We start from the raw sequence: 72,089 nt of genomic DNA, 5'->3' as shown, positions 1-72,089 counted from the left end.
TCAATTACCGTATATACTCATTCATAAGCCAAATTTTTTTAGTAAAAAAGGGAAGCACCAGAGAAGGGGGTCGGCTTATGAACGGGTATAGAGAGGGAGAGGACCCAGCCCCTCCCCCCACAGAGGGAACAAGGAGAGGCAGCACAGCCAGCAGAGCCAGAAGGGAAGAGGCGGGGCCAGAGTCTCTCTGCTTCTGGCCACACTACTCTCCCCCCAGCCTCCGAAGCAGCTGCAGCTCTGGGGCTGGCAGGCTGCAGCCGTGCCGCTCGGCCCCGCCCCCCACAGCAGGCTGTGGCCGCCTGCCCGGTCTGGCCTGCCGGAGCAGGTTGCAGCCGCGCTGCCGAGTCTGCTGGAGCAGCTCCAACCAGGCCAGAGACATCCTCCCCTGGCCCTCCCCAGATAAGGTGGGAAGGGATGGGATGGGGAGAGTGTGGGGGTCCCGGGCTAGGGGTGGGGTCATGTGGCGGGTAGTCACAGGGGTTACTCCCCTGACCCCCAGTTTCTCCCCCACAAAAAAATTCCCCACCAGTTGCTGTCCTGGCCCGTCAGGGTAAGCAGCTGGCACGCCGGGACACTGTTTACTTAGGTTTATCTCCGTGCCTGCGGACGCTCGAGGTAGACAAACCATCTCGGCCCACCAGCGGCTTATCCTGATGGCCCGGGAGCCAAAGTTTGCTGACCCCTGAATTATAGGGTCAGCTTATGAATGGGTCATAAAAATTTTCCATTTTTACTTATCCATCTTGGGGGGGTCGGCTTATAAACAAACCGGCTTATGATCGAGTATATACGGTATATACTGAAACCCAGCTATTTTGTCTAAGTATAATTGCAGCACAAGGTTAATTTACCTCATATAAAAATGAGTTTATCCATTTCAAACGTGTTATCTTTTAATTTCATCAAAGTGCCTCTTGTCCTTGTGTTATGGACAGGGGTAAATAGGACAAGGCAGTTGTCCTCTCTACCAGTGTTTCTCAACCTTATTGGGTGGGTGAGCCCTTATTTGAAGTCAAAAAATTTCATGATCTCCTTACTTTACTATAACAGTAAGAGTAAAAAAATGTATTAATGCTAAGCCTGTATGATGTGTTTGCGTGTACTTATTGAGAGGTTGACAGAGGCCACCTGACCTTGAAGGGTAAGGGTGTGCAGGCCACGGGGATGGGGAGGGGTCGGATTTTCTTTGCTTTAGACCAGACGTGGGCAAACTATGGGCCACGGGCCACATCCGGCCCGTGGAACCGTTCTGCCCGGCCTTGTCCCCGGCCCCTGAGCTCCCGGCCCCTCCCCCGCTGTCCTCCCTCCCCTGCAGCCACGCTGCCGTGCGGGCCGCGCTCTGGCCCGCCATTCCCGCTGGGCAGTGTGGGGAGCACAGCTGGCTCTGGCCGGGTGTCGTGGCTGCAAGCTCCTGCTGCTGGTAAGGGGGCGGGGAGCGGGGGGGTTGGGTAAGGGAGCGTGGGGTTCTGGGGGGCAGTCAGGGAGGAGGGGGTGGTTGGATGGGGCAGAGGTTCTGGGGGGTGGTCAGGGGATGGGGAACAGGGAGGGTTGAGAGTGGGAGTCCCGGGGGGCCTGTCATTGGGCAGGGATGTGGATAGGGTTCGGGAGGGCAGTCAGGGAACAGGGAGGGTTGAATAAGGGGGTGGGATTCCAGGGGGCAGTTAGGAGTGGGGGGTTCCAGGAGGGGGTGGTCAGGGGACGAGGAGTGGAGGGTGGGTGGATAGGGGGTCGGAGTCCCGGGGGGGCTGTCAGGGTGTGGGGGTGTGGATAGGGGTCAGGGCGGTCAGCGGACAGGGAGCAGGGGGGTTGGATAGGGGGCAGGGGTCCCAGGAGGGGGCAGTCAGGGGACAAGGAACAAGGGGGCATTGGATGGGTCAGGGCAGTCAGCGGACAGGGAGCAGGGGGGTTGGATAGGGGGCAGGGGTCCCAGGAGGGGGCAGTCAGGGGACAAGGAACAAGGGGGCATTGGATGGGTCAGGAGTTCTGAGGGGGGCAGTCAGGGGGCGGGAAGTAGGAGGGGGCAGAGGCCAGGCTGTTTGGGGAGGCACAGCCTTCCCTACCCAGCCCTCCAAACAGTTGCGCAACCCCGATGTGGCCCTCAGGCCAAAAAGTTTGCCCACTCCTGCTTTAGACTGTAATACAATTTTCCACATCTTATGATCCCCCGATAGCCTTTAGTGACCCTCCTGGTTGAGAGAAACACGTCTCTCTATTGGTCTCCTTTCCAAGCTGCTGTAAATAGCCCTTGACTCAAACCTTTCCTCCTATGGAAGAGCTACCCCACTCCTCAATCTCCTAAACACACCTGTTGCCCTTCTCCATTTCTAATGTGTCCTTTTTGCGTGGAGGTGGCCAGAACTGGACACTGAATTCAAGGTGAGGAAGTACCTTGGGCTTGGAATTTCCCAGGCACCTAAAGGAGTTTAGCACCCAACTCCCAATGGATTGCAATGGGACATGGCCACGAAACTCCTCTTGGTTTCTTTGAAAGTCCCAGTCATCATAGAAGTGACATTGTCATAACGATCTCTGTGGCTGTCTTAATGTAGCCAGAGATTCATTCCCTTTTTGCCCCCCTGGGTGTTGAGCAGTGACCCTCACTGCATGGTCAACAAGACCGATTTTTCCCCCTTGAGATTACAGCTGTTGTAGATCAGAGCCCAGCTGTGTATAGCAGATTTCCTCTTTCAATGTACACTCCCTTGCATGTGTCTATATTGGATTCCACCTGCCAGCCTGTTGCCCAGTTACCTAGTTTTGTTAGGCCTTTCAGGGATTATTCATACGCCTTCATGTGCTTGACTAAGTCCATTTAATTTTTTCCAGGCCCAGTCTCTTGCTGCTATTAAACAGTCTGTTTTTTCTCACTCTTTCTGGCTCTAGGTTATAAAGACTATCCCTTCTTTGCACAAAAGCCACATCTCCCACAGCACCAGAGAGCTTAGGTCAGGGAGACCCACCGGCTGCATCTGCAGAAGGCAGCACTTTGCCTCCTGACTTGGGGGCTAACCACATCCCTCTGGGCCTCATACTGTGTTAGCCAGCACAGCAACTTGTCCCCCCTCTGTAGCGCTAAATAGGAACGCTGCCCTGTAGCTGCATGATTGTTTAACCCAGGCCAGGACTTAGCCAAACCTTGTATGGTAAATTGTACAGCGCAGGCTCTCATCCTTCCTCTGTGACCTGGAGAGCCAAGACGCTTGACTGTCCACATGTGAGTTAAGCATCTTTACTACACACAAGTCCTCTCTTTTCTCTGATGTGAAGAACATCACCAGTTTGGGGTGGAGTTTCTCCCTGCTCTTTTCCTCCATCACTAGTGCACCCAGGCACATTCCTTTCCTTGCAATTCAGTGCCACTGTACTGAAGCCACCCTCAAAGGTGAAAGGTAGTGGAGGCAGCCAGGAGCCCCGGGGCTCTGGCAGTGATTTAAAGAGCCCGGGGCTCAGCTGCAGTAGCGGTGGCTGGGAGCCCTAGGCCCTTTAAATCACCACCAGAGCCCCTGGCTGCCGCCACTACCCCAGGGACTCTGGCAGCGGGGCTCGGGCGCCGATTTAAAGGCCCCAGGGCTCCGGCACAGTCCCAGATGTTGTAGGAGCAGCCCTGATCTGTATGCTATGTATAACCTGTATGTTCAAAAGGTCAGTTACACCTCCCCCCCTCTTTTGTCTCTTCTCTCTCTTTGAATACCTGTGAAGTGGCTCTCCCCCTCCCCCTTCCTCCAGGAATGCTTGTGGGATGAATGGGCTGCTTGAACAGCTGGACGATCAGAAGAGCTCCCAGGCAGACAAGGTGTCTGGGACTCTAATTAGGCAGCGCTCACACACCCAATGCATGGACACTGCATGGACACTGTCCGAGGTGGAGTGTGACCAACCAGACGCGGCCAAGTCATCTCTAGTCACAGGCCATGAGGAGCAGGTCCTTAAAAGGGGAAGGGGCCATGTGCTCAGCAGTGCACTCACAATCTCGTACCTCCCGTAAAGGAACTTTGCCTGGACCTCCTGGCCAGTGGTTCACCGCGTTGCATTTCATTGTGCCTCGGGAAGACTTACCTTCATTGCACCGTCCATCGCTGCACTGTGGGACACTTACCTTGAAGGATCCTGATATCTCCAATGCTGTGCCTGTCCTGGGAGCGTGAGTATGCGAGTGTGACCCCCCGCCCCCTGCTTCTTTTGAGCTTAGCTATCAGTATAATAAATGTGCTGCTTCCTGCCAAACTCTGGTGGGTCATTAGTCCTCCCTAAGCTTACTAGCTGGCCCAATTTCTGGTAACATTACTGGTGGAGAATGCAGGCAGCTTAGTGGGAGATTTGCCCCAAGAGTAGGGGTTCCCCTGGTGCTCCCCAGTAGGCTCTTGAGTGGGTCCGGCTCTAGTCTGGATGAAAAGGTGGTAGGCTAGCAACCCACTGCAGGGAGAAAAGGACGCCGCTGCTAAGTATGCCACTGTGGGGCAAGGGGAAGAAAAAGGCAAAGCAGCCCAAGCAAGAATATACCCCCCCTTGGGGAGCGGAGCCACTGCCCAGGGTGTTGTTAGAATGGCTCCAAAAGAAAGGGGCAGACCCCTGGATGCCAGGGGTGGTACCACCTGGGAGTACAATTCCTGAACTAGAGCTCATGTTGGATAAATATGTACTTATATACAGTCCCAATAAGGCGGGACTGGATCGTGCAGCTGCCTGGCTGCTGTGGCAAGCAGGCTGGCAATGGCAGATGGCAAAGAGTCAGCTCACCACTGAAATAGATTCACTCAAGGACTGATGTAATGAGTTGGAGAAGGAACGGGATATGTGGAAGGCACAGGCTCTGACTGCTAGCGCCCAGGCGTCTTCTCTCTCTGTAGCTGCAGTACAGGTGGTGGCAGCAAAGGAGGAGCGGGAGTGGGTGGAAGTAGAGAATGCTGCTCTGAGCCAGGCAGTTACCTGCCTGAAGGATCTGGTCCTGGAGGGGTCTGCCTGGGAGAACAGGGTCCGGGGGGCTTATTCAGCCCGGGTCACTGCCATTGGGGTGAAAGCCCAGGGGTGTGTGGGACCATATGATGATTGGGACGGGGATATCTGGTGTGATCCGGATCCCCTGGATCCGGACCCCAGATGGCCGGACCCCAGACACCGTGTTGCGGTGGTCTGGAGGGTGGTCCGTAACTTTGGGCCTGCGCTCGCAGGGGGCGGGGTAGCCCCAAGTACTGGGCATACTGTGGCAGAGACCGAGTTGACTCCTGCGCAAGCAATAAAGTTAGCAAAAACCCTGGGTGGCCCCTCGCGCTCCAGGTTCAGTGGATGGGCCCGGGACATGGTGACCCTGTGTTTGGATCAGGGACTGAAACTAGCTGAGACCCGACGGGTGTTAAAAGCCGCGTCCGGGTTGGGAGGCGATTTAGCAGGGGCAGCTCAGCAGCAAGCCGGTCATGCCGCACACAATAGTATCTTTGATATGTTGGCGGGGATGGCACCTGCCGTGGGGCCGCGCGCGTTGTTGGCGGAGTTTGTTGGCAGCTGCTGTGCCTGGGGAAGACCCCATCTGGTTCGTAGAGAGAATGGTTCTCCTGGCATGTTTGTGTGGCTGGGGTGTGGCTGCCACAGTGGGAGGACAGGTACCCCGACCATACCTCAAATAGCCCTGCCTCTGGAGGAATTGAGGCTAATCACCCAGGGTCTCCCAGTCCACGTACAGCAGGCGATCAGGAATTGGAGACCCGGGGAACCTGCGGATGTGGAAGCCCTGCTGGACGCAATCCAGCAGGCTGCTTTCATTGCCCCACCTGTGCCACAACCACCAGTGGGCAAGACTTCTAAGGTGGTGGCCGTAGAAACCAGACCCTCGGTCTGGAAACCGCAGAGGGAAGTCCTGCCTGCGGAATAACCTCTGGCGGGTTTTGCTGGAACAGGGGGAGGATATGGACAATTGGCATGGGAAACCCACTGGGGAGCTGATGCTCCAGTGCATGCAGTTGGGGATACCCCTTCCTGCAGGGGAGCAGAGGGGCGTCCCGGCCCCGGCAGGAGCAGTGCCAGCCAGCTTGGATTGGCCAGTACAAGTCCCCTAGGGGAGCCTGCAGGAGGACGGATGTCTGGAGGACAGGTGGCAATGGGTAGCCACCCTGTCCCCCAATCAGGGGGGGCGTCTAGTAGTCCAAATGAGAGTAGGGATGATACGTACCCCCTGCGTGGCACTGGTGGATACTGGTGCAGAAGTTTCACTTTTACCCTTTTCCCCCCCTGAATGTGTGCAAGTTCGGTCAGTTGTGCTGGCTGCTTATGGGGGCCAGGAGGAGAGAGTGTTATACCAATAGAATAAAAACCAGCAGGATCTTATTAAGAGGGATAAGGCAAAGATGTCACATTTATTGTAAATATAATAATAAAGCAAAAGATAAAAGTAAACAACGTTGTTTGACTACTTATTCCTATTACTACTTATTCCTTATACACACACACACACACACACACATATATATAGATAGATAGATAGATAGATAGATTCATTCACACAATCATTCATTCAAGTTTTGTATAGGTGTTATAGTTACCAGCCTAGAAGTTGCTCATGCCAAGTTACTGGCCAGGTAACTTGGTCATGAGGATGGAGCTGAGTCTGTGTCAGATGCACCTGATGCTCCTGGAGGTTGGCAGCAGAACCAGAGACTCAAAGTCATCAGTCTTTAGAGTCCATTCTTATAGGAATTAATTCCTATGTTAGTCTATGGGAACTGTTTCATCCTGCTGTTGCTGACTCAATCAGCAGATGGCACATTCCTGGTGGCTCCACACTGTCCAAAGTTTGTGTTTCTCATCCTTCCAGGTGATGGGGTGGATCCCAGTTTACCCTCAGGGGGTTGTCTGGTGGTCCACTTGACACATTCTTTGGCCAATGGATACTTCCTTTCTAGGCTGGCACCTCCCTAACCATTCATGTACATCAAGCATTTATCAACATACATTCCATAACTTAACCATATTTTAATTTACTGTCTCCACCACTTTCGGGGTGTGTGCTAATTCATTTGAGACTCCCGGCCCTTTAATCACAGAGGGTGGGGGTCTGTTCCTAGGAGCCGTTGCTGTTACAATGAAGTGAAAGTCACTTAACGGCTTAAGGCTCACAGCAGGGGTGGTAACGTAGTGTTCACGTCAAGAACAAAGTCAATGAACTTGTTTGTAAGTTTTACATAGTAATAAAGTATCTTTCACGGGACAGATACAATCAATGGTTTCTACAGACAGTAGCTTACAAGTTTTAACAGAAGACCCAAGAGATTTTTGTACTTGGTAAAACTGTTGGATTTTAAAGTGTGGGGAACAAATTATGGGGGGGGGGGGGCACTGTCACTTGGAGAAATCACTGTTAGTACCTTCTTTAATATCCCTACAAGAGGAACCTTGTTGTCAGCAACTAGGTGGGAATTGGCAGATTTGGTGGCTAACCTCCCCTGGGTTCATTCACGGATGGCAGGTGAAGTTATTCTGGGGATTGATCAGCTCAGGGAGCTCCGTTTGGTGGTAGATTGTGCATGTGGCAGGTCCCCGCAGTGGATTGGGGGGGGGAGATCTACAAGGAGGGGTCTCTGGAGTGCTCACCTGCTCTATGTTGGGGGTGGCAGCTGTGGAGGCTCCAGAGACAGATGAATGGAAAAAGCAGATTCCCGGGGTCTGGGCTATGGATAAATATGATTGTGGTCTCTGGAAGGGGGAGCCCATTGTCATTCAGGGTCCCCCAGTGCCGCCCCAGAAACAATACAAGTATCCTCCTGAGGCAGAGAAAGCTGTGGGTGAGATATTGGATGCTCTGATAGACCAGGGAGTGATTCATTTAACTACCTCTCCTTTCAACTCCCTCATCTGGACAGTCTGCAAGGCAGACGAGAAGACCTGGCGACTAACTATAGATTACTGCCGGATCAATGCTTGCACCCCACAGCGGGTTCCAGTGGTAGCAGACATGACCGCATTGTTGGAAAGATATTCCGCCCAAGGCACAGTGGTTTTCAGTGACTGATTTAGCAAACTGCTTCTTCGCCCTGCCCCTGGCTCCAGAGAGCCAAGTCCGATTTGCCTTTACCTTTCGCAATACCCAGTATACGTTCACCCGGGTTCCCCAGGGATTCCACAGTTCCCCCACGCTAGCCCACCAAGCCATGACTAGTACCCTAGATAGGCTGACCCTCTCTGACTGGCCATGGGAGGGAAAATGGGTACACCGCAGACAACTCAAACGAGCAGGGTCTGCTGCGGTGGGAGCACTGTGCTAATTTGTTTCTAAGCTTCTCTCTTTCAGCCTCTGCACTGGAACCTCAGGAGAGCTGGTACCAGCTGAAGAGTTATACAAATACCCTGGTTATAGTGTCGCGACAAAGTCTGTGTTCAGTGTTCTGTGTTGCATGTTCTGTGTCTGTCTCTGGTTGGTGTCCTGTGCTAGCATTGGGTCCAGAGAGAGAGGGGATACTACACTAAACAGGGCAAATGCCTTTTCCTCTCTCTACTTCCCCCATCTCCAACCAAATTATCAATCACATCCACCTCTGTCCAAAAGACTTTGGTCCCCAATGCATCTGGGTTATTTTTTGTTAGGTTCTCTAATAATCATTTTGTTGTTGAGTTTTGTTATTGATACATTTGTATTGTTAGTTACATTTTCTTGTATCGTTAATTCCACACTTTCCTCTATGCACCCTGGTTCTACTTCCCTAAGCCCTGAAGGGTAGTTCATGAGGCCCCATAACCTGTAACACATATTATCACCCCCTAGTGGGATTTTTAACCTTGTCCCGTGATTGTAGGGCCCTGTCTTTCAGGTCTTGGATTTGTTCCCTCCTCAGAGACCTCTTGAGAACAACTGTTAGTAATAGGGGATTCTGCAACATTTTAGCAACTAGATGTTAGTTTAAGTCAAAATCAGTTTAACCTTGCATGACAACTGAGGTACTCCTACAAATCTTATTTGTTGTGTGTACTTAAGGAGGTCCTGACCTCAGTGACTTTTATGGTTTGATGCCTATTTCAGCATCAGACTTGGGCCTCATTTTGTTTGTCAATGTACCCAACTATTGTAATGGTGATAGTTTTATTGTATTCCCAATTATTATGATTGTGATTGTTTGCATTTGTGTTTATGTTTATGGTGTTTAGTCAATTGTAATGGTTTTAGTTATATTCACCTGGTTATGATTGTTTGGTTAGCTTGCAACAGATCACCTGTGCCCTACAACGACAACAACTACTGTAATGATCATAGATCAAGGGGCGGAGTGTTGTAGGAGCAGCAGTGATCTGTATGCTATGTATAACCTGTATGTTCAAAAGGTCTGTTACACCTTCCCCCCGCCCTTTTGTCTCCTTTCCCTCTTTGAATACCTGTGAAGTGGCTCTCCCCCTCCCCCTCCCTTCTGGAATGCTTGTGGAATGAATGGGCTGCTTGAACAGCTGGAAGATCAGAAGAGCTCCCAGGTAGACAAGGTGTCTGGGACTCTAATTAGGCAGTGCTCACACACCCAATGCATGGACACTGCATAGACACTGTCCGGGGTGGAGTGTGACCAACCAGATGTGGCCAAGTCATCTCTAGTCACAGGCCATGAGGAGCAGATCCTTAAAAGGGGAAGGGGCCATGTGCTCAGCAGTGCACTCACAAGCTCATACTTCCCATAAAGGCCCTTCATCCAGACCTCCTGGCCAGTGGTTCGCGGCGTTGCATTTCATCGTGCCTCTGGAAGACTTACCTTCATTGCACCGTCCATTGCTGCACTGTGGGACACTTACCTTGAAGGATCCTGACATCTCCAGTGCCGATTTAAAGGGCTCCGCTGCAGTAGCGGCAGCTGGAGCCCTGGGCCCTTTAAATCGCCCCCGAGCCCTGGGGCTCCCAGCAGCCTCTGCAAATGGTAGCTCCGGCGGTAATTTAAAGGGCATCCGGTGGAGCGCGGGTCCACTGCTCTATCTCAGCGTTTACCTTTCCACCACGCATCCTTCTCCAGTGGAGAACTGGCAGGATTTGGAGGCCAGGGTGGGTGAGCGGCTGTGGAGATGGATGGGACTGCTCCGGTGTCTCTCCCTGTGAGGGAGGGCGCTGGTTCTGAACCAGCCAGTCCTGTCCATGCTCTGGCACCGGCTCAACACCCTGAGCCCGGCCCTGGGGATCCTGGCCAGGCTCCAGAGGACAGCCCTGGAGTTTTTCTGTCCAGGACTGCACTGGGTCTCTGCAGAGGTTCTGAGTCTTCCCCTGGAGGAGGGAGGACAGGGCCTGGTTTGCCTTCACAGCCAGGTCCATGTCTTCTGCCTCCAGGCCCTGCAGAGGCTCCTTTATGGTGCAGGTAGTCCGGCGTGGAGCACGTTGGCGCACGCCTTCCTACGCCGTCTCCGAGGGCTCCGATACAACCAGCAGCTCTTTTTTCTTCACCCGAGAGGTCTTCCGCGAGACCTCTCAGAGCTGCTGGTCTTCTACCAGGACCTCCTCCAGACCTGGAAGCTCTTTTCAGTGACCAGGTCCGTTGTGGCCACCGAGGGAGTGGACCTCCTCGCGGAGCCCCTGCTACACAACCCCGATCTCTGTGTGCAGGTAGCGGAGTCTCCCTCACTGCTTAGACCTGCTGTGGGACAGTGTTTCTGTGGAGGAGACGGCCCAGTCTGCACTAGCAATGAGGTTCCCCCACTGAGAGCGCAGCTGAAATCACTGAGAACTGGTGGAGCCTCAAGAGACCAACTCACAATAGTGACAGTGGCAGGTGGCAGCAGAAGGTGACTGCGCAGGGCTATTGGCAACAGAGTTGTGGAGTGAACGGTGGCACAACGAACAACAGTGGCCAGAGCAAACAGTGAGCAGCTGGAGGAATGAGTAAGGTGCCTTCTTGCCCCCCACCTGGGAGGTGAACTCATGTGAAAGCAACTCTGAGTCTCCATTGACCAAGGACCACACCGGTGAGTGGGGTGCAGTGGAGGGAAAAGTGAGGGGCACATTAAATAATGTTTGTTGGACTATATTTTAGTGACTTTGCTCCAGAATGCTAGATTTGTGACTGGGAATGGTAACTTATATAAATATGTTCCCTAGTAGGCCAAGATTTTTAAAATGCATTATTTGCCAAGGTTGTTATTTCATATCATTGCTATCTTGAGAGGTCATTATTTTGGGGTGTTTCTGTATTAACCTTTTTTTATTATAATTCATTTTTACATAAGAATGGCCATACTGGGTCAGACCAATGGTCCAACTAGCCCAGTATCCTGTCTTCCGACAGTGGTCAAGGCCAGGTGCTTCAGAGGGAATGAACAGAACAGGGAATCATCAAGTGATCCATCTCCTGTTGCTCATTCCCAGCTTCTGGCATACAGGCTAGGGACACTCAGAGCATGGTGTTGCATCCCTCCCCATCCTGGCTAATAGCCACTGATGGACCTATTCGCCAGGAATTATCTAGTTCTTTTTTTAATCCTGTTATAGTTTTGGTCTTCACAGCATCACCTGGCAAAGAGTTCCACGGGTTGACTTTATGTTGTGTGAAGAAGTACTTCCTTTTGTTTTTGTTTTTTTTAAGCCTGCTGCCTATTAATTTCATTGGGTGACTGCTAGTTCTTGTGTTATGTGAAGGATTAAATAACATTTCCTTATTCACTTTCTTCACACCACTCAAGATTTTATAGACGTCTAACATATCCCCCCTTAGTCATCTCTTTTCTAAGCTGAAAAATCCCAGTCATTTAAATCTCTCCTCCTGTTTCATACCCCTAATCATTTTAGTTGCCCATCTCTGAACCTTTTCCATTTCCAATATAGTTTTTTTGGGATGGGGTGACCAGATCTGCACACAGTATTCAAGGTGTGCGCGTACCATGGATTTACATAGAGGCAATATGATATTTTCTGTCTTATTATCTATCCCTTTCTTAATGATTCCCAACATTCTGTTTGCTTTTTTGACTGCCGCTGCACATTGAGTGGATGTTTTCAGGGAACCATCAATGGCGTGTTAACAGCTAATTTAGACCCCATCATTTTGTATGTATAGTTGGGAGTATGTTTTCCAATGTGCATTACTTTGCATTTATCAGCACTGAATTTCATCTGCCATTTTGTTGCCCAGTCACCCAGTTTTGTGAGATCCCTTTGTAACTCTTCGCAGTCTGCTTTGGACTTAACTGTCTTGAATAGTTTTGTATCATTTGCAGATTTTGCCACCTCACTGTTTACCCATTTTCAAAAATCTGAATCAAATGAGAAGCTTTTATCAGATCTAGACTACTTTTCTGTAAATATGTGGATAAATGGAAAGCCTTCTCTAGCACTTTACTCCAGAATATAAGAAGAACTAAGAATTCGTAAGTATCAAGTGTTGCCAGAATACCCTTTGCCTCAGTGAGCTGTTTAGGAATACAGTTTTTTATCTCACCATCCACAATTCTTTTCAGGGCAATTACTAGTGCTGGTAAATTTTGCAAGACTGCCTCTACTGCTGACTTTCTAGACGCCCATCTGGTATCACAAAGTTTCTTTAGAGTTAATGTGAAAGATTCGATAAGATTGCATTGTTCTTCTATTAGTAGTATTGAAAGATGAGGTAAACTGCCAGAAAAAAAAGTATACAGACTTTCTAGAGTTCCAAAAAACAACCAAGTTTGAATATTGGAGCTTAATGCATCAATCAGAATTAAATTAAAATTATGTGCACAGCAGTGTGTAAAGATTGCATTTGGAGCAATTTCTCGTATCCTAGTTTGGAAACCTGATATTTCACCTGACATAGTGCTTGCTCCATTGTAAGACTGACCGTAACACATAGTTATTGACAGCTCCAAGTTTTTGATTGCTGAAAGAAGAATGTTGAAAAAATCTTCAGCACTTGCTCCAGGTAATTCGCTGAATTGTATAAATCGTTCCACTGCATCACCATTTACTGTTACATATCGTAAGGATAAAGAAAATTGATCAGTTCTGCTGATATCAATAGTAGAGTCAACAATTACGGCCAAGTACTTAGCTACTTTGATTTCAGCTACTATCTTTGATAGAAGCTCGGCTGATAAGGACTGTATCAGATCATTTTGTATGTCTGGACTGAGATATGTTGCATTTCGATCACTCAGTAATAAATGTTGTTCCAGTAATGTATCATTTTTAGCCAACAGCTTAATAAGTTCCAAAAAATTGCCTTCATTTGTACTTGGGGAACCTAAACTTCGATACTCGCGATGACCGCAGAATGCCAATCCCTGAATTCCCAAAAAGAGAACTGCATCTATAATACGTCGTAAAATCATCCTATTTTTTCTATCTCTTTCCTTTCCGCCGTTAGAAGACCAGCCAAGACTGTTCTATTGTTGAACAAATGGAATTTGGTAAAGAAAAGTTCTTTCTCTGCTTTTTTGTGACTTTCACTTTTTTCATGTTTTTTTCAATTTTGTGTGTACCTTTACCAAATTTCTTGCAACCACTTTTTGGATCACTCCAAGCATGCGACCGATTTGCAAAAAGCCAACAAACAAAACAAATCATAGTGTTTGCTCTTGGTGAGTAAACCAGCCAGTGCCGGTCGATTGTACAAACACTTTTCACTTGTTTTTGTTGCACTGAAATGACGTCCAGCTTCATCTTTTGGAAAATTCACAAAATTATCTTTACGTCCTGGCTGACAAGGGTCTAACTCAAGCAGAGCACGTACTAGATCAGGTGTCACAGGTGTGTCACAAAACAAGTGTGGATCTGTTGGGTATTTCCTGTGTGTGTCAACGATAGCACGGAGTCTTACTGTGTCATTCTTGTCCTCTGCATGATAGTCTGCTGAAGTAATCAGGTCTTCTGAGGACTCCACTTCCATTACCTGTGCAGCCGCAGCAGCCCAGATGCTGTAACCAGCTCCTAGGTTAAAGGTAGGTACTAGCAAGTCTTCAGAGGGTTTTACCTCTGGTGAAGCCACAACGGCCGGGGCACTGTCTCCAGCTCCTGAGCTGAAGGTAGGTAGCAAGTCTTCAGAATGTTCCACCTCTGGTGCAAAAGACGTCGTGGGCATGTTGAATGAAAAGTAGGCCTCCAACTTCACATATTTTGACAATTCTTTTACTCTATTTGCATCTTCTTTCATCTTCTTTCTGTCCCACCCGGATAGTTTCTTCTTCTTAGTGCGCTTATCCATCCCTTATCAGAAACAAATAAAATAAATATGAACAATATATGATTGTTTTTAAAATGTGATTTATTTTAAAAACTGTCCACACGGCAGCCAGGTCAATTCCACAGATGTATGAATTTGACGCCCATCAACTTTGGTCAGCAAAGTGTTAAATGATTTGTTGAAAAGGCACCATTTTATTCAAAACTAGAGGAGAAGCGAAAACAATCCACATACTAAGAAGTAAACAAACAGACTGAACTATTTGAAATTATCCAAAGGGTTCCAGCATTTGTTTATACTGTTTACCGTATAATTCCTTTCATGTCACCCATGTCACATTAACAACTACTCCCTTTTCCCCTCCCTCCTTCTTTTGACCCACGTGCTGGTGTTGCTCTGACCAAGGTGACTCAGAAGCAAGGGAGACAAAAGGTAACAAGTGTCACAGGTGCATAGCTACCATACATCATCACGTACATGGGACTGCACTGAAGAGAGCCAGAGGGGTGGTGCCATGCTGTGGGTGGGTGGTAAAACCTTATAGGTCACCTGCTGCCCCCCTCCCGACTATGGTGCATTACAGAAGCTGAATCGGGCTTAGAACAATAAGCAAATGTCCACATAGAGTGTCAGTGAAGGGGGCTGGATGGGGGCAAGACACTGGGGAATAGCCAAGCGCCAGAGCCTTTCACCTCTAGGTCATTGACTAAATCCAGCCCATGTGAGCAGTGACTGACTGCTTGTCTACATGGAGAGCAGCACCCATTTAACCGAAGGTGTGACATGAAAGCAGTGCAGAGCCACGTGTGGACACTTTCATTCCAGTTTAAGGGTGGCTCTCCCCCGCCCCCCAATTTAGCTTGAGTTACCTGGGAACAGTTTTGCTAAACTGCAATGAGCGGCTCTTAAACTGGCCTAAGAGCATCCACCTAGGGATCTGCATCCTTTTAACTAGATGCATTTAGAACTGGAGGGGTGTCTCTGTGCCCTGTAGACAAGACCTGAGCTTTGTTACTTTTGACAACATGCATTGGTGGGTCTCAGTCCAGTCATTGGAAAGTCTCCCATTGTCTCTAATGGGCTTTGCACTGGGCCCGAGTGGACCTAGCGTCTGTAGCGCTGTTCCTGGTGATGGGTAGGCTCCGTATCCCCTAGAGAAATACCCAGATAATCTCTGGAGCTGTACAGTCTGGAGTGATCAGGGTGGAAGTGTTGAACTTAAAGTACTGCACAGGATCTTTTCAATGGGAATAAGGCAAAGCGCCACATTTATTGGTAATACATGTATCAATTAACACTGTATCATATGCATATGATATATATATTACACTCACACTCACACACACACACACACAAGCACACTCCATCTTGTTGTTGTTACCAACTAGTTGCTCCCCTTAATTGCACTGGCCAGGTGAGTTAGATGGGGGAGGGGTGGGGCCGGGCTTCTGCCAATCTGGATTGATACTCCGATGTTGACAAGACGAGACCTGGGGTCCTCTGCAAGACACCTCACATTTATAGCAGCTTCCCTCGTATGCAAATCTGTACCAGATTCAAAATCTGTGTCTGCGTCCATTGGTCTTTAGTGCTGCTTCTCTCTGGTTGTTGTCCCAATGCTGTTCAAAGAGGGTGTTTTCAAAAGAAGGTGCTTGCTTCTAACCTCCGAGGCCGTCAGTATGTCTGCTCTTCTTTAGTGAGCCCACTTGACAGTTTTATTGTCCTTGGGTCTGGCTTCCATCCCCTTGTGACAATGCGGTTCTGGCGGAACCCAACTGAGAGTGCCAACTCAGGACAAATTGCTCAAACAGGGCAGTTACAGCCCAAGGCTGGGGTTTTTTCCACCTCTAAGGCAAACCAAACCAGCCAGACTAAGAGGACTTCGGTCTCACCCCACTGGCTAACCGCAAGTCTCACAAGCAATCTCCTTAGACACTCCAGTTTCCCAGTATTACCACCAGTGCCACTCGTTATGGGGACAAATGGTTATGAAAACCAAGACCCCAGTAAAAGAAAAAGGTTCTCCTGATCCCAAAGGACCAAGCCCCAGACCCAGGTCAATATACAAATCAGATCTTACCCACAAATCACGCTGTTGCCAATCCTTTAGAATCTAAAATCTAAAGGTTTATTCATAAAAGGAAAAAGATAGAGGTGAGAGTTAGAATTGGTTAAATGGAATCAATTACATACAGTAATGGCAAAGTTCTTGGTTCAGGCTTGCAGCAGCGATCGAATAAACTGCAGGTTCAAATCAAGTCTCTGGAATACATCCCCCGCTGGGATGGGTCCTCAGTCCTTTGTTCAAAGCTTCAGCTTGTAGCAAAGTTCCTCCAGAGGTATGAAGCAGGATTGAAGACAAGATGGAGATGAGGCATCAGCCTTTTATAGTCTTTTCCAGGTGTAAGAACACCTCTTTGTTCTTACTGTGGAAAATTACAGCAAAATGGAGTCTGGAGTCACATGGGCAAGTTCCTGCATACTTTGCTGAGTCTCAAGGCATATTTGCCTTCTCTCAATGGGTCCATTGTATAGCTGATGGTCCTTAATGGGCCATCAAGCAGGCTAGGCAGAGCTAACACCAGTTTGTCTGGGATGTCACCCAGCAGCATAGCATAAGTTTGAAATACAGACAGTATAGAGCCAATATTCATAACTTCAACTACAAAACTGACACACACATATAGACAGCATAATCATAACCAGCAAACCATAACCTTGTCTTAGACACCCCATTTGACCCCCTTTATACAAGATTTGGGTGCCACTACAGGACCTTGGTTGCAACAATGATCTATATGGTCCCAGATTATATCAATAACGTCACACCCCTCTCCTACTGTTGCAGCTGTCTGGAGGTGCTGCCTTCCACGCCTTGCTCATTCACACCTCATTCATTCAACAGGGCAATTGATTATGTGTGTGTGGGGGGGAATCTTAGTCTATTCTTAGCAAAGAGACATTTTTCTTCTATCTTATTTTATCCTTAGGGGCTATAACATTATACCAAGGTTCAATGCAAAGTTTCTATATGAGGCTTTGATACAAAGTTTCATGAAAACAGAGGTCACACGTGGGTAGACCCACTACAAGGTTATTTGAAGAGGCACAATGTAAAGTCATATGAAAATTATCAGAGATTTATCTACAGAAGCCTATCATTGGGGAATCATGGGGGGGGGGGGGGGAAAGACTGGCTGGCTGGCCCTGCTGCTCTCCTGTTCTACAGGAACAGAGGTGACTCTAGGTACCAGAGCCATCAATCCATCACTTCTCTCCAGTGCGCCATTCAGTCCAAAAAAAAAAAAAAAAAAAAAAAAAACACTTTAAAAAAACCCTCCCAAGTTCCATTTACTGCAGCAAAATGTCTTCAAAAGATCAGACAAAGGTATTACCAGTGACATGCGCAGAATATCAACTACAAACCCATTCGGGAAGGCAGTGAGCAGTTCCAAGTGGCTGAAGGCTTAGTGCAGAGAGGCAAGAGAGATGCCTGAGAGCTCGGATTAGGTGTCTGGGTTTTATTGCTGGAGCCTACATTGTGCATAAAAGAACCTGTGGCGAGGAGTGCCGGGGAGCACCCACCAACCCAGATATGCAGGGGGACTGCATGATATGTGAGAGGGATTCAGTGGGGACCAGGCCATCTTCTGTGCCGGTGTGGGGGACGAGGCTGATCCTGGATGTATTTTTAGTGAAGGAGGGGGAGGGGAATCAGATTCACTCATCTATGGGTGTAACCATTGGGAAGGCTGTTGGAGTGCGGTGTCCCCTAGCGGCTGGTTCCACTTACTCACAGCCAATGAGATAGTTCCCTTAGCTCAAGGGGGTTGATACTTGTGGGGCTACTACAAGTCCAGGGTACAATCTCTAACCATAACCCTAACCCCTGCCCTGCCCCGACTCTGCCCCCTCCCTGCCCCTATTGTACCCCTCCCCAAATCCCTGCCCTGGCCCCGCCTCTTCCCCAGCGCGCCGCGTTCCCCCTCCTCCCCCCTCCCTCCCAGGCTTGATGCGAATCAGCTGTTTCGTGGCACAAGTTCTGGGAGCCAGGGGGAGAAGCAGAACGCGGCGGAGCACTCAGGGGAGGAGGCGGAGGTGAGCTGGGTGGGGACCGGGGAGCTGGTCTGCTTTTTCCCCATGGGTGCTCCAGCCCCAGAGCACCCAGGGAGTCGGCGCCTAAGGCACCAATTTTGGAGAATGTGCTCAGTGGGGGAGTAGCCACTCCCCTTGTTCCCCCCTAGCTACGCTCCTGGGTAAGCGGGGTGCAGGAGCAGGGGGGAGGGGGACACCCTGACATTAGCCCCCCACTTCCCTCCTCCCCCCATACAGCAAGCAGGAGTCTCTGGGAGCAGCTCCAAGGCAGAGGGCAGGAGCAGCACATGGCAGTGGGGGAGGGACAGCTCAATGCCGGCAATTGCTAGCCTGCTGGACAGCTGCAGCACAGGGAACTTAGGGGAACAGGGAGCTGATAGGAGGAGCTGATAGGGGCACTGCCAGTCCACCCTGATTACAAGCCCCCACCAGCTAGCTCCAATGGGCTGCTCTTCCTGCAAGCAGTGGACAAAGCAGGCTGCTGCCAAGACGTTAGAAGGGAGCATTGCACAACTTTAAACGAGCATGTTCCCTAATTGATCAGCAATGAAACAACGTTAACTGGGACGACTTTAAGTGAAGAGTTACTGTACATGAAAGGCTGCAAAACACCATGCCTCTGGAGTGCATCAACATGCAGAAAGCCTTATAAGCCCACTTTCAAAGCCAATTTTAGAAGTACTTAATGAGGCTGTTAAGAATGCTGGAGACACACAGTTCATGCGAACAAACATGGCTGTGGCATCCTACTTTCTATTTAAGCAAGAGATACCACACACTGCAAACTGGAGGCCAATGTTAACTGCATTGTCACTTGTTCATCCTGAAGTTGAACACTGGTTCTGAATAAGACCAGCAAATGCTCACTATCTTTGGGGATCACTGTAGTCTGGTCTTAAAGCCTGTGAGCCTCCGGGCAGTGGACAGGCCAGGCCTGGTGCGATGGGCAAGCCGAGGGGTGCTCCTTGTGCCGAGGAGCTTCTGAAAAAGCCCAGTCCGCTTTGCCTCCCGCGTCTGGGCTGCAGGAGAGTCACAGGCAGGGCTACAATCCCCCTTTGCCTGGGCTCAGCCCTGCACTGTGGTGCTGGGGTTTCTTTGGGCCCCACAGGGAGACCAGCTCCCTCCACCCCTGCTGCGGGGGGGAGGTTGACATGTGGGGGGGGGCGGAGGGAGGGAGGGAGGGAAGAGGCTCGGGCTGTGTGACCACCTGGGCCTGTCCGCTATGCTACTGTGTCTGATCTCCGACTCTGGTGTCTGCCTCACCCTAGTTTGAAGAGGACACTGAGGAAGCTGGAGGAGGCCCGGAAGGTGGGCAGGGCAAGAGGAAGTTGTTGTTCTCCAAAGAGTGTGAGTCGACATGTGTCTGTCTATGTCTGGGTCAGTAAGGACCCCCACCCTAGTCTCTCTGAGAGCTGAATTTGTAGCATACCAGGGCATACTCCACTCCTCTGGGGATTATAGTCTGTTAAATGAGGATGTCACTGTAAATCAAAATAAGCCAGACAAGGTGACTGTGGGAGTCTTGTTACCAGGGCCGGCTCCAGGGTTTTGGCCACCCCAAGCAGCCAAACAAAAAAAACAAAACAGCCGCAATGGCGATCGCGATCTGCGGCAGCAATTCGGCGGGAGGTCCTTCGCTCCAAGCAGAAGTGAGGGATCCTCCGCCGAATTGCCGCCGAACAGCTGGACGTGCCGCCCCTCTCGGAAGTGGCCGCCCCAAGCACCTGCTTGGTAAGCTGGTGCCTGGAGCCGGCCATGCTTGTTACGTAACTTGTAATACGGCTCAGTGTAACTGTGAAGAAGGCAACTGTACTGCTGCCTAATTAAAGATTCACAATTTAGATTGTGTAGTCCCAGCACCCATAGCATACCACAGGGAATACGATCTCTCAACACGTTCACTTTGGAGACAGGCCCCTAATGTTAAGTCCTGGTGACTGATCTGGGATGCTGAAAATCATCGTCAGCTGAAAAATGAGACCCTTTGAACCTGTTCAGAAAGCAATTTAACTACAAATCACTTTCATCACCATTATAGAAACTGTTCTTGGGACACATAGGAACAGCCACCCTAGATCAGACCCAGGTCCATCTAATCCAGTATCCTGATCCTAGAGTTTGCTATCAAGCATGGTTCCCGTAGTACTACATGTATTTCAAATGGTTGTTGCTAATATGGGTGTCTGTTGACAACACATTGTTATTAGGGATGTAAAAAGTTAACCTGTGAGCATTAGGGATAGCTCAGTGGTTTTAGTGTTGGCCTACTAAACCCAGCATTGTGAGTTCAATCCTGCAGGGGGCCATTTAGGGATCTGGGGTAAAAATCTATCCGGGATGAACATAACATAAGAATGGCCATACTGGGTCAGACCAAAGGTCTATCTAGCCCAGTATCCTTTCTACTGACAGTGGCCGATGCCAGGTGAACCTAACAGGTAATGATCAAGTGATCTCTCTCTTGCCATCCTCTGACAAACAGAGACTAGGGTTACCCATCCTGGCTAATAGCCATTAATGGACTTAATCACCATGAATTTATCCAGTTCTCTTTTAAACGCTGTTATAGTCCTAGGCCTGGTCTACACTACGAGTTTAGGTCGACTTTAGCTGCGTTAAATCGACTTAAGCCTGGACACGTTTACACTACGAAGCCCTTTCTTTCGACTTAAAGGGCCCTTTAAACCGGTTTCTTTACACCACCTCGACGAGGGGATTAGCGATAAAATCGGCCTTAGGGGGGTCGGAATTGGGTTAGTGTGGAAGGAATTCGACATTATTGGCCTCCGGGAGCTATCCCACAGTGCTTCATTGTGACCGCTCTGGACAGCACTCTCATCTCAGATGCACTGGCCAGGTAGACAGGAAAAGCCCCGCGAACGTTTGAATTTCATTTCCTGTTTGCTCAGCGTGGAGAGCACAGGTGACCATGCAGAGCTCATCAGCACAGGTAACCGTGATGGAGTCCCAGTCCCAGTCCCAGGATCGCAAAAGAGCTCCAGCCTGGACCGAACGGGAGGTACGGGATCTGATCGCCATCTGGGGAGATGAAGCAGTGCTGGCCGAACTCCGAAACAGTAAAAGAAATGGCAAAACATTAGAAAAGATCTCCAAGGCCATGAAGGACAGAGGCCATAACAGGGACGCACAGCAGTGCCGCGTGAAAATTAAGGAGCTAAGGCAAGCCTACCACAAAGCCAGAGACGCAAACGGAAGGTCCGGGGCTGAGCCGCAAACATGCCGCTACTACGAGGAGCTGCATGCCATTCTAGGGGGTGCAGCCACCAGTAGCCCAAGCGTGTGCTATCAGTCCCTCGCTGGAAACAGGGAAGCGGGTTCGGCGGACGAGGAAGATGAGGATGGAGAGAACATCATAGATAGCTCACAGCAGCAAGGAAGCAGAGAAACCAGTTTCCCCAACAGCCAGGATATGTTTGTCACCCTGGACCTGGAACCAGTAACCCCCGAACTCACCCAAGACCCTGTGGGCACACAGGGGACCTCTGGTGAGTGTACCTTTGTAAATATTACACATGGTTTAAAAACAAGCGTGTTTAATGATTAATGATTAATTTGCCCTGGCAATCGCGGCCAGTACAGCTACTGGAAAAGTCTGTTAACGTGTATGGGGATGGAGCGGAAATCCTCCAGGGACATCTCCAGAAAGCTCTCCTTCATGTACTCCCAAAGCCTTTGCAAAAGGTTTCTGGGGAGGGCTGCCTTATCCCGTCCGCCATGGTAGGACACTTTACCACGCCAGGCCAGTAGCACGTAGTCTGGAATCATTGCATAACAAAGCATGGCAGCGTATGGTCCCGGTGTTTGATGGCATGCAGACAACATCCATTCCTTATCGCTCTTTGTTATCCTCAGGAGAGTGATATCATTCACGGTCACCTGGTTGAAATGGGGCGATTTTATTAAGGGGACATTCAGAGGTGCCCCTTCCTGCTCTGCTGAACAGAAATATTCCCCGCTGTTAACCACGCGGTGGGGGGGAGGGGTGAAGTGACCATCCCAGAGAATTGGGTGTGTGGGGGAGGGGAGTTAGTTGGGTTTGTGCTGCATGTTAAACCTGAAACCGCAGCCCCTCCTTTTACATTGCAAACCCATTTTAAATGGCCAACCCAACGGGTGCTTGGTATGGTTAATGAGAGCAGTACTGTTTTAAACCATCCCCACTTGTTAACAAGGTTAAAAAAGCCAAAAGACTGTGTCTTACCATGGCTGCCTGCAAGCTGAAATCTGTGGCCTGGCACTGCGTGAGTGATCTCTCACACCAAACCGGCAGGCCCTCAATATAAGAGGAAAAATGCGACCTTGTAACGAAAGCACATATGCTGTGTGATGTGAACAGCAAAATCTAACGTGAAAGAGTGTACCCATTGTTCTCCAAAATGTATCTTTTTTAAACAACTCTCCCGTCTCCTCCACCTGCTGCAAATGTTTCACCTTCACAGAGGCTAGTGAATATTCGAAGAAGGAAGCGAAGGACGCATGACGAAATGTTCACTGAACTACAGACTGCCTCCAACGCTGACAGAGCACAGCAGAATGCGTGGAGGCAGTCAATGACTGATTTTAAAAAAGCCCAATATGAGCGAGAGGAGAGGTGGCGGGCTGAAGAGGAGAAGTCGCGTGCTCAAGAGGAGAAGTTGCGTGCTGAAACGCGGGCTGAAGAGCAGAAGTGGCGTCAACTTGTACTCATAAAGCAAGAGTCGATGCTCCGGCTGCTGGAGCATCAAAGTGATATGCTCCTGCGTATGGTTGAGCTGCAGGAAAGGCAGCAGGAGCAGAGACCGCCGCTACAGCCCCTCTGTCACCAACAGCCCTCCTCCCCAAGTCCCATTGCCTCCTCACCCAGACGCCCAAGAACACGGTGGGGGGGCCTCCGGCCACCCAATCACTCCACCCTAGATGATTTCCACAGCAATAAGTTTTAAAGTTTTAAAGTTTTAAAGTGCAGTGTGTCCTTTTCCTTCCCTCCTCCCCCACCCATCCCGGGCTACCTTTGCAATTATCCCCCTAGTTGTGTGCTGAATTAATAAAGAATGCATGAATGTGAAGTAACAATGACTTTATTGCCTCTGCAAGTGGTGCTTGAAGAGGGGAGGGTAGGGGAGGTTGGGGTGCTTGGTTTACAGGGTAGTAGAGTTAACCGGGTGGGTGGGGGGGCTGCGATTTCATCAAGGAGAAACAAACAGAAGTTTCACACCGTAGCCTGGCCAGTCACAAAACTAGTTTTCAAAGCCTCTCTGATGCTCACCGCGCCCTGCTGTGCTGCTCTAACCGACCTGGTGTCTGGCTGCGCGTAATCAGCGGCCAGGCGATTTGCCTCTACCTCCCAGCCTGCCATAAATGTCTCCCCCTTACTCTCACAGATATTGTGGAGCGCACAGCAAGCAGCAATAACAATGGGGATATTCTTTTCGCTGAGGTCACAGCGAGTCAGTAAGCTGCGCCAGCGCGCTTTTAAACGCCCAAATGCACATTCCACCACCATTCGGCACTTGCTCAGCCTGTAGTTGAACAGGTCCTGACTCCTGTCCAGGCTGCCTGTGTATGGCTTCATGAGCCATGGCATTAAGGGGTAGGCTGGGTCCCCAAGGATCACGATAGGCATTTCAACATCCCCAATGGTTATTTTCTGGTCTGGGAAGAAAGTCCCTTCCTCCAGCTTTCGAAACAGAAGAGAGTGCCTGAAGACGCGAGCATCATGTACCCTTCCCGGCCAGCCCACGTTGATGTCGGTGAAACGTCCCTTGTGATCCACCAGGGCTTGCAGCAGCATTGAAAAGTACCCCTTGCGGTTTATGTACTCGGTGGCTTGGTGCGCCGGTGCCAAGATAGGGATATGGGTTCCGTCTATCGCCCCACCACAGTTTGGGAATCCCATTGCAGCAAAGCCATCCACTATGTCCTGCACGTTTCCCAGAGTCACTACCCTTGATATCACCAGGTCTCTCATTGCCCTGGCAACTTGGATCACAGCAGCCCCCACAGTAGATTTGCCCACTCCAAATTGATTCCCGACTGACCGGTAGCTGTCTGGCGTTGCAAGCTTCCACAGGGCTATAGCCACTCGCTTCTCAACTGTGAGGGCTGCTCTCATCCTGGTATTCTGGCGCTTCAGGGCAGGGGAAAGCAAGTCACAAAGTTCCATGAAAGTGCCCTTACGCATGCGGAAGTTTCGCAGCCACTGGGCATCGTCCCAGACCTGCAACACGATGCGGTCCCACCAGTCGGTGCTTGTTTCCCGGGCCCAGAATCGGCGTTCCATGGCATGAACCTGCCCCAGTAACACCATGATTTCCACATTGCTGGGGCCTGTGCCTTGTGAGAGGTCTAGGTCCATGTCAATTTCCTCATCACTATCGTCGCCGCGCTGCAATCGCCTCCTCCTCGGCTGGTCCCGGTTTTGCTTTGGCATGTCCAGGCTCTGCATATACTCCAGGACAATGCGCGTGGTGTTCATAGTGCTCATAATTGCCGCGGTGATCTGAGCGGGATCCATGATCCCAGTGATAGCTATGGCGTCTGGTCTGAAAAAAGGCGCGAAACTAGTATCTAAAGACCAGGGGAAGAAGGGAGGGAGGGGCGAGTGACGGCATGGCGTACAGGTACAGGGAATTAAAATCAAGAAAGGTGGCTGTGCATCAGGGAGAAATACAAACAACTGTCACACAGAATGCCCCCCCCCCCCGAGATTGAACTCCTAAGCCTGGGTTTAGCGGGCCGTTGATTTGATGGAGGGAGGGGGGAAGGAAATGAATACAGAACAAATCTATTTTTTACATCTTAAGACGACAGTGCAGCATGACTGATAGCCCTCGGCATTTTCTGGGTGCTTGGTAGCAATGTAACCCTACGTGTGCCAGCCACATGTCTGCCAGCACTCAGATCGCCCTCGGCCTTTTCTGGGTGCTTAGCAGACAATACTTGGCAGAAAATAGTATACTACGACTGGTAGCCATCATCGTCCAACGAGGACGGTTAAAGGCAAGGGGTTGCTGCTGTGTAGCAATATATGCTGTACAGTAGCCAGAAGGATCGGTAAAGGCGCTCAGGCTACAATAATCTACGAGCATTTCAGGCAACCTGTAAATTTGTCCGACGAGGACGGTTACCAGTTGTAATAAACCATCTACTGCCAAAAGGCAAGGGGCTGGTGCAATGCAGCCCTACGGCTGCCAGCCCCACAGCTACCAGCATCCCGATCGCCGATGAAGGCTACCACTCATGCTGCACCGTCTACCGCCAAAAGGCAGTAAGCTGCTGGTGCTGTTTAGCAATGCAGTCCCACGTTTGCCGGCACCCGGAAGACATATGGTGACGGTGAGCTGAGCTGAGCGGGCTCCATGCTTGGCGTGGTATGTTGTCTGCACAGGTAACCCAGGTAAAAAGGCGCGAATCTATTGTCTGCCGTTGCTGTGACGGCGGGGGAGGGGCCTGACACAATGTACCCAGAACCCCCCGCGGCACTGCTTTGCGGAATGGGCGCTGGAGACTCCGGGAACTGTGGGATAGGTACCCATAGGTACCCATAGTGCAATGCGCCGGAAGTCGACGCTAGCCTCGGTACTGTGGACGCGGTCCGCCGACTTCATGCACTTAGAGCATTTTATGTGGGGACACACACAATCGGCTGCATAAAACTGGTTTCTATAAAACCGGCTTCTATAAATCCGACCTAATTTTGTAGTGTAGACACAACCTCCTCAGGTAAGGAGTTCCACAAGTTGACTGTGTGCTGCGTGAAGAAGAACTTCCTTTTATTTGTTTTTAACCTGCTGCCTATTAATTTCATTTGGTGACCCCTAGTTCTTGTATTATGGGAATAAGTAAATAACTTTTCCTTATCCACTTTCTCCACATCACTCATGATTTTATATACCTCTATCATATCCCCGCTTAGTCTCCTCTTTTCCAAGCTGAAAAGTCCTAGCCTCTTTAATCTCTCCTCATATGGGACCCTTTCCAAACCCCTAATCATTTTAGTTGCCCTTTTCTGAACCTTTTCTAGTGCCAGTATTGTACTTGGTCCTGCTAGTGAAGGCAGCAGACTGGACTTGCTGACCTTTCAAGATCCCTTCCAGCTCTATGAGATAAGTATATCTCCATATTATTATATTACCTTAACCCAGTGGTTCCCAAACTTTAACAACCTGTGAACCCCTTTCACTAAAATGTCAAGTCTCGCTAACCCCCTCCTAAAAATGAATATTTCCAGGGATTTTCTCCTTTACCTGAGTATAAATTATAAAAGCAGTGATCTTGGAAATATAAAATTTGTTTTTATGACATGCTTATTACACACTATTTATTATTAATTATTATTTATCATGACAGTATTTTTATTACATTATGAAAATGGCAACACTCTTCCAAGATCTCACTTTCATAGCTTGTATCACTTTGAATAAGCTTGTTATAAGACAAGGCTCCTATGTTTCATCAAGGAGTATCAGATGTGACACAACAATGAATATATTTAAGAAGCCAACTCAAAGATTTCCTCCTACACAAGCATTCAGGTCTTGAGCAGTCCAGGCAAACAACGCACATTACAACAAAGCTTGAACTTGTTCTTCATAATAATTTTAAAAACAATACTAGCTGCCTATTTAATTTTAAAAACAGCAAAAAATATCCACCTCCCTTTCCATTTCTTATAAGGAGTCTTGAAGTTTAAATCTCCTCAGTGTGATAGATATGCTTGCTTTGATCTGCTTAGCTCTTGGAAGTCCAGGGGCTCCGGGCTACTGGCCCAGTGCCAGGGTCCCTAGGCACAGCTCTGTCTGCCATTAGGGAATTTTTTCCAGAGAACCCCCTGTAACATTTTGTGAACCCCCAGGGGTTCACGAACCCCAGTTTGGGAACCACTGCCTTAACCATTCACCCTGGCTGCTCATAATATGTATGCACAAGGGGGCCAAATTAAGGTTGCACAGACAACCTTCATTCTGGCATTCCTGTCTCTTCTCCACCTCTGGCTCCTTGATCCAGTCCCATTCTCCTTGCCTACCCTGTCCCACTCTCCACTCTTCAGGCTTCTCATCCCAGTCCCAGTCTCCTTGCTCACCTAGTCCTAGTTTCTCCCTCTGGCAATGGTGCCAATTAGGCAGGGGTGGGGTCTAGGATCTGGCCAGTTCCTGTGTCTGATTTCTAGCATCAGGCACTGGTGCACCTCAGTCCCTCCAATTCTCTGCCTGTGGTTCATAATACTTTAGTCTCCGGTGGGCTGTAATACCTTGGTTTAATTTTGGTTGCTGGGTTTAGTGTGCAGGGGCTGGGTGGTGAGGGTGGCCTGTGACATGCAGGATGTCAGATGAAATGATCTGGTGACCCCTTCTTGCCTTAAATTCTGTGACTCTATGATCTTCATTTTATGCTACTTACTCTCATCTAATACTTCTCTGAGCTCCTAGTCCCTGTGTGGTTCTGTGAACAGATCCTCTCGGCTTCCTGGACCCCCAGTGATTCATAAATAAGTGGCTGGGCTGATCTCATGCTGAGCCTGTGAAACTTGTTCATCTGGAATGATGGGAAAAAATGGAGTTAGAAACCATTGTGATGCCTCATACAACCCTGAAACACCCGGGAAGTAGATAAAAATAACAATTTCAGTTCACTTGTGAATTCCAGCAATTAATAGAGGCTCCAGTTCCTTTCTGTATAAGATAATCAGGACATAGAGTTGGAGCTCATAGTTAGAATTCTCACACAACAGCAGTAAAAGGAGAGGGGTGACGAAGTGGGCATTCACCCACGAAAGCTTATGCTCCAATACATCTGTTAGTCTTAAAGGTGCCACAGGACTCTCTCTTGCTTTTTACAGATCCAGACTAACACAGCTACCCCTCTGATACCTGTCTGGGGAACACGTCTATGGGAAGTTTTGTCCTGCACTCCCAGGGTAGTAGGTCTGTACTGAACCACACACTGGTGGGGGAGGCACTGCGTGTTTCTGTTGCCCTTTCTGCCTTACTTGGCTGTTTTGTTATCAACATTATTCCTTGCTAGCTGCCTGTGTCATTTTTTGCGGAGTTGCTCTACCAATTTAGATGGTCGAACCAAAGCTGAGTCTCCGGCTGCTGCCACCTTGTGAAGGTTCATCCTGGGATCTGACCTTTGCAGCTCAGGGCCCATCTCCTAATACAGATGTACAAATTCTGTGTGTGAAAAGTCTGTTAAAAGCAAGCTCCTAACCACAGACAATTTAAGCTGAAGTTTCATTCAGTGGGGAAGGGCGGGGGAGAGCAGCCGCTTTACTGAGATGGTTTGTCTGTAAAGCGACTTTTTGAGAAGAGAAACTGCAGTTGCTGCTGCTGATGCACACAATGGAGATGGGGATGAAGATTTCGTTACAAAACCACCATCGGTATTTATAGTTTTTCTGGACATTAATTCAGTTGCTCTTTGCAGGGCTTAACTGACAAACATCAAACCATAGTCAAGGGGGACCCTGGGTTCAGAAAAGCAATCCAAAAATAGATGAGATGTTAGAATGTTCTGCTGAACATCATTCTCTTGCCTCAGCAAAATGCAGCTCAGGGTATTTCCAGGATTTTAGCAGCGTCTCATACTAGGCAAGAATTTCAACATAGTCATCCCAGACAGCAGCTGCAAGCAAGGGCTCGTGGGTGGAACAAAGGACTGGGAAGCAAGAATTCCAGCTCTGTCACCAACTCCTTTTGTAGCTTTGGGCCAGTCTCAACCTCTGAGGGCTTGTCTACACTACGCAGCTTTTAGCGACAAGGTTGTGTCAACACAGCCTTGTCACTAAAATTCAGCATGTGTAAACGCTCTTTGCTGGTATTTTGTCGGCACTTTTGCCGACAAAACATGCCTGCCAACCGGGCACGCATGCACCTCCCACAAAGTGACTGAGCCTGCTCCATCCAGGGTGCCGGGCTGAGCAAGACTTTCCCTGCACTTGCTCCTCCAGGCTGCCAGGGCACCAGGCACCAGAACTGAAAGCAGAGAGACTCCGTCTCCTGTGTGTACTTCCAATGCACCCCCTCCGCCCAAACCTGGTAGCACCAGGTAGTGAAGAAGAGAAGGAAGAAACATCTGACTAGAATGCAGGAGACAAGGAATGGGGGGAAGTTGTGCTTAACCTGGGGTCTGAGTTACAGAAGTGCTGAGCACTCACCGCTGCGGCTGAAGCCAATGGGGGCTAAGCTCTGAACATATAAAGTGCTAAATAATGTGAAGGACTCTGAAAAATCAGGCCTCAGGGTCTCAAGTTGGCCACCCAAAATTAGTGGACACTTCTTTTCCTTTATCTCTCCATGCCTCATTTCTAGCCTATAAAATGTGGACAACTTACACCACCTCACCTCACACAGGTGTTGTGAAAATGAATTTATTAGTGGTTGTAAAGCACTAAGATATTACAGTGGGTGCAGCACAGAAAGCCCAGGAGAGAATTCAGTGTATTCAATGCAGGGTTTAGACTGTGAGCAGTAAATAATTTGTGGGAGCACACATTGAATGAGGAGGGTAAAAAAGAATATTGAATAGCTACCCATTTCAGAAGCGCCATTTTTCCTGAGCACTTCTTAAAGCAGGAGTCCTGTGGAAAAAACCAGTATGAGATCATGTCAATAAAGACAGCATCATTTTGCATAGTAGCGTTGCCACATGTCCAGGATTTCCCAGGATTGTCCCTTTTTTGAGGTAGCTGCCCCAGGAAATCTGTAAGGTGGCTCAGTACATGCTGCCAGTGGGCCAGTTTTATCGGTTCAAAAGCATCCTGGATGTCTTGGGATTTTTTGTACCTCAGAGGTGGCAACCCTACTGCATAAACGCAAGGGGGCCGAAGGCAGGTTGCACGGGCAACTGTAAATCTGGCATTTCCTAACTTTTGAGTGCTTGACTTTGCAACCTTAATAAAGTTCTTTTCATGATTTTTTTCAAGGTAATATATTAACAATATTAGGACAATATGACTAAGTAATGAGAAAAGCTTCTTGTAAAAAAATCCTGAGATTGCCCCTAGCTTTCCCCTTCCAAAAAGGAACAGAGATCAATAAGTTTCAAATCTTCCTCCACCATGTGTGCTTTTATCTGTGAGACTGCAGACCTTTGACCACAGGCTCTTATTCTTTGTCACTTGGTGAACCTGTCCACCAGCATATCACAGCATATGTAAGAGCTGGATTTTATAATGTACTATGAGAATTAATGTAGGAGCTGGATTTTATAATGTCCCATAAGAATTAATGTATGATTTGATTTCATCCTGTCAGCCACCCTTTTTGAATAGCAGAAAGGAATGACAGACCAGAACAATCCTTCTGACTGATTATGGTCACCCTTTTGTTTTAGGATAAATTATAATGTCTACTATGGTTTCCTATATATATTACAAATTAGGCACTCTAGTTACATATACATTTCTTTGTTTTAAGGTTTAGTTAGTAAGAGACAGGATTCTCTATTGTGTCTATGTTAAGTAGATTAGGCCTGGGTCTCAATGTAAATTGTCTTGGTTATTGATTGTAAAACTTAGCAAGGTTTAATCTGCAATGCCTTTTTGCTCGATATAAAATACTACTGTTTGTATTCTCAATCTGTTTGTGTGAATGAGGAATGTATGCATCAGGAAAAGATAAGGTGTGAAGGCCATTGTTATAGCCAGATGGTCAAGGAAGAAGGAGTGAAGAGACTTAAAGGACATCAAAGAATCATCAACACGGATCCATAATGAAGGGCAGATTGACGACCCTGAGGTGAAGGCTGGCACCCCTAAGGACAATTGATTAAATCGGAACAAAGGACAGGATGACCCTCTCGAGGTGTATTGGAATGTTTACACCAATTAAGAAGTAACCGGTCACAAACTGACACAGCAAAATCCATAGACTTCAACAGAGAAAAAAACCTATAAGAACAGGGTGCTTGGCCATGGGACTTTGGGTTCGTCTTGCCAGACTCCAGGAGCATCGGATCATGACCGACAAGAGCCCAGCTCCACACTCGTGCTCAATCTAACTGGCCATTAGATTGACTCGAGCTAGAACAGACTGGTAACTATGAACATCACTGGCAGGACTGTGTGTGTGTGTGTGAGACTGAAAAGCATATGCTAACTGTTGTATTTTCAATAAATGCTGCGCGTATTTACCTTCCTCTATAAAGCTCCCGTGTGCTTTGTATGAGCATAACACATAATCCACCCACATCCTGTTAGCATATAGGATTTCCTTAGCTTTCTGCTGACAATAATCCTATGTATCTAGCTTTCTAGATAAGGTACTTATATAGCCTCATTCCCCTAGTATCTAAGTGCTTCAACAATCTGTAAAGTATTTATCCTCAGAACACCCCTAGGATGGTCACTAAGGCATCCCCAGAATACAGGGCATCCCCTCGGTGCAAGGTCACACTGCAGAGTGGACACCACGTGGCAGAGTGTGCTGCTCCACCCCGGCTGGCATAACCTTGCATGCACGTGCAGGGTGTGTATGAAGTCTGGTGCATGGAGGATGCTATTTTGCAGAGCACGCAGCTCCGTCCCGGCTGGCATGATGGTGCATGTGAGATCACGCCGCCAGAGCAGTGCATTATGATGAAATATTGGACAAAACCATGTCTGGTTTTATATTGGTTCCGAACAAGAGAGAAATCTTACAAAAACAGGGCTTGTTGTTTTAGGAAAAGTAATGGTGAATTCCCTGACTTGTGTGCCATTAAATTTCCTTCTATTTTTCTCCTTCTATCATCTCCCTCTATTTAAAATGATGGAGCTATGTCCAAGCCACTAGAATTGTCTTCTCTGAGCTTTAATGCTGCTCATAAGGCCAAAGTCAGAGAAAAAAGGCAAGAAAAAATACACAAGGTAATAGGAGGAGTTCAACTCCACACAAACCAGGAAGTTTGGCAGATAAGGCTACACTAGGTCTGAGACTTAAGTAGTATCACACAGGTGCAGCACAGGTGATGGAAGATAACCCAAGGTCTTGAGAGCCCTGAAATGCTTACATATAATATCATTCCATTGACTTCAGTTGAATTACACAGTGATGAATCTGGCCCAAAATGTCTATCATTTTCTTTGTTGGTTGTTTCAAATTAGAGCGCATAGGCCAGATTTCTATTCCATGCAATGCCACTGAAGTCAATAGGAATTGCCTGACATGCAGGTCAGTGCAGAATTTGGTCCCATACTGGTTTGCTTTCCTTGCAGTTCATGGGAATTTAAACACCTGATTCCCAGTTAATGTTTCTGAGAGTTCCCTGTCTAAATGCCCATGCTGTAGTGTTTCGTTTTTCATAGCACAATGAACGTTGGCTTGTCCTCACAAAGGAGATGGTTACGTCATATCCCCATTGAAAGGGAATTAGCCTCAGGAGCTGTCAGTTGAAGAAATCCAGATAATTCCATCCAGCAGGGCGTTTGTACTTCTTAAAATGTCTTAGAGAGAACCTGAGAGATCATCTTCTTCCTTCCGTTCAGGTGAAATCAGAGTTATACATTTGTTCTGGTAAGAACCTCCTGCACGATTCTCCTCATGACCAATGGAACAGAGGTTGGCTCCAGGTGTGCTGGAGACTCAAAGACAGAAGCAGGGGAATTTCCTGGAAATAGCACCCTGCTTCCTTTCTCCCACTAACCCCCCATCTCAGCAACTCATCCAGCCTTCTCTGAGTCTTTCCCTCTCCTCAAGGGGCTTCACTACTCAGTCATCAGGCACCCTCCTCTCCAAATGTGCTCAGATCCCTTTGCCCAGCCCAGGGCCGGCTCCAGGCACCAGGCACCCAAGCACGTGCTTGGGGCGGCACCTGGTAAGGGGCGGCGGGAGGAGAGCGGCTCGGCATTCCACGGGGGGGGGGGGGGGGCGCTCCGGCAGCGCTCGGCGGGGGGGCAGCGCTCGGCGGGGGGGCAGCGCGGGGCTCGCGCTGGGGGGGGGGTGTTCCGGCGGCGCTCGGCACGGGGGGGCAGGCTCCGGCGCGCGGCAGTCGGCGGGAGCGGGCTCCGGCACGCGACGCTCGGCGGGAGGGGGCGGCGCGGGCGCGGCGCTGGAAGGGGGGTTCCGGCGGCGCTCGGCAGTGGGCGGGGGCGGGCTCCTGCGGCGCGGCGCTCGGCGGGGGGGGGCGGCGCGGGGCTCGCGCTGGGGGGTTCCGGCGGCGCTTGGCCCGGGGGCGGGCTTCGGCGCTCGGCTGGGGAGGGGGGGGGTTCCGGCGGCACTCGGCGCAGGGAGGGGTGGGCTCCGGCGCGCGGCGCTCGGCGGGGGGGCGGCGCGGGGGGCAGCGCTCTGGGGGGGGGTTTCCTCCGGCGCTCGGCTAGGGGGGGCTCGGGGGCGGCGCTTTTTTTTGCTGCTTGGGGCAGCAAAAAAGCTAGAGCCGGCCCTGGCCCAGCCTGCAGTAGTGCTGGTTGGACATCTTTCTAAAAGATACGCTCTAGTTCACAGCTGAGCTATTGGACTAGAAGAAGGAATCACTGGGTGATGTTCTGTGGCCGGTGCTGTGCAGTAAGTCAGACTAGAGCAGAGGTCCCCAAACTGTGGGGGGTGGAGGAACATTGGGGGGGGGTCACGACTGGGGCCTGGGCCAGCCCCCATGGGGAGCTGGGAGGGAGTGCCACCCAGCTCCGCTCCTGGCTCTGTCCCTGGCCCCGGCAGCTGGCCCCAGCTGCCAATCCCCACCTGGGGTCCTGGCTGCTGGCCAAGGCTCCGCTCCCACCCCCAGCTGTGGCCCCAGCCTCGGCGCCCTTACCACTGTCCGCATCCCCACCCCACCTCCCGGAGCCGCAGCCTTGCTCCCGGCTCCAGGGGTGGGTGCACGGACAGGGATAAGGGGGGGGAGCATGAGATAAAGAGTTTGGGGACCACTGGACTAGAGGATCATAATGGTCTCTTCTGGCCTTAAGTTAACTCTTAAGTTAATTTTAACTTAATGGAGCTATGACTGGAATAGCAGAGGGGCTGCAGGGCTGGATTGAGGGGCATTGGCACAGCTGTGTGAGGCGCAGAGATGGAATAACGGGAGCGGGGCTGCAGGTCAAGATTCAGGAACACTGGCAGAGCTGTGTGGGGAGCCGAGAACGGGAATAGCTGTAGGACTGCAGGTCAGGATTGTTGTCGAAGAAGTTTGTACAGCATCTGCCCACACAAAAAATGTTTCTATCCAATGCTTTTGTTTGTTCACTTTTATGACCACACACAACAAACCCATCAAATTCATCTAGTTTTTTTATTTAGGGGGGGAAGTTTAAAAATGGGAAAAAAAAGTTAAGTAAAATCAACAAAGGTGGAAAAAACTATCAATAATTGTAAGTCTCTGAGGCAAATCATCAAGAAACAGGAAATTTCCCATTAAGCTTGATGCTCCAACTCTATTAGTGTCTGTAGGGAAGTTAAAGGTTCTTTAAATAGACGTATCATGGTGAGTAGTGCACAATGCACTGGACTGTAAACGGGGCCGGCTCCAGCATTTCTGCCGCCCCAAGCAAAAAAAAAAAAGCTGCGATCGGCGTCGGCAGTTCAGCGGCAGGTCCTTCGCTCCTAGAGGGAGTGAGGGACCTGCCGCCCCCGAATTGCCGCAGGTGCCGCCCCTCTCCCTTGGCCGCCCCAAGCACCTGCTTGTTAAGCTAGTGCCTGGAGCCAGCCCTGACTGTAAATGCAGCCTTCCTGCCACAGGCCAGAACAATTCATTCCACTGATGGGACGTCGTGTGTGTTCTGTGCAGTCAGGTGAGAGTATCAATAGTGCAGAGACCAGCTCCCTTGACTGATGATACTTTTTGCATGTATCTATTTAAGTCCAGATTACTTAGAGACTATCATCACTCACTGGGGTCTCAAGGCCCAGGGCTCTGGGATGCTGTGGTTGACACAGGGCCAGCTCTAGGCACCAGCAAAACAAGCTGGTGCTTGGGGCGGCACATTTTTAGGGGCGGCATGGCCGGCGCCAGAATGCCGCCCCTAAAAATGTGCGCCGGCCGCCCTAGCTCACCTCCGCTGCTGCTGCCGCTCGCGCGCTGCTACTCGCCCTCCCTCCCAGGCTCTAAAGCCTGGGAGGGAGGGGGAGCAGCAGCGCGCGAATCAGCTGTTTCGCACGCCGCGGCCGCTCGGGGTCTCCCCCTCCCTCCCAGGCTCTCAAACCTGGGAGGGAGGGGGAGATCCCGAGTGGCCGCGGCGCGCGAAACGCCGCTGCTCCCCCCTCCCTCCCAGGCTTGAGAGTCTGGGAGGGAGGGGGAGACCCCGAGTGGCCGCGGCGCGGGCGCCGCTTCTCCCCCTTCCTCCTTCCTAGGCTTGAGAGCCTAGGGGGGAGGAGGCAGGGAAGGGGCGGAGTTGAGGCGGGGCCGGGGTGGGGTAATTAAAAAACGGGGGGGGGGGGGGGCGGCCAAAATTGTTTTTTCTTTGGGCGGCAAAAATCCTAGAGCCGGCCCTGGGCTGACACAATAGGTCAGATCCTCAGAAGTCAATGGAACTCGACGCCAATTTACACTAACTGAGGATCTGACAAAATAAGCACCTCTCAATATTCAGGCTACATTAAGTAGTAATTTTACTCCCAAAAACTTTTTTTCTATCTATACTTCGATAGTTACAACGTATCTTCCCAAATCCTGCAGCTGCTCTGTATATTGAACAAGTCATTATGATAAGTTCTGTTGTCAGGAAAGGCTTAAGTCTGAGCAAAACCACTTCAAACGGAACTGATCACAGACTGTGCATCTCTCAGACAATGTCTGATGATACTATAATAAATAGACAGTGGATCTAAACTAACCCACATTAAAAACCACAATGGAGAACCCATACTTCAGCTACGAGTACAGACAAGAGCTGGCTTGAGATTGGCAACGTGACAAGTCTGCATTCCATTTCAAAGAAATGATCCTGGTGTTGACTCTTTGCTGTAGTGCTATGGTAAAACCATGCAACCCCACAGAACGTGTGCCCTCTGAGGCCTCTCAGGACTATTCAGTGCATGTGATTAAACTGCTGTCATGACTGTACTGTTGTCTGAAGAGATGCTATCAGAGGAAATCATCACTACCCTCTCTCTCTCTGAGATTGTCTCCTCCCTTGGCTTCAGAAAGGGTCATCTCTGGTGTTCTTCCTCCCTCTCCAACTGCTTCATCAGTATCTCCACTGGGGACTCTTCCTCCTTCCTTTTGTTCTCTGTTGGTGACCCTCAGGGCTCAGTCCTTGGCCCTCTTCTTTTCTCCCCTCTGCACTACCCAGAGGTAACCTCATACAGTCTCCTAGCTTCAGTTACTACCTTTAGCAGAGAGGGCTCTCAGGTCTAGCTCAGTTCCCTCCCCTCCCCCTCTTCGTCCAGACTCTTCTTGGATAACGCACAGACCACCAGCTCAAGTTCAACACCATGAAATCCAAGCTCCTTCCATTTCCTGCCAGACCTTTCCCTCTTCTTCCCCATTCCCTAGCCCAGCAGCCAACTCCTCCAATCTTTGCATTGTCTCAGCATCACAATCAACTCCCCACTCCCACCCTTCCAGTTTCCCCACATTCATGTGGTCAATAAATCCTCTCAATTTTCCCCTCTGCACGATCTCCAAATTCCATCCATCCTCCTCCATCCAATTTATCCAGGCCCTGATCCTCTCTCACCTTGACTTCTACACCCTCCTCCTTGCTGGCCTCCCAGACGTACAGCTCTCCTCACCTCCTCTGTAAAAGAGCCCAAGTTCTCCGGTGTAACAGACATGGCAGTCTCTGGCTGAGAAAAGACAAAGGCATCTCCATTCTCTGGGGTGCAGAAACAAGAGAAAACATAAGTCCCACCTCAATCATTTTGTGTTTTGCTTCCCAGGCCCTTTGTTTATGGGGAGGTCTAAAAAGCAAACAAAATGTTCAAACGTAGAAGGGATGGAATGGAAAATATTATAAAACAATGGTATGTTCTCCTATGCAGTACTGTGCTCAGTTCTGGTCCCCTGAGGATACAGCAGAATTAGAAAGGGGACAGAGGCAGATGGCAAAAATGATTAGAGACTTGTGTGAAGAAAGAGTGGGACTGTTTACTTCAAAAGAGATGAGTAAGATGGATTATAATAGAGGTACCTGTATACAAAATAACAAATGGTATAGTTAAAGTACATTGAGTGTTTCTATTTACCTTCTCTCATATTATTAGAACAAGGGGCATTCAATTAAATTACATTTAAAACTAATAAGAAGAAACATTTGTTAATGTAACACAGTTTACCCATGGAACTCATTGCCACATGATATTATTGTGGCCAAGGACTCAGGACTAGACCTTTTTATGGGTACTGAGAACATCCACAATAACATTGGGCAGGATAAAAAAAATTGAGTGAGAAATTGTCATGCTTCCAAGCCTAAACTATCCCTCTCTGGCAGAGATTAGGAAGATTAGGGACAGGATAATCCGTAATGTCCATTATGCGATTTCTTGCACCTTCCTCTGAAGCCGTTAGTACCAGACACTGTCAGGATGTTGGACTAGATGGACCACTGGACTGATCTGTTATGGCAGTTCTTATCTAGCCAAGAAGTGTTAAAGTAACCACAAAAAATACAGCCCAAAGTCATGGGCCTGACAAAACACCTGCCAGCCTCTCTGCTCAGTCTGTTTTTAGTTACATTTCTGTTACTCCCAGGAGTCAGCTGCCAAGCTTGGAAGGCTAAAGAACTTGTGTCCAAAGCTAAGTAAAATATAGATGTTTTTTTTCCCCCCTCACTATGCATTCTCTCCTCTGAGATCTGAGTGGGCCTCTTTGTTTAAGAGCAGGATTAAGTCCCTGATCCTAACAGGGACAGAGCCCCCTCCTGCGGGGCAATTGTTAAAAGAGTTCTTTGTATAGAAGGTCTTAGCATGGAAGCCCTTCAGGGACTGAACAGTTCTTGTCTGTGGAGATTAAGATTAAGATTCCCTCTCTGACAGTAAGCCCAGGCTTGAAGAATATGCCTCATTTTTACTCCATTCCGAGCTCTGCTGTGGAGTTTATCTTCACACATCAGCACTGCGAGGAGAGCCAATGAACAGAAGGCAGAGCTGCTCAATCTGTTTCCTCAATGTTCGCTTTGGCTCTCAGCACAGGAAGCCTAGAGTCATGAAAAGACACCTCCACCTCCAGGGAGCTAATCAGTCAGGAGCAGGCGGAGCTGGGGTGGAGGAGAGGTGGGGCAGTGGAAGAGGGAACAGAGACACTGGCTGGCAAGGACACGCTGTCACAGAGGGAAGCTCCCCACATCTGCAGCTGGGCTTACAACAGGATGGATGGAGCGAGCGAGCTGTGTGAGCGATGAAAGCAAAAGCTGACATGAATTGTGTTGGGAAGACTTTTTGTGCCTTCGTTCTGCTCACCGTCGCTGTGGCCATGGTAACAATGGGTAAGTTGGACTTCTCTTTGGGACCAAGCAGCTGCTATGGATAGAGGCCAGGGGAATGTGCTAAGATGTTTCCTTCACATAAATGCTGTACCTATCAGTGCTGTTTTCATTAAAGGATGCAGTCAATTATGTATTGTTACTGGCATCTTAGACCTGCTCTTCATCCACTACATCTGCCTGTGATCACCAGGCCTGTTGTCACTAGTAGGGTCACCAGATGTCCCGTTTTTAAAGGGACAGTCCCGTATTTAAGCCCTCCTGCAGGTGTCCTGACTTTTTCTTAAAAACGGGCAAATTGTCCTGTATCTTCTGTCTCCCCCCATCAGTACTGGTGGGTCCTGCTGCTGGCCGGATCCCTGCTTGCCAGCTGCCCACCCACCAGTGGTGAATGGTGGGTCCAGTGGCTGACAATGGGGGTGGGTGTGCAAGGCTGGTGGTGGGGCAAAGCTGCAGTGCATGGGGCTGGCCACTCCCCGAGCTGGTCCGTCAGCACAGCCTTCACTGCGGGCCAGCTCTCAGCCAGCAGGGCCCTTGCCCCTGTCTTGTTTCTGGCCAGCACTGGCTGCGCACTGTGGTGGCTGGTGAGTTGCGGGCAGGTGTCACCTCTGCTGCCCACACATCGGCCCTTTATGTGGTCACCATCTCACTGTCCTCTCCCTGCTTTGTCTCTTCACACACACCCCAGCCCCACTGCACCTCCACTCCCCCTGCCCCCCCGGGTGGGGCACGTCCTGCTCCCAGTGCTGTGCGGAGAACCAGCCTCTGGTCAGAGCACTCAGCTCACCAACAGCCTGGCTGGCAGGCGCCTTCCTTCCCCCACTGCCTCTGGCTGGGCCGGTGCCCCAGGAAAGCCCAAGACTCTCTGGCCCAGGGCGCTGGTCAGGAGGAGCCGAGCCCTGCGTGTGCCAAAGCCCCACACAGCACTGGCACGGGGAAGCCTCTCTGCCCCTCTGCTAAGCTCTGGAGTGGCGGGGGGGGGGGGGGGAGAGAAACAAATTCCAGCCTGTCGGCACCCCAACCCTGCAACCACAGCAGCCCCCCGGGCAGGGTCTTAGCACCCTGTTGGCCGGCCCCCACCCGCCTCCCCACCCTGGGTCCTGCCCCCAGGGAGCGCGAGGTGCTCCGTCCCCTAGGCATCCTCCCCTGGTGAGCCACCTCTCTGGCTGGGTTTGCTGAAGCCCCTGCAGTCAGGTTCCCTGGGCCCTGGTGCACAATGCATCCTTAGGGCTTAACCCTTTCCTGCCCGCAGTGTAGCCTTTTGACACTGTGAACAGAAAGGGATGAGCTTCTTCCAGACACAGGGGAATGGGGAGGAGATGTGCTCTGCCAGGGCATCCCTCCCTCTCTTCCTCCCCCCGCCCCCACAGCTGGAAGCAGCTCCCGTCCCTTCCCTCCCACACAGTGCCAAAAGGCTGATGTTGGCCACATTCTGGTGTGAACCCTGGCAGAAATTGGGGGGGGGGCATGTGATCCTGCGTGCCCCACATATGTTGCCTTGGGAAGATGCGGTGCCAGATACCAGGAGAGGCAGGTCCGTCCCGGGGGCCCAGCCACGCATGGAGGGCGGAGAGTGCTGGGCAGGGAGGGTCAGGTCAGTCGGTCACCCTCTCACCCCATGTGAAAGAGATGCATAGTTCTGACTGATTGCCATTGAACTTGCTTGAATATAAGTCTACATTACCCACCGGATCGGCAGGCAGCGATCGATCCAGCAGGGGTCGATTTATCGCATCTACTATATACACGATAAATCGACCGCTGAGCGCTCTCCCATCTACTCCGGTACTCCACCAGAACGAGAAACGCAAGCGGGGTCAACGGGAGAGCATCAGCTGTCGACTTACCGCAGTGAAGACACCGCGGTAAGTAGATCTAAGTACGTTGACTTCAGCTACGCTATTCATGTAGCTGAAGTTGCGTATCTTAGATCGACCCTGCGCAGTAGTGTAGACAAGCCCAATGCTAAGTACACGTACTGGCAATGAGGAACTGGTCTAATGTGCTGAGCTGTTCAAACATAGGCTCCAAAGATAGGTCTCACTTCTCTAGTGCCTTCCATCAGAGTGCCTTCCATCAGAGGAGTTCAAAACATTTACAACCATTGTTTAATTCATCCTCAGCACCCCTGAGAGGTAGGTTAGTACCTTGTCCCCATTTTACAGATGGAAATACTGAGACACAGGAGTGTTAAGCAGCTCGCCCAAGTTATAACAGTGATCTCATGGCAGAGTCAGGATCTTAAATAGAGCTGGTCAGGAAATGAGGATTTTTTTCCTAGGAAAATTTTGACACAAAAGAAAAAAAATTCACTTTCGTCATTTTCAACTTTCAGTCAAAAACCTGAAAACCTCTCAGTCAAAAGGTCTTTGAATATTTTTTTTTTACAAAAAGATGAAATTTTCCATGAAAGGCAGATAAGTTTTCACAAAAAAACAATTTAATCAAAAACCCAATTTTCCACAGAAAAACAGGAGACAGAAAATTTCCCACCGGTACCTACCCTTGAGTGCCCTATCCACTAGACCAGGCTGCTTCCCTCTCTGCATAAGGTTGAAGGCAGGAGGCTGCCTCAAAGCATGTAGTAAAACCAAGGCAACTCCTCTTCAATTCCTCCATTCTGGCCTCCACTCCCTCACAGGCCACAGGCTTAGTGGCGTAGGTGGGCCCAGTGCACATACACCCATCATGGACACCTCTGTCCCCACAGAGTACCAAAGTTATTGGGAGCCCAGAGTCCCAGACAGCTTCTGGGGGCCAGGAGTGGCTGCAAAAAATGAAATGATGATATTTGAAAAATTGTGCACTTTACAGGCTCAGCCAGGCCTTAACTACATGAACCTTTTTCTTAAATCTCCTACTGCTGCACTATCAACTGTGCTGCTGCACTAGTTTTAGTGACACCGGAAGCACTAGCTTAGACAAGGTACAGATGGTTCAACAGCTACGGTGTCTAATCCTGCTCTGAGCTGTGTTAGATGACACGTCATTTAAAATGCTGGTGGCCAGGGGAGCTGGAACAATTTATATAGTGGGAGTGTTGAGAGTCATTGAACCCTGTAAACCCTGTATATGATGGAATCCACTTCCAGCCAGTGGGTGCAGCCACACCTCAGGCACCCCTAGTTCCAGCGCCTATGTTGGTGGCTGGTCTATACCAGTGATTTCACCATTGCAGGCACCAGAGCTGCAGTAGTTGGAAATTGTAAGAAAAGTGCCAGTGTAGAGACAGCCTCAGTGACTTTCCTTACTGGGTTAAGCAGTGGAACACCCCAAATGTCTGCATATGAACGTCAAGGGAAGAGTGAGCAGTGAGGGGAGGTGTTCCATGGGGAGTTCTTTTAAGGTTGATGCAGCAAATTTCTATTCCTACTGGCCCACAGGAATTGTCATTCTGGATGAGACCAGTGGTCCGTCTATGCTGTTGGCAGTGGCCCGTGACAGTTGGTTCAGAGGCCGCTGCAAGAAACCATAATTGGCATTACAGGGCCTTATTCACCACTGAGTTACTCCAGCTTTACAGACCATAATCGGTGAAATCAGTGGTGTCACACCAGTGTGAAAGTGGAGTAAAACTGTACACTAGCGTAAAAGTGGAGTAACTCAGGTGTGAATGGAGCTCATGGAGCAACCTGCCCATAGTGGGGGTTTATTTGCATACATAGCTTCTATCTGAACCTTGACTTCAATGAGTGATCTTCTTTCCTTAATACAGATTGTGGATTCTTGTTCTTTAGTGGATGTTTCCCTGCCCCCTCTAACACTTCCTACCTCCTGCAGCCCTGCTCTCATTCATATTGGAACTCTACTCCTGATTTAAGACTTCATGGGATGGGGGAAATATTTTGATAAACTGTCTCGGTCTTCATCCCACTCTTGCTTTAGTGCCCTCTTTCTTTATTGCACTGGCACCCTGCTGTTTATTTTAACATTGAAAATGTTACACATTAAAGGGGGGGAAACCATTTGATTATTTTTCTTAACCAACCATTTAAATAGTGTTCTGTATTTTTTTTAAATCATCTGAGACTTTTTCAGATCATTCTCCCCCCTCCCCCCCACAAATTCTTTAAAGGCAGATCCTGTTTTAGAACTTCAGAGTTGACATTTACATCGTCCTGACCAAGGACCGTTGTGCTTGAATGAGTCTCATTTTGAAACCCCAGCAGTAAGGAGGTTTGAAAATAGCATCCTGACCACATACAATATTGTATTTTCTTTAACTCTGACATATGAGTGTGGATGTACACACTGTTGAAAACTCACCGCTGTTCTTTTTTGTTTTTGAAGACGTGATCATTCACATGTACAGGGAGACGCAGACCTTGCCTTGTATAGTTTACAGTTTAGGGGCCAGATCCTCAGCTGGTGTAAACTTTTAACTCCATTGACTTCAATTCAGGGATGATGATTTACACCCATTGAGGACCAGCCCTATGTGTTGTGCAGAATGAATGATTCCAACCCGTGACACTACGCTGGCTGTCTGGATGCCAGACCCATGTTAAAGTGGGGCTGCAATCCTTTTTTCTTTTAGGCTGTGTCTAGATTAAAACATAGCCAACCTTTCCTAGCCTAGACATGGCCTGAGGGTTGAGTTATGTGCTTCTTACATTGCTGAAGTGTCACTGGAAGACTCCACCCAATAAGTGAGTTTTCAGGGAGGAGCTGAAGAAGAGGAGGAAGATTCTTTGGTGCCCAAGTAGAAAGAGGGAATTCCAGGCATTTGGGGTGGCACGGAAGAAGGTGTAAAGACAAGAGGAGTGTTTAGGGGTGAGGCTTGGCAGGTTAAAGGGAACAAGAAGGTAACAGGAAGAAATAAGAGCAGAGAGTTGGGCAGGTGCAGATTTGTGTTTAGCCTGGAAGATGAAAACAAGGAGTTTGGATTTACATGTATTAATTAGCATTGTCAGTGTGCTCAGCCCGGTACAGTACATATAGCTTAAACCATTCCTTGGCCTGAAGAGTTTACAGTCTAACGATAAACACATCACAGACAGGCCACGACGAGGAAACCAGAGGTGGGGATGACTTTGTGGGGGATGACTCAGTAATTTATCAGTAATGACAAGAAGAAGCCATCCGGGGTGGGGGAGAGATTCACCCAGAGGAGTGACATGGTAACAGTGGGAGAAGCGGCAGATGATTGCAAGGGAATGAAAGGAGACGCTGGGAAATGAGAAAGCAGGAAGTTTGTGTAATGGAAGCAAGAGATGACTAAATAAACTAGGGTTAGCATGATAGAGATGGGGTGGGGAGCATGGGTTTAGAGAAGTTGTCAGAGAATCAAGAGCCTGGATGTGGAGGTGGGAATGGGGAGCTGAAGGTGACACCAAGATATGAATCCACACTGTCCTTATTTGTGTGTGATTCCCTTCAGCAACGGAACACTTACCTCCTATATCTCACAGCTGCAGGGAGATCTACCCAACACACTAACTTGTTTTTTCTACTAGTAGTACATACCTATTCTTACAACTGAAAAGAACAGGCTGGTGTTCAGAAGATAAGTGTGTTTCACAAACACTTTGGGCCACGATCATTCCTGGTGTGACTCCATTCACTGCCATTGAGTTATCCCAGGGATCCGTTAAGTTGTCTGTCTTTTATGTTCTCCCACCCCAGCTTTGCTTAATGTCACAGATACACAGTGACAGAGTATAGATACAGATAAAAGACGATACGTATTCAGCATATTACACCTGGCCTCTTTCAAGCAGCAAGTATTGCCCCTTGAATTGCATCATACTGTAACTCATGTAACATTCATTCCGGGATGCAATCAGTCATCTGCTTGTGGTATATCAATTGTGAGTTTGTTATACCACTAATTTGAATATGTTATAATCTGTTGCATGTGGGGCCATGCACTGAAAAGTTAAAAAGGGTTGTTGCTGCAGGAAATCAGTGTACAATAGGACTATCTCTGAGCAAAATTGTCAATCTCTTTAGAGGGCAAAATCTCTTTAAAACGTCAGTTTCTTAAAGAGGCTATTAAGGAAATTAAGTAGTCTCAGGGCATGAGATAAAAGTTCAGTCATGGATGTGAAACTGAGTTTCACCAATTTGAAATCTACTCAATATGAAAAGAGTTAAAAGTCTTTTCAGGTTCTACACCTGCCCCCAAGACCCCCTGTGGTTTTACAATCATATTTTCCTATTTTTAAAAATGTTTCTCTCTCCTTTTGCTGTGTGAAAGATTCAAAGAAACAGAAGAAGATGACTAAGTCACTGATTATAGATGAGAAGCAGTGAAACTGACTATACCCAAAGTGCTGTCAAATGCACAACGTAAACAAACGAAAAAAAAGGAGAGAAAAATATTTTTCCCCAATCGCTTTCAGTTTCCGTAATCTTAGGTTTTGCACGTGGTAGCTGACAAATTTTCAAGACATACATATGACTTCTAAATTGACTGTATCTCTTTGGGAAAAAAAACCCAAAAGGAGGGGAAATGGCCCATTTTAAACAAGAAAAGGTGTAAATAGTGGGGTGCCCTAAAAACCTATACTAGGACCAGTGCTCTGGAACCTTGTTTAACATTTAATGACTGGCATATTGTTGAACAGAGAAGTGGTAACATTTAGAGATGGTACAGAAATATTCAGGTGAGTCAAAGTTAGAGAATATTGAAGAACTTGAGAGGTTTGGAGATCAGGGCTTAGACTGGGGTTGGGGAAGTGGCGGTATTCTTCCAAGCTCCACCATAACATAAGCTCCACCCACATAAGTCTCCATAATGAAACACTGTTCACACTAGATTTTGTGCACAAAATATGATTGTACAGCTCTCTGAGCTGCACTAGATTGGACTCCTTGAGCTTGACTTCCCCTCAATGGGGCCCATAGGCTCTGCTAAACTCCTGGGGCTGGGCTCCTTCTGACTGAGGGGGGGAAAAAAAGTGGTGATATCTCCCAAACGTCACTGACATGTGGCACAAAAATGAGAAATTGCTCACAGTAAGTTATGACCCACTGTCTCCTTTTTTACTCAGGGAATGAAATAGTTGACATTTAAATTATCATCCCTGAGTGAGTGCCTCACTGAGATGAACAGGACACTTCATACCTCTCAGACCCATTGTTCAAGGCTCTCTGCAGACATCTTTGTATTGATTATACACAGAAAGTTAAATCGGTCTGAGGTAAGGTGTGAATTTACACCACAATCGTTATACCGGTATGGCTCCCCATTTGGACACTCACATTCTGGAATAAGAATGTGTTTTTCTGGTATAACTTAAATCACTTCCAAAATGACAGAACGTAAACTGGGAAAAGTCATCTTTATTCTGTAATAAAAGTGTCTATACAGGGAGTAATACCAGTATACATAGACCAGTATAGTTTTGCCACTCAATTTCCCTGTGTAGACAGGCCCTAAATTCCATTTTTAAAGGTTTTCTTTGCAACCATATCAGCTATAGACTTACTCTTTTTTCAAATGAAAGCAGAGATTCTGGAAGACAAGATCCCAGCTTCGGAGAGGTGACAGTATGGCATAGGCCTATGGTAGGCACTGGCTGTTTCCAAGCTTTTATCTAAGGATAAAAATGTTTACAGAATATAAACCCTCATGCTTCAGGACATAAAATAATCAATAATGGCCTAGAGGAATCCTCAGCAGACCCTTTAGAGCTGCTTTAAGGTCCTGGCAGCACAAAGGCACCTTAGCATATCTGGCCCAGCGATGGGTCTGAACCAAAACCACTTCAAATCTGAACATCCCCAACTATGGGAAAAGTTCATGGCTGACAAACTGGGAGGAGAATAAGGCTGAGGACAATTTCCATTTAGAGACAACCATTTATCCTGAAGGATCTCAAAGCATTTAATAAACTATATACACCCAGGAATCACTTCACGCAACACTGAAGTATAGCCACCTCTAGGGCAAAAATAGCAAGCGGTTAGCAATACCCACTACCACTTCACTACAGTTTGGGACAGAAAGTGAAGAAGAATCCCATATCCAACTGAAACTCTGGGGAGAATTTAGGGATGCAGAATTGGAATCTGGCCAACATCACTCCCTGATAAGCTATTGCACCCTGGGTCTTTTTTGTAGGCCTCTCATCTAAATGTTGACCAGGTCCAATCCTACTTATCTTGTGAGATATAAGATTTAGCCCCATCCCATTTGAAAGTAGCAGAATTTACATCTTTGGACTCAGTGTAATGCAAAGTTTCGCTCCATTCTGTGATAAGAGGGAGAAGAAATCACCCTCGAGCACTTCTTCCTGGTGTTGGATACACACCATTTCCATACTGTGATGATCTGGAGGAGAATGAAGATGGCTGTAGGCTGGACAAAGGTATCCAAATCCTTTACCAAACCCCACCTTCTCCCTCAGGGTATGTCTACACTTAAAACGCTACAGCAGTGCTGCTGAAGCGCTTCAGTGTAGACACTCACTATGGCGACAGGAGGGGTTCTCTTGTAACTGTAGTTAATCCACCTAACCAAGATGCGGTAGCTAGGTCGACCTAGTTCTCTCAACACCGGGGGTTAGGTCGGCATAGCTACGTCTCTTAGGGGTGTGGATTTTTCACACTCATGCGACATAACTATGCCGATATAAGTTCCCTGTGTGGACCAATCCTCAGGTTCTCTCCAGCTCAGAGATGGAACACAACCATCATGGGGAAAACAAGCCACGTGTTAGCTGTTTCCTGAGAAATGGTTAATGGGGCTCTGACATTAGATAACGGCCTGTGCGGCTAATAATACTTTGCCCTTCCACAGCAACTTTAATCAGGGGCCTTCAAACCACGTTATTAACATGAATTAATTATACTTCACAATATGCCTCTGAGGTAGGCATTACCTCCATTTTATGGATGGGGAAACACAGGCACAAAGCTCATGCTTCTAGCATCATACATTATATCAGTGGCAGAACTAGGAATAAAGACCCTGATTTGTATTTACCCTAAGGCCTCTTTGCCCCACTCTGGCAGTTAAAGACAAAGCACATTATTGTATTTACACCCAATTTAAGGTCCCTACTAGAGTGGTGGAAACTGGTCTAGTGGACATGAGGCTCAGGCCCAGAATGTCTTAGACTCCTGCTTAAACTATCCTGCCCTGCTAAAAGCCTTCTCATTAAAACAGGATAAAGGGGAATTCAAAGCCATCCTACAACTTTGATGTAAACCTAAAAAAGAAGATTTTACACAATCACAATTCAGCAGCTTTCAAGCTGACTGATGTGGCTTGTGGACTGTGAGTGACTTGTACCTGACTCATTCCTGGCCATTTGTGATAGAAGCTGATGGAAAGGTGTAGCAGAAAGCAGCACCTCTTTCACTTCTTCTACCTTTCTTGCCCCTGGCAATGGACAGTCACTATGTTGGGGAAACTGTACCATATCCCAGGAGGGTTACTTAAGAGAGGAGGGTCCAATACAAAGTCTGTACAAAGTGCAAGCTGGTCTCCATATTGGAAGAGAAGGTTCGAGGTCTGGAGAAACGAGTATCGACTCTGCGTTGCATAAGGGAAAATGAAGATTTCCTGGACAGACGTCAGGAGATGCTTCTACGGCCACAATGTTCTGAAGATTCAGAGCAGGCGCAGCAGGGACAGACGGATGATGAAGAAGTTTGGCAGCATGTGACCTCCAGAAGGAGAAAGAGGAGCGTCCATGTACCAGCAATGGAGATACAGGTGAGCAATCGTTTCCATGTTCTCTCTACAGGTACTAATGCGGAGAGTGGAGTAGATGACCCATCTGAGGGAAGGGAGCAGGAGACTCCACCAATTGTAAGGCAAAAGATGCACTGTCCTAGGGATGGGGGTTCCACGACCACCACTCCCAAGAGGAGGAGGAGGGTGGTGGTGGTCGGGGACTCCCTCCTCAGGGGGACTGAGTCATCTATCTGCCACCCCGACCGGGAAAACCGAGAGGTCTGCTGCTTGCCAGGAGCTAGGATACACGATGTGACGGAGAGACTGCCGAGACTCATCAAGCCCTCGGATCGCTACCCCTTCCTGCTTCTCCACGTGGGCACCACGTGGGCACTGCCAAGAATGACCTTGAGCGGATCACTGCAGACTACGTGGCTCTGGGAAGAAGGATAAAGGAGTTTGAGGCGCAAGTGGTGTTCTCGTCCATCCTCCCTGTGCAAGGAAAAGGCCTGGGTAGAGACCGTCGAATCGTGGAAGTCAACGAATGGCTACGCAGGTGGTGTCAGAGAGAAGGCTTTGGATTCTTTGACCATGGGATGGTGTTCCAAGAAGGAGGAGTGCTGGGCAGGGACGGGCTCCACCTAATGAAGAGAGGGAAGAGCATCTTCGCCAGCAGGCTGGCTAACCTAGTGAGGAGGGCTTTAAACTAGGTTCACCGGGGGAAGGAGACCAAAGCCCTGAGGTAAGTGGGGAAATGGGATCCTGGGAGGAAGCACAAGCAGGAGAGCGCAAGAGGGGAGGACTCCTGTCTCATACTGAGAAAGAGGGACGATCGATGAGTTATCTTAAGTGCCTATACACAAATGCAAGAAGCCTGGGAAACAAGCAGGGAGAACTGGAAGTCCTGGCACAGTCAGAGAACTATGATGCGATTGGGATAACAGAGACTTGGTGGGATAACTCACATGACTGGAGTACTATCATGGATGGATATAAACTGTTCAGGAAGGACAGGCAGGGCAGAAAAGGTGGGGGAGTTGCGTTGTATGTAAGAGAGGAGTATGACTGCTCAGAGCTCCGGTATGAAACTGCAGAAAAACCTGAGTGTCTCTGGATAAAGTTAAGAAGTGTGAGCAACAAGGGTGATGTCGTGGTCGGAGTCTGCTATAGACCACCAGACCAGGGGGATGAGGTGGACGAGGCTTTCTTCTGGCAACTAGCAGAAGTTGCTAGATCACAGGCCCTGGTTCTCATGGGAGACTTTAATCACCCTGATATCTGCTGGGAGAGCAATACAGCGGTGCACAGACAATCCAGGAAGTTTTTGGAAAGTGTAGGGGACAATTTCCTGGTGCAAGTGCTAGAGGAACCAACTAGGGGCAGAGCTTTTCTTGACCTGCTGCTCACAAACAGGGAAGAATTAGTAGGGGAAGCAAAAGTGGATGGGAACCTGGGAGGCAGTGACCATGAGATGGTCGAGTTCAGGATCCTGACACAAGGAAGAAAGGAGAGCAGCAGAATACGGACCCTGGACTTCAGAAAAGCAGACTTTGACTCCCTCAGGGAACAGATGGGCAGGATCCCCTGGGAGAATAACATGAAGGGCAAAGGGGTCCAGGAGAGCTGGCTGTATTTTAAAGAATCCTTATTGCGGTTGCAGGAACAAACCATCCCGATGTGTAGAAAGAATAGTAAATATGGCAGGCGACCAGCTTGGCTAAACAGTGAAATCCTTGCTGATCTTAAACGCAAAAAAGAAGCTTACAAGAAGTGGAAGATTGGACAAATGACCAGGGAGGAGTATAAAAATATTGCTCAGGCATGAGTGAAATCAGGAAGGCCAAATCACACTTGGAGTTGCAGCTAGCAAGAGATGTTAAGAGTAACAAGAAGGGTTTCTTCAGGTATGTTAGCAACAAGAAGAGAGTCAAGGAAAGTGTGGGCCCCTTACTGAATGAGGGAGGCAACCTAGTGACTGAGGATGTGGAAAAAGCTAATGTACTCAATGATTTTTTTGCCTCTGTCTTCACAAACAAGGTCAGCTCCCAGACTGCTGCACTGGGCAGCACAATATGGGGAGAAGGTGACCAGCCCTCTGTGGAGAAAGAAGTGGTTCGGGACTATTTAGAAAAACTGGACGTGCACAAGTCCATGGGGCCGGATGCGCTGCATCCGAGGGTGCTAAAGGAGTTGGCGGATGAGATTGCAGAGCCATTAGCCATTATTTTTGAAAACTCATGGCGATCGGGGGAGGTCCCGGATGACTGGAAAAAGGCTAATGTAGTGCCCATCTTTAAAAAAGGGAAGAAGGAGGATCCGGGGAACTACAGGCCAGTCAGCCTCACCTCAGTCCCTGGAAAAATCATGGAGCAGGTCCTCAAGGAATCAATTATGAAACACTTAGAGGAGAGGAAAGTGATCAGGAACAGTCAGCATGGATTCACCAAGGGGAACTCGTGCCTGACTAACCTGATTGCCTTCTATGATGAGATAACTGGCTCTGTGGATGAGGGGAAAGCAGTGGATGTGTTATTCCTTGACTTTAGCAAAGCTTTTGATACGGTCTCCCACAGTATTCTTGCTGCCAAGTTAAAGAAGTATGGGCTGGATGAATGGACTGTAAGGTGGATAGAAAGCTGGCTAGATCGTCGGGCTCAATGGGTAGTGATCAATGGCTCCATGTCTAGTTGGCAGCTGGTTTCAAGCGGAGTGCCCCAAGGGTCGGTCCTGGGGCCAGTTTTGTTTAATATCTTTATTAATGATCTGGAGGATGGTGTGGACTGCACTCTCAGCAAGTTTGCCGATGACACTAAACTAGGAGGCGTGGTAGATACACTAGAGGGTAGGGATCGGATACAGAGGGACCTAGACAAATTAGAGGATTGGGCCAAAAGAAACCTGATGAGGTTCAACAAGGACAAGTGCAGAGTCCTGCACTTAGGACGGAAGAATCCCATGCACTGTTACAGACTATGGACCGAATGGCTAGGTAGCAGTTCTGCAGAAAAGGACCTAGGGGTCACAGTGGACGAGAAGCTGGATATGAGTCAACAGTGTGCTCTTGTTGCCAAGAAGGCTAACGGCATTTTGGGCTGTATAAGTAGGGGCATTGCCAGCAGATCGAGGGACGTGATCGTTCCCCTTTATTCGACATTGGTGAGGCCTCATCTGGAGTACTGTGTCCAGTTTTGGGCCCCACACTACAAGAAGGATGTGGAAAAATTGGAAAGAGTCCAGCGGAGGGCAACAAAAATGATTAGGGGTCTGGAGCGCATGACTTATGAGGAGAGGCTGAGGGAACTGGGATTGTTTAGTCTCCAGAAGAGAAGAATGAGGGGGGATTTGATAGCAGCCTTCAACTACCTGGAGGGGGGTTCCAAAGAGGATGGAACTCAGCTGTTCTCAATAGTGGCAGATGACAGAACAAGGAGCAATGGTCTCAAGTTGCAGTGGGGGAGGTCTAGGTTGGATATTAGGAAACACTATTTCACTAGGAGGGTGGTGAAGCACTGGAATGCGTTACCTAGGGAGGTGGTGGAGTCTCCTTCCTTGGAGGTTTTTAAGGCCCGGCTTGACAAAGCCCTGGCTGGGATGATTTAGTTGGGAATTGGTCCTGCTTTGAGCAGGGGGTTGGACTAGATGACCTCCTGAGGTCCCTTCCAACCCTGATATTCTATGATTCTATGATTCTATGAATAGGCCAGTAAACTAGTGTTACACTTATTTGTCAAGAAAGGTGCACAAGAGTGTTACTGTCATGCAGTGAAAGCAGCCCAGCCATCGCAGTCCACTTGCACTCTTAGATTTGCTTAGTCATGTTTAGATGAGGCCAGTGGAATTGATGGCGTGGCCTGACATGCTGATGCGCCTGACAAAGATAAGTCAGGCAAGGAAGCTCTTTGTTCTCCAATTCATTTTAAGAGACTTTCACAGAACTAAAATCAAGAACCCATCATGAGACATTCAGCCTCTCTCGTTTCCTCTTCTGATGACTTTGTCTGAATTAGAAACAACCACTCCAGAAGAGTCTTCCTGAAATTCAATTACTCAGAACAATTTGCATATATTTAAAAATAAAATAAAACAAAAAACAACAACCCCCCCGTCTTGCTCCTAGTGCAGTGTTTCTGTAGTCAGAATGCTGGAGTCCATTTAATCAACTGGGCAAAGATTTGTCGGAGTGATTTTTTTTTTGTATACATTTAAAAAATCAATACAGAACAGGTACCAGAAAATTATATTATACTTAGGATTTTCATCTTCAAAATACTTTTAAACATGAACTAATTAATCCTAACAGTTCTCCTTAGAGGGGAGGTAAGTGTTATCCCCTTTTATCAATAAAGGAGGGACATGGGAAGCCCCAAAGAAATATTTCATCCCCTATGTCCCCCACTGTCACTGATAAAATCTGTGAGAGTTACAGATTTGTTTGTCACTGTCCAGGGCCGCCCAGAGAATTCAGGGGGCCTGGGGCAAAGCAATTTTGGGGGCCCCTTCCATTAAAAAAAAGTTGCAATATTATAGAATACTATATTCTTGTGGGGGCCCCTGCGGGGCCCGGAGCCTGGGGCAAATTGCCCCACTTGCCCCCCCTCGGGGCAGCCCTGTCACTGTCTGAGCTGAAGTAACAAGGATCTGTTGTAAGCAGGGTGCAGTTGCAGCTGCATCTGTCACCAGGACCAGCAGGATGTGGTTTTATCTTGGGAATTTTCTGTTCTGAACCTTCAGGTTATATATTGTGACTCTTCTGCAAACCCTGCGAAAAGGCACAAACACGTAGGTATGTGTAATCAGGTAAAAACGAACTGAACTGTATTCACTTTGCAAGTTACAAATCATTCCCAAAGGATTATAGTTTAAGAAAAAGAAAGAAGTGGTCCTAATTAGATAGCTTATTTCTCTGTTTCTTTAACCACAAAAGAGTCCACTTTGAACAGCATTACATGGGATAATGGCAAGAGTTTAGCCATCATGAAAAAGGTGAAGCCAGCTACAGGTTTTTCCCACATGGTCTAATAATAATGGCTTAATATAATAAATAATAATACTTGGCACTGACTTAGCTCGTTTGTTCTAAAAAATATCCTTCATGACCACTGATGAATTAAGCCACACAATGTCCTGTGGAGATGAGTATTATCCCCACTTTAAGGCCATATCTACACTAAGGGACTATAATGGCACAGCTGCGGTGCCATAGCTATACTGGCATAACCCCAGAGGGTAGATGCAGCCTACAGCAATGGAAGGGGGTTTTCCATAGATGTAAGAACACCACCTCCTTGAGCAAAGGTAGCTACGTCAACGGAAGCATTCTTCTGTCAACGTAGCTGCATCTACACCAGAAGTTAGGTTGGCATAGTGACAGCACTCAAGAATGTGGATTTTTTACACCGCTGAGCGCTGCAGCTATGTGTGTTTAAATTTTAAGTGTAGCCCAGGCCTAAGAGATAGAGAAAGAGAAACATAAAAGGACTAGATTAGAACCCCCAGAGTCATGCCTCCTCATTGTTTGCACGATATCACATTCCCACTCAGCTCTCCATTGCAACAATGCTCACTGTGCATGAAGCATCTTTTAGCCATTTTGAACAGATCATGAAGAGGTGGATTGTCAGCAGCCAACTGGGTAGAGACTCTTTGTTTCCCCTCTGAGTTAGTGAGCTAATTTGAAAGTTATACTCCTATTTTTCCTTATACAAAGGTTCTCAGGCAAAAAATTCCACCAGATCTGATACTGAGCCCAGCCAAGAAAACAATTCAAGCGCTGGCAAGAAGCAAGATTTCCGGAGCGCACAAAGTCCAAACCTCCCTAATGATAGATTCATAGATTCACAGATTCATAGATTCTAGGACTGGAAGGGACCTCGAGAGGTCATCGAATCCAGTCTCCTGCCCTCATGGCAGGACCAAATACTGTCTAGACCATCCCTGATAGACATTTATCTAACCTACTCTTAAATATCTCCAGAGATGGAGATTCCACAACCTCCCTAGGCAATTTATTCCAGTGTTTAACCACCCTGACTGTTAGGAACTTTTTCCTAATGTCCAACCTAAACCTCCCTTGCTGCAATTTAAGCCCATTGCTTCTTGTTCTATCCTTAGAGGCTAAGGTGAACAAGTTTTCTCCCTCCTCCTTATGACACCCTTTTAGATACCTGAAAACTGCTATCATGTCCCGTCTCAGGCTTCTCTTTTCCAAACTAAACAAACCCAATTCTTTCAGCCTTCCTTCATAGGTCCTGTTCTCAAGACCTTTAATCATTCTTGTTGCTCTTCTCTGGACCCTCTCCAATTTCTCCACATCTTTCTTGAAATACGGTGCCCAAAACTGGACACAATACTCCAGTTGAGGCCTAACCAGCGCAGAGTAGAGTGGAAGAATGACTTCTCGTGTCTTGCTCACAACACACCTGTTAATGCATCCCAGAATCATGTTTGCTTTTTTTGCAACAGCATCACACTGTTGACTCATATTTAGCTTGTGGTCCACTATAATCCCTAGATCCCTTTCTGCCATACTCCTTCCTAGACAGTCTCTTCCCATTCTGTATGTGTGAAACTGATTGTTCCTTTCTAAGTGAAGCACTTTGCATTTGTCTTTGTTAAACTTCATCCTGTTTACCTCAGACCATTTCTCCAATTTGTCCAGATCATTTTGAATTATGACCTTATCCTCCAAAGCAGCTGCAATCCCTCCCAGTTTGGTATCATCTGCAAACTTAATAAGCGTACTTTCTATGCCAATATCTAAGTCGTTGATGAAGATATTGAACAGAGCCGGTCCCAAAACAGACCCCTGCGGTACCCCACTCGTTATGCCTTTCCAGCAGGATTGGGAACCATTAATAACAACTCTCTGAGTACGGTTATCCAGCCAGTTATGCACCCACCTTATAGTAGCCCCATCTAAATTGTATTTGCCTAGTTTATCAATAAGAATATCATGCGAGACCATATCAAATGCCTTACTAAAGTCTAAGTATACCACATCCACAGCTTCTCCCTTATCCTCAAGACTCGTTATCCTATCAAAGAAAGCTATCAGATTGGTTTGACACGATTTGTTCTTTACAAATCCATGCTGGCTATTCCCTATAATATAATTCCTGATCGAACGGCCATCACTAAGTAGTGAGGAAAGAGAGGGTGGCCTGGTACCACACAGTACTGGCATAACTCAGAGCACTGAGACATCCATCACCCTGTGAGAGATTGGGAAGGAAAAGTTAACTCTATACTTGGGGCTGAATCCTCTCATCCTGCCCAAAAATCTCATTATTATTAATCATTATTTGTATTATGGTGGCACCTAGATGCCCCAGTCATGGAGCAGGGCCTCACCATGCTAGGTGTTGGACAAACACAGAAGAAAGAGATGGTCCCTGCCCCAAGAAGTTTAAAATCGAAGTGAATAGTTTTGCATAGAGAATCTTCATGGGGTGAGAGAATGGGATCCGCAGGTTTTACGGCTCTATGGGTAGGACTGCAGCCCATGGGCTGTAGCATCATCAAGGCCTGCTGCATCCCTACTATACAAGGGGTGGGTTTGGTTAGAGATCCACCTACTAGACTCCTCCTTCCACAGGCATGCCACTAACTCACACCTAAAGCCCCCCAGCCCAGGGGTTAGTGTGCTGCCAATAGCCTCCCAATGCAGGCTTTCCGTGGCACTGTAGAACCACATAAGTTCCTCTGCCTCTCAGGGGTACGCCTCCATCAATGGAAAAATGTGTCCCCGGCTGCTATATGGAAACCAAAAGCATTGGGGAGGGTGAGACATGCCACTGCCCCTGTGCCACCAGGGGTTACACTGTGTCACCTGGTGCTATATAGGTTGGGAATAACCCAGAACGATGGTGATTGTCAGGCCCCTGGAAGATAAACAGAAGTGACCAGGGTTTAACCCTGGGGATTAGAGCCACTTTCTCACAATTTCAGGCTGGAGGGATTCCCTCTTTCATGTAGGTGGGGTAGGTCATCAACTCAGTGTCCTCATATTAGCCCCCCGTCAGCAAAGAATCATAGAACCATTGGGTTAGAAGGGACCTCAAGGGTCAGCTAGTCTAACCCCCTGCCAAGATGCAGCATTTGGTGTGTCTAAACCATTCAAGACAGCTGGCCATCCAGCCTCCTTTGGAAAACCTCCAGTGAAGGAGTTTCCACGACCTCCTTAGGTCTTGTGAATAGTTCCACTGAAGGTCAGTGGAACCACTCCAGTTTAAAGCTAAGCGTGTGCTTAAAAGATTAGCTGAGTCAGGGCCATTGTGAAAAGGACTGAACCCCCACATTTATACGTCACTGTGTAACATTTGGTAGTAGCACGGAGTGCAGTGCCAAACGGCAAGTGCAATTCAGCATTCCCAGGTGACCTCAAACAAGCAATTATGTCTCACTGCAGCCATACACCTCGTCCCCTGGTTCTCTGTGGAGGAGCTTGCCAATCAGAGGCTCTCCCCACTCCACCCCACCCCAAGCAGAAGAGACCATGTGGTTATGAGCCTGACCACAGAAGCACATGAGATGGTCACCAAGGCAGACAGGGAAGTGGAGTTCATTACCCTACACCGTCTCTAAGGCCTTGTCTACACCGGCATTTTCCAGGAAATCTCATGTCGCATTGCCACCATTGCAGTTCTATCGGTGATAGCAACAGCAAGAGTGTTAGTGTAGACCAGCCACCAGTGTTTGGACTTCCAGACAATCTAGACTTGAGCTGAGTGACTACATGGGTTTTTCAGTTCAGTGGCTGAACTGAAAAATAAAAAGTAAAATTCTGTTTGTTTCAAACCCCAACTGATTCTTTTTCCTCATCAAAATGAAAAAAATGAATAAAATAAATGGTATGGGTCAAAAACTAAACAGTTCATTTCTAAACGAAATGTCAAAACAAAACATTTAGACTTTTTTGGAAAAAAAATTCATTTTTCATTTGGCCAAAACTATTTGACACAAATTCACAAATAATGTTGGTTGCTTGGCAACCACATTTTCCAGCAAATTTAGTATTTAACAAACAAAGTTTGCCTAGCTCTCGTCTGTTCCTGTTCTGACCAGGGTTAAATGAAATGGTGGCAAAAATATGCCTATGGCCTATCTGCACTAGTGCTCACACCATGTCACTACTGGCAATAGTAAGAAATTTCCCAAGAAAAAATGTAGATTAGATAAGACCTAAATATTGTGTAGCTCACTGAGGACCCAGAATAAAAGTTTCATCTTCTGTAATGCAGTAAATGCATCCAGAAAAGTAATTCTAGGGACCTAAATAGGTTGAAATTGTCCTTTTAATCAGTGTTGACGTTTCTGTGATAGACTTATGTGGACATAATATTTATAGTCTAATACATTTGATGTTACTTGGTGATGCTGATGATTCAGCCATGAAAATAAGTTGTTCTGGACTTCATATGGATTTTATATCCAGAATAGTAACTCTAAAAGGAGATGGGGGAGGGGAGTTCCCTATTTGTTCTCAGCAATCTCAGGACAAATTTGCTCAGCTTAGCAGTCATAGGATTTTTCTAACTGCCAGCTCCACAAATTTCACCTGGGATCTGAAAATGCAGCTGGGTTCTTTGTTCCTCTTCCTCCACCATCGATAGTAAAGACTATTTCACTGGAACTTAATTGAGAGTTTTGTCAATGCTCAGTGAGGCAGAATAGACCCCAGCTCGCTCTCCTGTGTCTGTATGGGCTTTGCAGGCCTAACAGGAGTAGAAACTCGTTCTTGTCAGAGACCTGACCAGATAAATATCAAATACAAACATTCAAATTTGGTTTTCAATAACATCAATGTAAATCTGGCATAACGCCACTAAAATCAAAGGACCTAATTCAGATTTACTCCAGTGTAGCAGGGCAGAATTTGGCCTCGGGAGGGTAGAGGAAGAAGATATGTTGAATAGAAACTATTTTCAAAGTTGGACTGTTTTTCCAGGATAACTGCATCTACACTAGGGCTTACACTGGCATAGCTATATTGGTAAAAAATAATCACACCCCTATCTGACACAGCTACCCTGGTATAGTTTTATGTGTAGACCAGTCCTTAGCATACAGCTCCTGCAAGGATTTTCTGATTCTGCTGAGTTCCAGCTATTCCAAGGTGGTAGCTTAACTCCCATTGTGGCTGGAGCAGCAGGAAGTGGCTCAGAAATGTCCAACTTTTCCTGATTTGTGCTTACGTCAAGGGCAGTACAGAACAGGCACACTGCTAATGTTACTCCTCCCCATCATTCATTTGCCTCACAATTGCTGCCAAAGCAAGAAGGAAAAAAAGAAAGTTACCCCAGGAGCTCCTCCAGTATGGCTGTGCTCTGCATCTCAGTCAGGCTCCGCTCCGCAATAATGTCTTTATACTGAAACTTGGCAGTGATTGCAGTAGGGAGCAGGTTCTATGGAGTATGGGAGCAGAGAGGTTAATCCTATGGACTGGTGGCAAAACCAAATGTCAGGTTATCGGTCACCGTTTAAAGCTATGGATGCAAGCAGATGGGTCTAGTACCTGCAGAGGTGGGATCTTACTATGGAATATTATATAATACTAGAGATGTTACCCCCAGTGAAACAGGGCTCTAACGCTTTTCAAGTGTCCTTCTCTTCCTGCATCTTTTCTAGATAACATCAGAGTGTCTAAAATAGCTGGTTCCAGTGTTAATCTGACCTGTAGTGACGTTTCAAGGGTGGATCTGGTAGCAGTAATATGGAAAATAAGACAGAGGATTGGAAATCACTGCTCACTGGCATACAGAACTGATCTGAACAAGACAAATAGAACAAACTGCAGTAAGAGAATGGATTGGAAATATAGTCCTGAAACTGATAGTGCACTTCAGATACGGCAAGTGACACTCACAGATGAGGGATGTTATAGCTGTGAAGCTGTAACTAATGGTGGAACTTTCAATCAAACCTACACTCTGACTGTACTGGGTAAGTAACAGGCTGTGACGTTCTTAATTGTCTACACGATCAGATTCATGCCTGACACATAAACCTCCCCTCCTCTCAGAATGTTGAGAATATAGGCTCAGAGAACTCCAAAAACTAAGGAGTTTAGGACGTCTGCTGGGTTAATCCCCTTATGTGAATTCATTCTGGTCTCTCCTCGCATCCAACTTCTTCACATTCTGGTCCTCCTTTCCCTCCACAAACCTTTCTCCTGGTTTCTATGGCTGGAAAATTGGCCATGAGCTATTTTTCTACGTGATGTTAACATCAATCTTTGGCTATTTGGTAGAAGGGCATCTGTACAAACACCCCCAGCCCAAGCCATCCCCCCAGGAAACTGCTTTTAAAAAGTTAATTTAGGCTCAGATCCTGACAAGTATTTAGACTCCCAACTTCCACTGATTTCAATGGATGTTAGGAGCCTAAATACCTTTGAGTATCCGAGCCTTAGTGCTTGTGAGAAATTCCAGCATGACAGTTCTGGAGACTGAAATCCTCTCGCCACAGAACATGTATAGCAAACAAGTCAATGCACCTTTAACCCTACTTAGTGAGGCCACTTTTAGGAATAACGATAGTTCAGTCCCCCCATGTTCAATTGTTCTTTGGTCTCTCTTCTGAGACTGGATGCCCATTGGCGAGTGTAAACCAAGTCTGTTAGCACCAGGACTGAGGTCAGCTCAGTTCACCTACAGCAGATAGTAATGACTTTCAATTACTCCAAACCTGATCTGGTTTAGAACTGATGAGCTACAAGTAAAAGGCTAATAGAGCCTATTACCAATCCCCTGGGACATCCAGTTCCTCCTACCCTACCCCTGTAACATTTCTGCCTCAAGCATAAAGAGACTATTTACTAGGAACATCATTAGTGCATTAGCTTGTGCATAACAAAGGAGGATGACCATGGTGACCCACCTGACACGAGGGCAGTAACTAGATCAGAATACTGAAAGTTGCCCAGATAATTTTGGAAAGACTATATTAAATGATATAACCATAAGAATTTACTACTGCAAAATCAGCTAAAACAGAGGGGAAGAGCGAGATAAAGACACACCAAGGATAAGAAATATACACACACCCCTGTGTTAACTATTACTGGACATCATCAGCAGATGACACAAAATGTAGATCAGGATCCAGAGCTGAACTTTTTGGATATGGGGTTTTGGATTCAGGCCCATTTCTACACACCATCCCTGAGAAAACTGACATGAGTGGGTGAGATTGTTAGGAGTCATGACGACGAGACAATGCAGTGGAACCTGGGTGATAGATGAGCTCCTGGTCCCAGCCATTTGCTTTGTGGGGTGGAGCTGGGAAACTTGGTCAGTCAAAACAGTTAAAGGAAAGGGTCAACAGGAATGCACCTTTCTTACTGTAGTTCCCAGCCGTCCTCCTTTCTGCTGTTTTTCCTAGTTCCCACTTTAGCCCTCAACATTCTCCAGTTCTGAAGTGATACAGGTTCTTTTCTTTTGTTTTTGTTCCAACTTGACAGCAGAGGGTGTATGAGAGCTTATATGTCTCTAACTGAACCAGGATAAATTGCCATGTGGGGAGAGGGTACTTCATTTCCCCAAAGCCGTGTCTCGGGATATTATCTATGGTAGTCCAAATGGTACACCTAAGATTTTCACTCACCCTCTCATCCAAGGGATACCCCTATTTCAAGAGCTGTAAGGACTCCACGTTATCTATTTTGTCGTAGCAGGTGTTTGCTATTTATTGCAATACTGTCTTCACGCCCATTCTCCTCTTTCTGCTATTTTCTTGTTGTATAGGAATGAGGAAAGTTGCCATACCATGTGCAGCAAACTAACTTCAACTCTTTCCCCTTTCTCCTGTCCTGCAGTCCCTCCTGTGGTGACCTTGACCTGTGACAGTAATGGGACCGCTGTGTGCAAGGCAGCTGCAGGGAAACCAGCTGCACAGGTCTCTTGGGACCCAACCGGAGATCCCAGGACTGAGCTTGAAAATCACACAGATGGGACAGTGACTGTGCTCAGTATATACAGCCCTAGAGAGACCAGTATAACCTGCCTGGTCTCTCATCCGGCTTGGAACACGAGCCAATCCAAGGAATGCCCATCAGGTAACAGAACACATCTCTTTTCTCTATTTAGTCTTCATTCATAACTGATAAACTACGTGCTCCTCTGATCACCAGCTCCAAGAAATATTAGTGAGACTGGTGAGGGTGTGGCAGGGGCCATGCGAATTCAGCCAACCATTCCAGTTTGCTTCATAAAATGTCTAGAGAGGGAAATCTATAAAAGCTACAGAAATACTCTCTACAATTTAAGACTGAAGTGGGCCCTTTTTCTTATCTCCTTTCCATACAAATATCTAACCTGGGGGACTGGGTCGGTTAGGGGACTGTTCGATGGCTATGGAGCCTTTCACGGTGACGTCACCAGGACACATTTGGCCCAGCTTGGTAGTGACCAAGAGTCAGTGACATGTGTGATATCATGACTTGGGCCATGAAGACTCAACTATCCTACTCCCTCCCTGGAGGTGCTCCCTCTAGGTCAGGGTTGTGGTACTTTTTTGGGAGTGGGGAGGCATTGATGGGACCTGAGTCACAACTGTCACTTGCTTGTATGGACAAGACGTTCAACTGAAAGAGAAGCATAAATAAAATTTGTTGGGATGCAAATACCAATCCTGCCACCGGGATTCTGAAAGGAGGCGGGGAGGAGAGCACATTCTAGAGCACCTGAACGGTAAATGGCTGTTATCTGGACTGTTTTATTTATTTTCCTTGCTCTTTTGCTTTGAAGTCATATAGGAGATAGCTTGAATGGTGAGATATGCAGAGTCCTTCAGAGCAACATGACCTAGTAGTTATAGTGCATGATTGGCCATTGAGAGATATGGGTTTTGTTTCCAGATTGAAATCTCCAGGCATGACCTTTGTCAAGTTATTTAACCTTTTTGCCTCAGTTTCCCCTTCTGTCAAGTGGGGATACTACTTATTTTACAGGCAGGCTGTGAGGTATAATTAATGTTTAAAGCACCTTGTGATCCTCAGGTGGACACAGTAAAGGAATTGATCAGTGAGGAAATAACTGAAATGGTGATTCTCCCTATTTAGAAAATCATGATTCTCTCTTATTAGAAAATGGAAACACGTTTCTTCCATATTTCGCCATCTCTGTTGGTCTCCAGGGCATCTTCTTCATTCTGGCTTTCATTTTCCTCTGTAAGGTCCACCGTGGCAGGTATGTATGACATGTCACTAAGGAATCAGTTTGTCTAGAGCTGAGCAGAAACTTAAGGTGTTGTTTGATATCAGATCAGATGACATCCAAGCATCTCTGATTCTGTTACGTTCACACAGGATGTGGCATGATGTGGCACAAAGAGGCACAATGTATCTAAGTGAATGATACACTGGTGGAATGGGTGGGCATGGGACACATAAGATGCCACCCCCTGTGTCCAGGGAAGCTTCCTGTCAGTACGGAGAGCTGGCAAAGTAAAAGCTGTTCTCTACGAACTACAGAATCTCTCAATCTGCTTCTTTGAGCCAGCACTTTGGGGGATCGGTTTCCCTACCAGACAGATGTCACCCAGCTCTGGAGAACGGAGCAGGACTGTCCTGTCAGAAGGTTAATAAAGCTGAATCAAGCAGCAGAATCTTTATTCCTTTGTTGTGTGAGGAACGCTGCTGGCTGGAGCTGCACTTCAGTTCCATCAGACCTTGCTTAAACGAGTCAGAGGGATGCAGTTCCAGGGTAAAACAGCAGGGAGCATTGTATTTAAATATAGACAATTTGTAACTGGGACGTTCTTTTCCTGGTGTAGGTGGTATTCCAGGAGAACCCCTCACTCAACTCCTCTCCCCCCTAGTCCAAGCTCCAACTGCTTAGCCTCATGTCCTCCTCCTCCCTCAGAAGGGGATTAGTTCATGTAGAGTAAAGCTTATGTTAGGATACAGATATTCAGGCCTGTCTGTAAAGGCCTATACTTTAAGAATTTACGTGTATTCTTATCACTTAGCTAGTTATAGAGATATAAAAGAAAGAATCAAAATCACTTTCTGTATGTATAAGGGACAGTCTGAGGCTCTGTTCTTAGGCTAAGTAAGGCCTTTGGCTAAGCAGCAGAGGCAGCCATAAGCTGAGAAGTGAACGGTCACATCATCACATTCCAAACTAGTCACATGGAAATAAGGTGCTATTGGGCTGTTAGGAATACAATTCTGTCCTGATATTCCTATCACCTCCAGAGAAAGGAAAGAGCCTAGAAGATGTAAAAGGAAACTTAGTTTGATAGCATCCTGTCTGGCAAGAACTCACTTATCAATAGCTGGGATGTGAAATCCTCGCTTCTGTATTGTTTTGTATGTTTATTTGCATGGTCTCTGTCTGGTTCTGTAATTGTTTCTGTCTGCTGTATAATTAATTTTGTTGGGTGTAAACCAATTAAGGTGGTGGAAAATAATTGATTAAATAACCATGTTACAGTATGTTAGGATTGGTTAGTTAAATTTCAGTAAAATGATTGGTTAAGGTATAGCTAAGCAAAACTCAAGTTTTACTATATAGTCTGCAGTCAATCAGGAAGTAAGGGGGGGAATGGGAACAGGGAATGGGGGTGGGGAAATTGGAATCATGTTTTGCTAAGGGGGGGGAATGGGAACAGGGAATGGGGGTGGGGAAATTGGAATCATGTTTTGCTAAGGGGGGAATGGGAACAGGGATGGCTCTGTGGTGTCAGAGCTGGGAATGGGGACACTGAGGAAGGAAACTGGAATCATGCTTGCTGGAAGTTCACCCCAATAAACATCGAATTGTTTGCGCCTTTGGACGTCGGGTATTGTTGCTCTCTGTTCATGCGAGAAGGACCAGGGAAGTGAGAGGGTGAAGGAATAAGCCCCCTAACAGCTTACTCAGGGCAAAGCTCTTATCCTTCCAGAGGACCTTGCCTCCACTATTCTGCTCTCCCAATGGGTTTGGGGCTCCCACAGGCAGGAGTAGGGTCTTCACAAATGTAGAGTCAGGAGATCAAAACATCAGAGTCATGAGCCACCCAGTGAAGGATCTGAGAGATGACGTTTAGCCTCCTTCTTGATGACTTGAGGAAGAAGAGGTTCATTAGTTATGGATTACAGACTCTCTCAAAACCAGGGCCCTCCTGCTCCAAGATGTGCGGTCTCAGTGGCCCAACCTAACAATGAAGGTAGAATTTGTTATACTTTTTTTCTGTCTTTTTTTCCTCTTTTCCCTTCCACAGAATTTGTTGTTAATCCAAAATCCCTGATTCTACTCCAACACACAAAGTGCAGGTAAGGAAGAGGATGTAAGTCAAGATGTCACTAAATCTGAGATGTGCTGCCAAAGTAACTCAGAAAAGTTTTATATTTTAAGGGAAGCTGTCAGATTTTGGCTCTTGCTGCTTTCTGCAGGTGCAATTGTGTTCCAGAAACTGTCACTTGACACAAAGCAGGACAGAGTCCATCTGCACTCCGAATATCAAGATTCAGACTTGTAACATGCGCTGTAGTGCACTGCCACAGTAAAGACTCAAACTAGTGTTCTTGTGATTCAAAAAGCAGCAGCTCTGACACTTCTCCCTGATCGTGCCAGGAAGAGCTGGGCTGGGTATAGCTGTGATACACCTAGTGGTTTTACAGCAGAGTGGCTGGGGGAGGAGGTTGTTTTAAAAGTTTTTCTTATTGCTCTAAATGAGAAGCAACTTTTTAAAAATTTACAAAAGGAAAGACGTCATGTAACAAAATGGACTGTGAATCTGGAAATTTCTAAATACCCTTTAAGGCTCCTTTATGGCCAGAGCAATGTAAAGAGTCCTTAGCAAAAATGAGAGCCAGACCCACACTTTAACAATAGTTAACTCTGATGTAATCAAATCATGTTACAATACAGGTGAGCTGACTAAGGACAGGAGAGGGAAGACGGGTCAGTGGTTGGAGTGCTAGCCATGGGCTCTAGTGAGCTAAGGTCAATTCGTTTGTCTACCACAGACTTCCTTTGAGCAAGTCACGTAGGCCCAGAATTTTAAAGGTATTGAGGCATTTCTGCTCTCAGCGGTGCAAGATCTGATTGAGGAGCCCAAGTCTCATTTTCAAAAGGCATTTGGGCATTTAGGAGCCTATATACGATTGTACCTTAAAGATTAACAAATTTATTTGAGCATAAGCTTTCGTGGGCTACAGCCCACTTCATCAGATGCATAGAATGGAACATGTAGTACAAAGATATATATACATACATATATAGCATAAGCTTTCGTGGGCTACAGCCCACTTCATCAGATGCATAGAATGGAACATGTAGTACAAAGATATATATACATACATATATAGCATAAGCTTTCGTGGGCTACAGCCCACTTCATCAGATGCATAGAATGGAACATGTAGTACAAAGATATAGATAGATATAGATAGATAGATAGATCTTTGTACTACATGTTCCATTCTATGCATCTGATGAAGTGGGCTGTAGCCCACGAAAGCGTATGCTCAAATAAATTTGTTAGTCTCTAAGGTGCCACAAGTACTCCTGTTCTTTTTGTGGATACAGACTAACACGGCTGCTCCTCTGAAACCTAAATACTATTAATTGTTTTTGCTGACACATCATGAAATCCTCATTAGCATAGATTGGAACTTAACCTTATTTTGCAGTTTTAGCCTGGTGTATTATTATTTATTACTGGTTTACAATAGAACCTCTAGGAACCAACTGAGATCAGGGCCCGATTTTGCTCAGTATTGTACGAAGACATAGTGAGAGGCAGTCCCCAAAGATCTTATAGTCCAAATAGGTAAGAGACAGAGCATTGATGAGAAAACAGAAGTGAAGTAAACGTCTCCAGTTCACTCAGCAGGTCAGTGACAGAACCAGGCATCGATCCCAGTTTTGAGCCCCACTCCATTGTGCTAGATACTAGACCATGCTGCCCTTGATGGCTCTATCTGTAAGGCAGACATGCCATCAACCGTTTCCATAGCATCAGCCGGTGATCATTCAGATATCCGTGGAGCCCTGCTCCCTGTGTTTCTTACATTTAGGGGAGGGGAAACGTTGTTGCTCAGTTCACACTTTTTAAGAGTCCAGAAAGAACTTTATTTCCCAACAAATCCAGTCCTGGTGCTAATGGTTATTGCCTTGGATTTACTAGGATAGTAATGAGCAGCAGGAGTTGGAGCCCTACGCCAGCTACGTGCAGAAGGAAAACATGATCTACAACACAGTGTATGAAGTAACAGTGAGTGAAGAACTCCCACCAGGGTTCCAGTCAGCAACGTGAGACTCACCACCTGTGTGAAGAAGGGGAACAGGTTGCAGGGAAGATTAATGATACTGGATTCCTTCCAGAAGAGGATCTACATCACTAAACACTTTCCTCATGGGATTCTGGGAAGCAAGGATCTGCATAGCCACTGGGTGCCTCCAAACATATCTGCCTGCTGATCAATTCCTCTTGTTTCCTCTTTCCCTTTTTGTCCCCACCTGTCCCCATCCTGGGAATTGAGTAGCACTGTGAAGGCCAGAGTGACCTGCTGCCATTGGTTTCACCATGGACAGCTCTTGTGCTCACAGGTCCCCACTGGCTGTCCTGACTTCAGCAATCCAAACATCTGACATTCGCTTTTGGGCATTAGTTCTGTGTCACTTTGGGAGGGGGAGGAGGAGGGAAACACCCACTGACCAAGTCTACTGTAATAGTGATGCTGTCATATTGATCTGTTGCTGTCTTAATATAGCCAGAGATTCATTCCCTTTTTGCCCACCCCTGGGTGTTGAGCAGTCACCCTCACTGCATTGTCAACAAGACCGATTTTTTCCCCTTGAAACTACAGCTGTTGTAGATCAGAGCCCAGCAGTGTATAGCAGATTTCCTCTTTCAATGTACACTACCTTGCATGTGTCTATATTGGATTCCACCTGCCAGCCTGTTGCCCAGTTACCTAGTTTTGTTAGGCCTTTCTGGAGTTATTCATACGCCTTTATCTCCTTGATTAAGTCAATTTAATTTTTTCCAGGCCCAGTCTCTTGCTGCTATTAAACACTCTGTTTTTTCTCACTCTTTCTGGCTCCAGGTTACGTAGACTATCCCTTCTTTCCACAAAAGCCACATCTCCCACAGCACCAGAGAGCTTAGGTCAGGGAGTCCCACCGGCTGCTTCTGCAGAAGGCAGCACTTTGCATCCTGACTTGGGGGCTAACCACATCCCTCTGGGCCTCATACTGTGTTAGCCAGCACAGCAACTTGTCCCCCCTCTGTAGTGCTAAATAGGAATGCTGCCCTGTAGCAGCATGATTGTTTAACCCAGGTCAGGACTTAGCCAAACCTTGTATGGTAAATTGTACAGCGCAGGCTCTCATCCTTACTCTGTGACCTGGAGAGCCAAGACGCTTGACTATTCACATGTGAGTTAAGCATCTTTACTACACACAAGTCCTCTCTTTTCTCTGATGTGAAGAACATCACCAGTTTGGGGAGGAGTTTCTCCCTGCTCTTTTCCTCCATCACTAGTGGACCATGCACATTCCTTTCCTTGCAATTCAGTGCCACTGTGCTGAAGCCATCTTCCTAGCAAGCAAGGGTGTTAGTACATTTAATTTTGCTCAATTCACTGTTACTTAGTGGATCAGCCACATGGGCTTCCTAAACCAGCTCAGATGTTTCAGCGTCACAATAGGAGACATTGCCCTTGGTATGTTCCACAATGGAGCTGCTCCAAGAAACAACTGTCTTCTCAGAGAGAGAGAGAGAGAGAGTGTGTATATATATATATATATATATATATATAAAATCCCCGGTGACTGATTATAAGCAGGTTAGTTCCAGCAGTGCAGGTAGGGCAAGTCCGGTCCGTCTCAGTCCATCGTACCAAGATATTTATAGCTGGTATGGTCTTGTAGAAAGGACGTCAAGTGGGGTGTCTACGGAAAAGTTGTAGTTTGCTGGTTATGATTATGCTGTCTGTATGTGTGTATCATTTTTGCATTTGAAGTTATTAATATTGGCTATGTACTTGTATCTCAAGGTGTTTGATTCTAAGTAGCCTCAGTGAAGCATTTAGTCAGCTTCTTGAGAAAGGACTATTTTCAGTAAGTGCCCAGTCAAGAAACACTTAACTGACAATGGACTTTGGGAGACGCCAATCCACATCTGAGCTTTCCTGGGAATGTTCAAACTAACATGTAAACAATGGTGTTGGCCTGCAAAAAGGTGAATCATTCATGTACATGTGACTTGCCCAGGTGGCTACAAACTCCATCTTGTTGCTGTGATTTTGCACAGGAGAACAAACGGGTTTCCACCCACCCTTTTATTTTTGCATAAAGGGCCCTGGAAACCCCTCCATTTTGTCTTCAGGTGGCTCAAGAGATGGCCTCTCCACTCCCAAGAGATGCCTGAAAGAAACTGGAACAAAGGACAGTAAATACGGGGTGTGAGTGATTGCTGGACCCAGACTAGGAAGGAGTCCAGTCTGTGAAAGAAGCTTATTGGAACATCTCTGAGGGTGAGAGTTCATCTGTAATCAGTTTCTTAATGTATTAGGCTTAGACTTGCGTGTTTTGTTTAATTTTGCTTGGTAACTTACTTTGTTCTGTCTGTTATTACTTGGAACCACTTAAATCCTACTTTTTATACTTAATAAAATCACTTTTGCTTATTAATTAATCCAGAGTAAGTAATTAATACCTGGGGGGAGCAAAACAGCTGTGCATATCTCTCTGTCAGCATTACAGAGGGCGGACAATTTATGAGTTTACCCTATATAAGCTTTATACAGAGTAAAACTGATTTATTTGGGGTTTGGATCCCATTGGAAGCTGGGTGTCTGGGTGCTAGAGACAGGAGCACTTCTTAAGCTGTTTTCAGTTAAATCTGCAGCTTTGGGGCACATGGTTCAGATCCTCGGTCTGTGTTGGAGCAGACTGGCATGTCTGGCTCGACAAGGAAGGGTTCTGGTGGTCCAAATTGGCAGAGAAAACAGGCTCAGAGGTAGTCTCAGCACATCAGGTGACAGTCCCAAGTGGGTTTCTGTGATCGAACCTGTCACACCCGCGTTCTGCTCCTTTCCCTGCTGCAGTTCCTGGGAGAGGCCCGGGAGAGGGAACCGCAGCAGGAAGAGGAGTAGAACATGGGGCCACCAGGCAGCTCAACGCCCGCAGCTTCTCCGGCGCCGCTGTACTGCCCCCAGCCCTGTCCTTCGGCGGGGCTGCTGCTGTATACTGACAGCCAGAGGAGATCCTGAATGGAAGGGCTAGGGCGGTAGAGCTGCGCTGGAGGAGCTGCGGGCATGGGGCCGCCCAGCAGCCCAACGTTCTACTTCTTTCGCCAGTGTAGTGGGAGGAGGACAGACCCCCACCCCCCATGTAATGGAGGTGGATGATGGGGAGGGGATGGGGAGAGCGTGAGGGGCCCTGGGATGGGGAGGAGTCACATAGAGGGTCACGTGCCCCACCATGCTGCCCCCCCTGTACCTGTAAGAAATGGATTCCACTTGCACCACTGGTACAGCCAGGACTAGAACCCAGAATGGTCTCCAGGGAACATCACATTTGAAACTTCAGAGGGTTCAAATGTACACAATTTTTCAGAAAAAGTGTAACCCCCCCATCTTCCCATCACTCCTCTCAAAAAACCTTTAGCCCTCTTTATAAACCAGAAAGCAGCAGAAAGAAGAATGAGCACAATTTTAAAAAGAAAATCCTTTGCAGGTCTCCTTTAAGAGTATGCTTTCTTTTGTAAATTGGCTTTAACTTTAAAATGAAAATACTACAGCAGGGGTCGGCAACCTTTCAGAAGTGGTGTGCCGAGTCTTCATTTATTCACTCTAATTTAAGGTTTTGCGTGCCAGTAATACATTTTAACGCTTTTAGAAGGTCTCTTTCTATAAGTCTATAATATATAACTAAACTATTGTTGTATGTAAATAAGGTTTTTAAAATGTTTAAGAAGCTTCATTTAAAATTAAATTAAAATGCAGAGCCCCCCCGGACCGGTGGCCAGGACCCGGGCAATGTGAGTGCCACTGAAAATCAGCTCGCATGCCATAGGTTGCCTACCCCTGTACTACAGTCTACACATATACAGCGTGTTTCATCCTGAAGGATTCCAAAGGAGTCTACAAACTGCTGTAAATATGAGAAGTATCTCAACCATTACTACAATGCTGCCATCTCTGAGGCTGAATACAGCAGCTGTACACAACTGCTCAGCAATTCAACCGTTTTAGGACAGAAAGTGAAGAATAGTAACATCAAATCAAAACTGTGGGGTGGAATTTGGCTGGGCAAGATGCCATTAACCCTGTGTTTTAATTGAGGCGGGAAACTGGAGAGAACACCCTTACAAAGAATAACAGGAGTACTTGTGGCACCTTAGAGACTAACAAATTTATTAGAGCATAAGCTTTCGTGGGCTACAACCCACTTCTTCGGAGCCCACGAAAGCTTATGCTCTAATAAATTTGTTAGTCTCTAAGGTGCCACAAGTACTCCTGTTATTTTTGCGGATACAGACTAACACGGCTGCTACTCTGAAACCTTACAAAGAATGACATAATGCCTGTAGGGGGTGTAAGTTTTATGTCCATTAATATTTGATGAAAGACATCACTTACAGCAACAGAACTAATGCCCCAGCATTGTGCTGACATGAGGGAAATGTACCATCTATTAAACAACAGCACTTTCTGCAGCACACTGGGTTTCTTTCAAGGTCTCCCATCCAAATGTTGATCAGACCCAGCCCTGCTTTAGCATGGAAGATGAGCTCACATGCTGATACTGATGACATAAGTGAGGCTGAGCTGCTAACATTCCCAAGGCTGAAAATCTACAAGCACTGCCACGTGTATACAATGAGCATGCAAAGGCTTTTCAGAACAGAAATAAAGGCAACATACTGACTAGGGAACTCTGTTGTAGGGAGTCAGTGTTTGCTACATCAAGGTCTTCAATTATATGGCTCTGGTTACAGCAAAATATTATTTTGTGTTATAAAAAGCTTCATTGTGTACCTTGGAATGGGAAAACCACAAAATCACTTACAGATCTTCTATTTGAGGAGGAGGAGACAGGCCAAGGTATTAGCTCTAAGAAGCTGCAATAAAGAAGATGAATTGGAATAGGAAGAGTTCTTAAAGAGCGACCCAGAAAGAAATCTCTTCCCCTTCCCCCCCCGCATCTCCCCCCCCCCCCCCGCAAAAAAAATTAACAGGAAATGGACAACAGCCATATTGGGGCTGGGGCTGAAGGGAAGAGAGAACATTCACCTACTCCCCCTTTAAATCAAGCCCAAAAACATCTCGCATCCCTTGGCTCTTTCTCTAATAAAGGCAGAATCAGTGTGTAAAAGGTCTAAGGGGGCTGCAGGGAACCATTCCTAGAGCCAGATCCCCCCTCAGTCAGGGCCGGCTCCAGCTTTTTTGCCACCCCAAGCGGCGAAGCGGGGGGGGAGGGGGAAATAAAGCCCTGAAGACCCCAGACATGCCGCCCCAAGCACCTGCTTCCTTTGCTGGTGCCTGGAACCGGCCCTGCCCTCAGTCCCGTGTCGCGGGGCAGAGAAGAAAAGTTTTTCTGGTTCCCTCTACTCCTTAGCAAGTGCCTGCTCCTTCTCCTGCCACCCAGCTGCCAGCACAGCACACAAGTCACAGCACTCCTTCCCCGGAGACACACACACCTGGGTAATGGCGCCAATGACAATAAAGGGCCCAGCCCCAGCAGGGCAGGTGTCTCGCGGTAGCGCTCAGCCCCCAGCCCAGGATGGGACAGGAGCCAGCGCTCCTGCAATCGCCTCAGTGCAGTCAAGGGGCCGCGTTAAGAGTTTGGTCTCCATGTTCCCCTCCCCCGTTAAAGAGCAGAAGAAAAGCTCCGGGGTATCTAATCCGTGAAGGGCTGCACCCGGGGGAGCCCCTGAGCGGGGCGGGTCCCTCCCTAGAGCTGCTGGTGTCCATGGCAGAATCTCTCCCCTCCCG

At 47.7% G+C, this 72,089-nt stretch overlaps 1 pseudogene; it reads left to right on the top strand.

The window, feature by feature from the left end:
* Positions 1 to 38,444: 38,444 nt before the first annotated feature.
* On the top strand, positions 38,445 to 69,245 carry LOC135891075 (cell surface glycoprotein CD200 receptor 1-B-like; annotated as a pseudogene).
* The last annotated feature ends 2,844 nt before the right edge of the window (positions 69,246 to 72,089 follow it).

The sequence above is a fragment of the Emys orbicularis genome, chromosome 1 (assembly GCF_028017835.1).
Source record: "Emys orbicularis isolate rEmyOrb1 chromosome 1, rEmyOrb1.hap1, whole genome shotgun sequence".
Classification (NCBI taxonomy): domain Eukaryota; kingdom Metazoa; phylum Chordata; order Testudines; family Emydidae; genus Emys; species Emys orbicularis.
Note: the sequence above shows the minus strand (reverse complement) of the source record. Positions and strands in the feature narration are given on the sequence as shown.